Source organism: Solanum lycopersicum, chromosome 5 (assembly GCF_036512215.1).
Source record: "Solanum lycopersicum chromosome 5, SLM_r2.1".
Lineage (NCBI taxonomy): Eukaryota > Viridiplantae > Streptophyta > Magnoliopsida > Solanales > Solanaceae > Solanum > Solanum lycopersicum.
This window is the reverse complement of record NC_090804.1, coordinates 4,694,491-4,765,301: the sequence shown is the minus strand read 5'-3', so window position 1 is coordinate 4,765,301 and position 70,811 is coordinate 4,694,491. Positions and strand designations below refer to the sequence as shown.

General features: G+C 32.2%; 11 protein-coding genes across 22 annotated transcripts in view; 2 read left to right on the top strand and 9 right to left on the bottom strand.

The window, feature by feature from the left end:
* LOC101249548 (inorganic pyrophosphatase TTM2) overlaps positions 1–5,675 on the bottom strand; it is a 9,141-nt gene extending 3,466 nt beyond the window's left edge. The window contains exons 1-6 of one of the 2 annotated variants that reach the window (XM_004238947.5): positions 5,434–5,675; positions 2,876–3,237; positions 2,128–2,242; positions 943–1,138; positions 750–863; positions 436–609 (exon numbers count right to left, since the gene is read on the bottom strand). In XM_004238947.5, the coding sequence (XP_004238995.1) occupies positions 436–609; positions 750–863; positions 943–1,138; positions 2,128–2,242; positions 2,876–3,209 (933 nt within the window). In that variant the 5' untranslated portion in view covers positions 3,210–3,237; positions 5,434–5,675. Of the gene's footprint in view, positions 1–435; positions 610–749; positions 864–942; positions 1,139–2,127; positions 2,243–2,875; positions 3,238–5,409 lie in introns of both variants that reach the window. The other variant, XM_069297818.1, reaches the window with a different exon arrangement.
* Positions 5,676–11,812: 6,137 nt separating this feature from the next.
* Positions 11,813–17,544, bottom strand: LOC101248973 (peroxidase 11). The gene is made up of 4 exons (XM_004238945.5): positions 14,667–17,544; positions 13,964–14,155; positions 13,418–13,583; positions 11,813–12,403 (listed from the first exon to the last, which is right to left on the bottom strand). The coding sequence occupies exons 1-4, from the start codon at positions 14,910–14,912 to the stop codon at positions 11,964–11,966; spliced, it is 1,044 nt and encodes a 347-aa protein (XP_004238993.1). The 5' UTR covers positions 14,913–17,544; the 3' UTR covers positions 11,813–11,963.
* Positions 17,545–23,506: 5,962 nt separating this feature from the next.
* CHI1 (chalcone--flavonone isomerase 1) lies at positions 23,507–26,230 on the bottom strand. The gene is made up of 4 exons (NM_001320711.1): positions 26,120–26,230; positions 24,591–24,749; positions 24,232–24,455; positions 23,507–24,062 (listed from the first exon to the last, which is right to left on the bottom strand). The coding sequence occupies exons 1-4, from the start codon at positions 26,217–26,219 to the stop codon at positions 23,865–23,867; spliced, it is 681 nt and encodes a 226-aa protein (NP_001307640.1). The 5' UTR covers positions 26,220–26,230; the 3' UTR covers positions 23,507–23,864.
* Positions 26,231–28,868: 2,638 nt separating this feature from the next.
* CHI2 (chalcone--flavonone isomerase) lies at positions 28,869–30,611 on the bottom strand. Its single transcript, XM_004239382.5, has 4 exons — positions 30,457–30,611; positions 29,820–29,978; positions 29,443–29,666; positions 28,869–29,291 (listed from the first exon to the last, which is right to left on the bottom strand). The coding sequence occupies exons 1-4, from the start codon at positions 30,554–30,556 to the stop codon at positions 29,106–29,108; spliced, it is 669 nt and encodes a 222-aa protein (XP_004239430.1). The 5' UTR covers positions 30,557–30,611; the 3' UTR covers positions 28,869–29,105.
* Positions 30,612–30,989: 378 nt separating this feature from the next.
* On the bottom strand, positions 30,990–36,597 carry LOC101248675 (DNA-directed RNA polymerases II, IV and V subunit 3). Its single transcript, XM_004238944.5, has 3 exons — positions 35,990–36,597; positions 34,184–34,421; positions 30,990–31,494 (listed from the first exon to the last, which is right to left on the bottom strand). The coding sequence occupies exons 1-3, from the start codon at positions 36,436–36,438 to the stop codon at positions 31,222–31,224; spliced, it is 960 nt and encodes a 319-aa protein (XP_004238992.1). The 5' UTR covers positions 36,439–36,597; the 3' UTR covers positions 30,990–31,221.
* A 492-nt stretch (positions 36,598–37,089) lies between these two features.
* Positions 37,090–41,913, bottom strand: LOC101248389 (uncharacterized). The gene is made up of 2 exons (XM_004238943.5): positions 41,672–41,913; positions 37,090–38,195 (listed from the first exon to the last, which is right to left on the bottom strand). Exon 2 carries the CDS (start codon positions 38,171–38,173, stop codon positions 37,361–37,363), a length of 813 nt encoding a protein of 270 aa, XP_004238991.1. The 5' UTR covers positions 38,174–38,195; positions 41,672–41,913; the 3' UTR covers positions 37,090–37,360.
* A 533-nt stretch (positions 41,914–42,446) lies between these two features.
* ASCL (ASC1-like protein) lies at positions 42,447–49,249 on the bottom strand. The gene is made up of 7 exons (NM_001247039.2): positions 48,904–49,249; positions 46,491–46,720; positions 46,030–46,185; positions 45,322–45,507; positions 44,601–44,785; positions 43,154–43,220; positions 42,447–42,779 (listed from the first exon to the last, which is right to left on the bottom strand). The coding sequence occupies exons 1-6, from the start codon at positions 49,036–49,038 to the stop codon at positions 43,195–43,197; spliced, it is 918 nt and encodes a 305-aa protein (NP_001233968.2). The 5' UTR covers positions 49,039–49,249; the 3' UTR covers positions 42,447–42,779; positions 43,154–43,194.
* Positions 49,250–54,844: 5,595 nt separating this feature from the next.
* LOC104647303 (protein SOB FIVE-LIKE 1) lies at positions 54,845–60,075 on the top strand. 2 transcript variants are annotated; one of them, XM_069297817.1, is made up of 3 exons: positions 54,845–55,896; positions 59,278–59,328; positions 59,410–60,075. In XM_069297817.1, the coding sequence occupies exons 2-3, from the start codon at positions 59,310–59,312 to the stop codon at positions 59,805–59,807; spliced, it is 417 nt and encodes a 138-aa protein (XP_069153918.1). In that variant the 5' UTR covers positions 54,845–55,896; positions 59,278–59,309; the 3' UTR covers positions 59,808–60,075. The 2 variants fall into 2 exon arrangements, with proteins under 2 accessions (XP_069153918.1, XP_069153917.1); XM_069297816.1 differs by lacking the exon at positions 54,845–55,896 and adding an exon at positions 58,382–58,849.
* A 1,538-nt stretch (positions 60,076–61,613) lies between these two features.
* On the bottom strand, positions 61,614–65,536 carry LOC101247915 (6-phosphogluconate dehydrogenase, decarboxylating 2). 4 transcript variants are annotated; one of them, XM_069297814.1, is made up of 2 exons: positions 65,350–65,536; positions 61,614–63,275 (listed from the first exon to the last, which is right to left on the bottom strand). In XM_069297814.1, the coding sequence occupies exon 2, from the start codon at positions 63,264–63,266 to the stop codon at positions 61,809–61,811; it is 1,458 nt and encodes a 485-aa protein (XP_069153915.1). In that variant the 5' UTR covers positions 63,267–63,275; positions 65,350–65,536; the 3' UTR covers positions 61,614–61,808. The 4 variants fall into 4 exon arrangements, with proteins under 4 accessions (XP_069153915.1, XP_004238989.1, XP_069153914.1 ...); XM_004238941.5 differs by having other exon boundaries at positions 65,234–65,395; XM_069297813.1 differs by lacking the exon at positions 65,350–65,536 and adding an exon at positions 65,076–65,226.
* Positions 65,537–69,513: 3,977 nt separating this feature from the next.
* Positions 69,514–70,349, top strand: LOC101247616 (GCN5-related N-acetyltransferase 1, chloroplastic). Its single transcript, XM_004238940.5, has one exon. The coding sequence runs from the start codon at positions 69,626–69,628 to the stop codon at positions 70,199–70,201; it is 576 nt and encodes a 191-aa protein (XP_004238988.1). The 5' UTR covers positions 69,514–69,625; the 3' UTR covers positions 70,202–70,349.
* The window catches only part of LOC101250405 (chaperonin 60 subunit beta 4, chloroplastic), a 4,154-nt gene continuing 3,639 nt past the window's right edge, over positions 70,297–70,811 (bottom strand). For 4 of the 7 annotated variants that reach the window (XR_011221103.1, XR_011221102.1, XM_069297812.1 and 1 more), the window contains exon 14: positions 70,297–70,784. Coding sequence is in view for 4 of the 7 variants with exons in the window: in XM_069297812.1 (XP_069153913.1) it covers positions 70,780–70,784 (5 nt within the window). In the remaining 3 variants the exon portion in view is untranslated. The remainder of the gene's footprint in view (positions 70,785–70,811) is intronic. The other 3 variants (XR_011221104.1, XM_026031051.2, XM_010322496.4) reach the window with 1 other exon arrangement.

Here is a 70,811-nt window from a genome sequence, read left to right as displayed (position 1 = left end):
GTTGAGTAAAAGCACCAAGCTATCTTACTTCCCTACATGCAATATAGACGTTCTTCCATTGTCTCCTAGATTGAGCCAACCAAGAGGATTTTTATCAACCATTCAGGTATACATTGAGAGCTTTTTCTCAGGTTGACTTTATTAACTCTAGAATTAGGCTTTAACTTGGAAATTAGCCCCTGCTGGTATTTCAAGATAAAAAATGCAGGTAACATTATAGGAGAATAGTGTTCCCCAAAAACTTTAACATTCCAAGTGTTGCAAGAAAATGAATAGTAATATGCACACAACTATTAAAAGTTTAATTGGGAGAATAACAGACTGTCATCAGTAGGCTACATAGTAAAGCCAAAATGGCCTAGCAAACAGAGGTACTTTTTAACAGTTGGTCATTATTTTCTCAAAAAGTATTGTATCAATATAAAAGAGACAAACCTCAAACATGAGACTGTACTTTCCATCTTTATTTCTCATCCTCAGATATGATTGGCATGTCTCTGGATCTTCACCAGGTGGCAGAAGGTATATGTCGTAAGTTTGCTCCGTACTTTCAGTGTGTTCTTCAGATAATGCAGACTTGATTTGATCGACTTGCACATCCCTAAAAGACTAAAGGAACAAGCGATTAGATAAACCCTTTTTCTTTGTTTTAATAGTTATTGATGACTTTAATTAAGTAATTTGTCTTTTATCATTGTAATTTTCCATGACTGCAAACCAGTAGTAGTATGAACTTCTAATATCCTTACCTTTAAAATGTATGTAGGACTCTGAAATCCAGTAAATGGATTAAATTTGTTGATAATTTTTATATGTGCAGTCTTGAGATCAGGTTCAATAAAAGCCTTGTACATTGGATAAACCTGCACTAGACATCATCGTTGGATAGTCAGTAAAGAGAGTTTCAAGTTTATTTTAGCCAAAATTATAGAGGAAACAAACCGTTTCAGATATTTGATGGATTATCTCCGAGGGTTCCTGCCCGGCACGCTGTATATCCCGTAAAACCCTTTTGACAAGATCAAAGTGAACCCCACCTGTCACAGATACGCGAAGATCCAGAAAAGGCCGCAACTTTTCACTCAAAGCATAGATACCCTCAATAATCAAAATGCGGGAGCTAGGTACTTCAAGAATCCTGCAGTAAACTTAATGTTGTAAGTTCAGATCATATACTAATATGCAACACATCTTAGATAATTAAAAGAAAATAAAAAAGGCATCTCCAACTTTGAGCCTGAAGGGCAGAAAAACCGACATCAGCAAAGAACTTGTCAGAGGGATAGATCATCCAAGATAAGGGGACCACAGACTACTTCTAAACTGAAGCATTGGACAAGAAAAGAAGAGCAATGCAGCCCTCATTAAAAAGAAGAGAACGACCAGATAACTGTGTAATGACAGAACTCCAAATAGATGAAGAATCTGCCATCCTGATGCCAATTAAATAGATTAGTAGTCTAAAGAACAAGATCCTTCTGAGTAGACCACCGAGAAAAAAACCCAAGCAAAATGAAACTTGTGTACACCTCAACTATTCTACCGGGTACCTCTCACCAACACATGTATTGGGTAACTCTATCCACCAAGCTTAGGCATAGGCAGATGGGAAGAACTTATCTGGTGCTTTTGTCTTTGTGGGAATTTGAACCCTGATCTTCAAGATTGGCACAAACTTCATTGATCACTAGACATACCTTTAGGTCTAGAATACCATAAAGTAAATGTTTCAAAGATGAACAAGTCATGAGATCCACAGGTAGTGACATGGTCTTAATTGTGTCACATTTAGATATGCCAATTCAACAGTTAAGTTTCTGTTTTGAATCAAAGCAATGAAGAGCCTAGTTAGTATTTCTCCAAAGATGTCATTGATTTATTTTTTCTTTTCTTCATGTAATAGAACACAAAATTATAAACAACCCAAGGTCTGAAGGTATTAGTCATTTAAGCATTCAAACATAAAATTTCTGGAGCAAACAGGCAATAAACTTGCAGTGGTTTCGAGTAGCAGCTTGTATGAAAAATGACAACATGCACATATAAGTATAGAATATTACATGAATAAATGACAACATGCACATATAAGTATAGAACATTACATGAATAAGAAGCAAGGAGCTGAACCTGTATCCTATGCGAGAGCTAGATTTGAAATCATATATGGGAACCTCAGCCGGCTTCCCGGCCTTTAGATCATTGATGTTTTTCAGCAATGTATCGTAGTCTGTAAGTCGTGGATCTGTTTCAAAAGAAAAAACAGACCTGGTAAAGTACAAATCATCTAGTCTTAAGTTATTCCACAACTACAAATGACACCAGTGTCAGGGTAAACCAATAAAAAAAGAAATCAGCTAAGAGGAAATTAGAGATCTCATCCCAGATTCTTTCACGGAATGTTTTCTAATATTGAATATGTATGTTCCACGATTCAAAGAGGCACCCTCCTCAATCTAGTGCATTGTTGATATTCAACAAATGAAAGATTTACCAATATACTATGGTTCTAGCAACTCTTGATCATATGTTTGGTGTTACCAAAACTTAAAAAGATCAAACCAATAGCCAAAAGAGGACAGCTCTCTATTCAGTAGATTTTGTAACATATTTACAATGGCCTTTCCAAGGAAAAAAGAAAAAGGACACATAGAGGTCTGTAAGAACTCAAAGTGCCAACTTTGTCAAGAAAATGCAAAGTAGATTCCCTAAAATATTCAACAATTAGGAGCTTCAAAAACATATGAGCCTCCTTGTCCCTGAAACTGGTGGGGACTTGAAATTTTAAGCCAGAGAATAGAATGCAAGTGAAGTCCCCTTTTGTTAACATCTTTCTGTACACACTCAATAAAATAAGAAATGAGGTATTCATTCTTACCATCAAAGTTTCCATCAACTATTCGACTAGCATCATTGTAATTATCCATTGAGATAACTGCAACACTTGGCATGAAGCTGAGTATTTTCTCCGTAAACACAGTCTTTCCTGCTCCGGAGGGACCAGCAACACCAAGTATTATCAATCCTTCATTCTTTTGAACCAACAACTGGCACGCACGGATTACAACAAAGAAACCTTTCTCAAATGACAAATTATCAGGTATCGAGATGATTTCATATCGATCACAGTTCTTTCTCTTGACTAGTTGAACTTGGTCCTTTAAGAGACCAGCTCTCCGAGTAGCTTCTCCATTACTAGTATCTTTAGGCATTTGGAATAAACACGTAGTAAATTATCCTCTGAAATTACAAAAATAAGCCGTTAAAGATCAGAATGAGAATATAAAAGATCCAGAATAAAAAGATATGCCAAAATGATCAATTCACAATCATGGACCTGGCAGAGTTTCTTATCTAATATTGACATACTGAAGATAAATTACTGCAAGCATTACAACACAGCACATAATTGTTATTAACCTCCAGAATCTCTCGCAAGAAGAAGCAACCCTGATTTTTCTATTCTTGTGATTTCTTAAATTTTCATTTAAGCAAGTTCTCTCACAAATTACACATCAAAATCACAGTGTCTTGTAAAAACTGTCTGTTAGGTGAATTAACTTGAACTCTCCAATGACTTAGTTGCATCAATGAGACTGGATAAGCAAAGAAGAGAAGCTATAATATAATGCTATAGCAGATATTAAGTTCTCTTTTGCAGCACAGAAACACTTGGAGAAAGGATTAAAGCACCATCAACACGAACGACCACTCAAGTACAAAGATTGTTGTCATCCATGATTAAAAATATAGCATATAACCCAAATGACCCAAGAAATCATCCTCCAGGATTGTCTTCGTCATCGCAACTAAAATGGGAACGCTTCACAGCTCAGTCACTTATTTCCCAAGACAAAAGAGGTCAATGATGAATTTTGTAGTTTCTTAGCTTTAATGCAGACAGACTCGGCCTTTTTATGAATAGGACGGAGTTTGCCATATAAGGTTAAACTTACTTCTGCATACTATGAAGTAGGCTAGTATTGTTATTAATAAGTTACTCGTCAGTTCAGACTCAAATAGTAATGCTGTCCTACAGAATTCCTATTTAAGAACCACACATCTGTTGATCTTAATGCAATTATCAAGGAGCAAAACGCAGACATTTTCCTGCAAGCTCCCGTACCAAAAAAGATTAGAACTTTTTAAATAAAGACAAATCTTTAAGACCGACAACACCGAAAAACAGGATCAGTTTGATTTTCCAATAGATTCACTAAACATTAAATTGAAAATTCAAGTTCCTGGCAGTTATCTCATATCTGAATCCCCTATAATCTCCACAAAGACAAATCTTTAAGACCGACAACACCGAAAAACAGGATCAGTTTGATTTTCCAGTAGATTCACAAAACATTAAATTGAAAATTCAAGTTCCTGGCAGTTATCTCATATTTGAATCCCCTATAATCTCCATCAAGACAAATCTTTAAGACCGACAACACCGAAAAACAGGATCAGTTTGATTTTCCAATAGATTCACAAAACATTAAATTGAAAATTCAAGTTCCTGGCAGTTATATATTTGAATCCCCTATAATCTCCATCAAGACAAATCTTTAAGACCGACAACACCGAAAAACAGGATCAGTTTGATTTTCCAATAGATTCACTAAACATTAAATTGAAAATTCAAGTTCCTGGCAATTATCTCATATTTGAATCCCCTATAATCTCCATTAAGACAAATCTGTAAGACCGACAACACCGAAAAACAGGATCAGTTTTATTTTCCAATAGATTCACTAAACATTAAATTGAAAATTCAAGTTCCTGGCAGTTATCTCATATCTGAATCCCCTATGATCTCCATTAAGACAAATCTTTAAGACCGACAACACCGAAAAACAGGATCAGTTTGATTTTCCAATAGATTCACTAAACATTAAATTGAAAATTCAAGTTCCTGGCAGTTATCTCATATCTGAATCCCCTATAATCTCCATCCATAACCTAATAAACACAGCCATTAAAGTTAGTTAAAATTGAATAAAAGAGCCATCTTCAATCAAACCAGAATTCACATACAACTGATATTAAAAGTGCAGGAGCAAAGCAAACTAGAACCCTCCCCCAATTAATCTTTCCAATTAACACATTGCAACTAAGAAACTCAATCCATTAAACACTACTAACAAAAAAGATTACACCTTTAACAAAACCAATTAATACCCAGATAAGAAACACTCAAATCCTCAGCAAAAAAACATTCTTTTTACATACCCTTTTAGATTCAATAGCTAAAAATGGCAAGTACTACAAAACAAGATAACCAACTTCAGCATTCAAGCAAACAAGCACAACTAATCAAGAAAATACAATGGGGGCCTCAAAAACAAAAAGCGGACAAATCCCACAAGATATATGAGTTATAAAAAAAACAAAAAATTCAGACTAACTCCATTGTAGAACCTGAAAGAGCAAGAAAACACTGACCAATTATATGCTACAGTAAGGTTAACTGCAAGTAAAGCTTACAAGCTTTTTTGGCCCTTTCTTCTACAAATGCAGAGAGGCTCAAATTTATATATATGTAATATTTATTTATTTTCCTTTTTTGCCCTTTTTATATTTTCTATTCTCTAGATTTTTGGAGATATTTTTGCTGTTATTATTATATGAAGAAAAGTGAATTTCCAGAAGTTTTTGGGAAATGGGAATTCTAGAGATTTTGCCACGGAATTGCATAGGGTAGAAGTCCACACGATTTATTATTATTCTTTTGATTTTTCGGTGTTCGGAGCCCGTATTGAAGTTCCGCCTAAATTCAGATCGCTCTTACAAGGCCCGTTCGAAGATGTTGCTCGTAACAAGATTTTTTTCATACGCAAATTCGAATTCAAGACCTCGGATTAAGCGTGAAACACTCACGCCAGTACACACCACAACTCATGTAAATATCTATGGAATTTATTATTACTCGTAAATTCAAATGCGTAAATAATATTAAAATATTATTATCAAAAGATTTTTTTCACGTTTCGTGAGGTAAATATTAGGATAGTGTATCATATATTCTCTTTGAACCTTTGTTTATAATATTACATTATAGATATTATTGTTGTCGTTGTGAAATAAATTTATTTTAAAATATGTACTTTTGATTCTTTTTTTTTTAATAATGTATATGCATAAAAAAGTTGGATTATTAAATGTTTTTTTATAATGTAATTTAATTTTACTACTTTATTATGTGATAATAATATAATAAGACTTTTGGGGATTTCAAAGTTATTGCTCTATTAACATTAATGTGCAATTATAATAAAAATAATAATGAATTTTTTTACCATAAAAGGTGTTTATATTGTGGAGGAAAAAATAAAATTATACCGAATTATTAATTAGCGGAGACTTTCCGTAACGTACACGTACTATAATTATGACGTAATGAGTGGCATGAATTTCATCATCCAATAAAAACATAAATAAATAATAATTTTAGAAAAATAAATAAAACTATAAAGAGAATATTAATTTGGTTAAAGTAGAAATTATTATCAGTGATATTTATATCAAATTAATCGATATATTTATATGAATTTAATTTTATTATGATTGAATAATAATAATGAATTTCTTCCAGTGTTTTACTATTAAAGTTAAAATCTATTATTAATGTTGAAGTATAAGAAGCTAAGAGTTCATAATTTATATTTAAATTTGGACATAGTAATACACAAACAGATACTTAATAGTAATTGGAAAAGGTGTTCAATTTAATTTTTGCAAGCAATTATTCAACTATAATTTAAGTATATTTTTTATAATAAAAAATCTGTAGATTCTTAATATTTTAAACCGTTACTAAAGAATAGAGGAAGAAGGTATGATTTTTTAATGTTAATTTTAACAAATTAGAATCCAATTTTACTTTGTTAATGTAGTTTTCCTCCCTATTTTATTTAATTAAAAAAAAACAAAATTACATATATTTTCATACTTTCCCTAAGTAGGTGTAATTTTAATTTGTATTTATTACTCTTTTTCTAATATTTGCAAAGATTCGAAGAAATGCATTTATATTAAAACGAAAGTTGCGGGAAAAAAAGATGAATTGTCTTCTAATCTTTATATATTTAACTCAAGAAAACAAATACTTATATGAGGCGTGAGCTGCGGGAACGGGACGTGAATCTAAGTTTGGCGAATGAAAAACACATAAAAATATAATTCAGAAAAGAGCGAAATACATTGAAATTTTTGTGCGTTAAGCCTAACTCGTTCTTTACCCCTCTCCCTCCTTGTCAACCCCATTGTCATTCCTAAATTTAATCTCAACCAGCAAGTAAGTGTTCCAAGTTTGAGAGTGTAGACTATCTCCATTGTATTGTGTTCACACTCGACGTTAACGTGATATATAAATTTTAAAAGTATTTAAATTTAATCATTTTGTAAGTTGATATTGATACGAAGATGAATTAAGACGTTTAGATATGTGTATAAAAGTTAAAATGATTACTAATCAATTAAAGCAAAATTTAAATATTTATTTATGTGTTATGTCTTAAATTTATTTTAAACTAATATAAGGTTAAAAGATTATATAGAAATCACTTAAAATTCTCCATGCTGGTTACTAATATAATGTTAGTTATATAACTTATAAGATATATATGATTTATTAGAGAAAAGTCAAATTACATTGAATGTGTAAAAAATGATCAGATGTAGCTGTTAGAACAAGTCAAGTCAAATCAATTAATTTTTCTTGTCTTAGATTATTTTATAAAATTTTAATGGAAAAAAGTGTGTAATTCAAGTCAAATGCACGTGAAGAGTGGAAATATAAATGGAAATTGGTCAATGTCAATTTTCAAATTATGAGTCTTGCACTTTTATAATAATGGGTTAATAAAGTTCTACTTGAGAAAAAATAATAATTATCATCTTCTTAATCAATAACTCAGACGTTAGGATTACTACAAGTCTATAATAAATAAAAAGAACGAATCAACGAAATAACAGATAATTTCATGTGAACTCAATAATTATATATGTATATTATTAAAAGATTTTTTTTCAAATAGTCATATAATTATGCACCTGTAAATTGTATAGATAAAAAAATTATAAATTTCAAATTTTAAATTCACTTTTAAAATTAAAATTGATTAAAAATACCATGTGGCAGAGAAATATATCCACAATAAAAAAAAAATAGTGAGACTCCTTTATTTTTGATATTCTCAATTTTTATTTAATTTAAAAGGCAATTTATTTTATGATATTGGTGAATAGAAAACTATGGAGAAGAATTCACAAGAATTAGGGAAGCACATAATTGCGTAAATTTTCAATCCTCCTTTTGAGATATGCCTTTTCTTAAAAGGAATTAAGGTACGTACAAGTATGTTGTACACTATATATGACTGAAATCTCAGAGACACTTTAATTAAATTAAAGTCTTATTATTCTTGTGTTAATTTTTTAATATAATTTTGTATACCTTTTGTTTTCCGTGACACACTCTGTGACATCACGTAATTGGAGCGCGTGATAGATATTTAGATGTCACGTAAGCCAAAAAAAAATGCACAAAATAACAAAACAAAATGAATTCAAAAGAATAACAGAACCTTAATTTAATTAAAATGTGTCATTGAAAATTCGATAATGGTCTAGAGGCACTAATACATTTTCCTTTTTTATTGACATCCTTTTGAGATATGTCAATTGTCAACCTATAACTAAAATATTAGCTTAGGCCATGGATATGATAACTCACATTGATGGAGTGGTCCAAAGGCATATATAAAGTCAAGTAGTTTACAAAATTGCATCTTCTTTCTTGTGCAAATACATTAAAAAATTTAACATTTAAAATGTGGGAGTGAGAGCCTATAAAATTGCAACCATCTCTTCTTTCATGTAAAAATATACAAAAAATGATTTAGTTGACATTAGGATAAAAATAATTTTTAATAACAATAATAAATTTACATACTAATAAAATATATGCTAAATCTTTTATCGATATCAGTTAATTGTTATTGAAATCAATGTAGCAACGTGCTTTAGGAATATTTTCAAATAGTGTTAATTATTATTATTCTAGTTATTTTCTTTGTTTCAGTTATCTTATTACTTGATGGTAATACTATTCGTTTCTCTATTATTTTCAAAATGATTTCCACGTTACTATATTTCATTTTAAGTATATTTTAATATGCTTTACTTGAATCGATAGTTTATCATAAACGGAAAAGAAATAAAATTTGTATACACATTGCCTTTCGAGAATCTCATTTATATGATTACAATATGTATCATATTGTGCACCATTGAATTATTAGTACATGATACACATATATCTCTTTATGTCAACTTCACAAATGTGAGGAACATGTCACCTCGTATTTCACATTTAATTTGTTTCTTTTCAATAATTAACAAACTCAAAAATACAAATTGAATTAATTATTAAAAATAATAATTGTCACAATCCATCTGGGGCCAATATTAACCATCAATCAATAGATTCACCTCATCAAAACAAACTAATAAGTACTATAAGTAATTATATTTTAATATTTAGAAAGAATATTAAAGTCATGATTTTTACATGAATTATGAATATATTACATTGTAATAATTATACCTATAGTTCTTTGGGTTTTATTTTCTGAATACTTTAATATGAAAATTAGTTACAAAAGGATATAAAAAAAATCAAAAATATCTTTAAATTATGTACTTAAAAATATCATTTTTGTCTAAAATTTTTTTGTTACTATTAATATTTTGATTAAAAGAAATATCCTACGTTACTTTTGGGTCAAATGGGAAAAGTTGCAATAAAAAAAATAACTTTCTTTTAATTCATGATATTTTAAATGATTTTGGTGCCACGTAAGCAATCCATTATTTAGTTGGTCAAGATTTTTAATGAAATTAGTAGAGTAGAGCCTTTTCATTGGTGGGTTGAAAAAAGATTTGAAAAAACATCAAATTAGGAAAAAGTGCAAAAAAAGTTTTAATATCTATCATTTACATACCAAAAGAGAAAAAAAAACAATCTTTTGGGCTAATGTGGAGGGCCCAATGCACTTATAGGGCATTACCTTAGTTATGTATAAGTAGATACGTAAATTTTATATTTAAATAAGTAAGAAATATATATTACGTGACAATGCATGCATGGTACGCGGCAATAGTGAATAAGATTGAATGTATCTCTCATGAATTGTCATGTAGAACGTGTTTTCTACCTGTTCATACAACAGTAAATAAACTCAAGAGTTAGGAGTTCGATATCTATGTTGAGGCGCACTCACTGAAGTGTGACAGTAGATCTGGTCTTTTTCAGAAAAGAAAACGATTCTATACAAATTTAACTGTCTACTTATGTAATTCAAAATTTGAGAATATAGTTATCAGTTGAAATCAAATTAAAAGGACACACTTATACATATGCCTAAATTATTATAAAGGTGAATAAATAAACATGTATATTGCATCCCACATCACAAATATCATGTGATATGTCGTGTAAGACACATGTATCTCACACAATTTCTCATGTAGAATGCATATATCTATTTATTTTACTTTATAACAGTTTAAATTTCTATTCATACAAATTCAAAAGTAGAGAGCAGAAATATGAATTGAATCTAAACAATAAAACACATTTATATATTATTTCATTTTAGAAATACAAAATTTTCTGTACTAGACAACATTTTCCTTTAAATAATTATATATAAAATAAATTTAGATAAATCGAATCGATAAAAAGTCAGGTGATTCAACCGACAAATTATATCCATTGTATATGCACCAAATTTTAGAAAGTTCTTTCAACTTCTTCTAGAAATGGAACCAGTCATCACATATCAAATAGGGACAGCCGACAAGTATTTTTTTTTTCCATTACTTCACGAAGGATTTTGCGGAAACAAATTTTCTATTTTTTGAAATAACAGATAGAGTTTATATATATTTTAGTTTTATCAAATTTTATTCATGTAAAATTAAATAAGATATGATATTATTATTATCAATTTTTTATCTCCTTGTTAATTTCTTTTATTTTTCACTAAATATTCAGTTATGTATTAAAACTTCGAGCTAAACCTAATTTATGTAAAATTCATTGTTGATGTGATATTTTTTATGCTAAAAATTCAAATCGATGATTCTAATTAAGAATAAATAGAGTATTATTTTATCCCACCGCCACAATTTTTGTTGGTCCCATTGTCAACTTATTGTCAAGGGAGAGACATTACATGACTTCATTTTTAGTAAAGTCTAAATTAATTAGCTTTAATTATGTCAATTTGTCAATAAAAATAGACTACTCGAGTATTAGGAAAATAAAAAATATTTTAATTGAAATAGGGGGTCAACACATGAAATAATTAATGGTATCATTATCATTTGATGGGAAAAAGAAGAGAGAAATGGCATAAATAATTATCTACTTTAACGTATTAAAAATAACTCAAAAATATCTTTCTTTTAATCTATTATAAAATCATATATACATCCTTTGATATAAAATATATAATTTATAAAAATCAAATTTATAACCAATCATTTTAATTGGTCCACTCCACTAAGTACATAATAGACTCAAATCAATTCACAATCCAACTTATTAACCTAGAGAAAAAAAATTTAGCTATTGAACTCATCATTTCTCTTTAATTATTGATTAGTAGTGAAGAAAAAGAAAATAATTTCAAAGAGTTTGTATAAAATCCAAACCAATATAAGTTCATACATTAAAATATTTCACTATTTTCGTCGATATTCTGTATCATCATTCAACTATAGACTTATCTAAATTCACACGTGGCACATTACATTATAACAAAAGCTTCAATAATTCTTATTAATAACATCATAATTTTTCTTTTTGAGAAATTACAAACAAAATCAAATACAAAACCCAAACAATTTTTTTTTGTGTGTATAATAATATTACATAATTAACTCAATATATTTTTTTTCTTCTTCTATGTGTTCACAAACCTACAACTCTTTCTCACTTCTCCATTCACATAAGTCTCTGGATTTGTAATATTTCCCATTTTGACCATTGATTCAGCAAATTGTTCAAAAAATGCAATTGTATTTGTTGCATATTTTTCAACAATTTTTTTAGTTTGAATCCCAAGAAAACTTGAATAAAGTTGTTGATCTGAATTTATGAGTCCTTCACCTTTAAGTAAGACATGATAATATGAATTATCAAATAAATTTGGAGTAATATTGTCCATTGATGTTTCATTGTTGTCTGATGATCCATTAATTTCAATTGGAGGACATAATGATTTTAATTTAGTAAGATATGAGGATGAAATTGGATTTATATATGAAGTACTTGTCATTTTGAAATCTCCATATATTCTATTTCTGAAATTCACACATCTTGCTTTTCCTATGGTATGTGCACCTGCCAAATTTTGAACACAATTAAGTAAAAATAAGATAAATTTTGTGTAATCCTTTAATTTAAAAAGTCATGTAATTAATCTTTTGTACAATACATAAACAAACACTCAAATTTGATCCAAGCTGACAATTAAACACTCCAACTCATACTCGTTAATTAGAAATACTTTAACTTTGAAAGTGTATATCTAGGACACGTTGTTGGAAGTCTCAACTAACAACTAAATACTTCAACTCTTCCTCGTTAATTAGTGGTACTCCAACTTTGATAGTGTATATATACCTAGGCATAATACATATATTGGACCTTAAACTTAACTTTAAATTTTAACTTTGACCTCCAACTGTCATAATAAACAAACAGACACTTTAACTATCCAACTTTTAAATAAATAAACACATGAGTCCTACATGGCAAAATACACATAGGACACCACGTAGGACAAAAAATGACATGTAGGATGACATAATTTGTTCAATTTTATACATGTTTAAGTGTCTACTTGTGCACACCCAAAGTTGAAGGGCATAACTGTGATTTGAAGCCAAGTTGAAGGGTATATTTATGTATTATGCCTATATATCTAAAACATGTTGGCTTAGTCTCAACTAACAACTAAACAATCCAACTCGTCCTTGTAAATTAGCAATATTCCAACTTTTAAAGTGTATATCTAGGACACCTTAACTTGGTCAGAACTGACAACTAAACTCCTCAAGCTCATCCTTGTTGTGTCTCGTAGACACCTGACGTTGATCTGACACATAAAATTTTAGATGCGTAGAGATATGATTATTTTGTAAGTTTGGAGTGTTCTGTTCATTTTAATTGTGAATATATTTAGACATATATTCGCTAAGATTTTTGAAAAGTAATTTACATATATAGAAACTAGGTAATAAGTATACATATAATTAATTACAATCAAAGATTTTTTTTCTTATTTTACTATCCAAAATACAAATTGTGTCACGTAAATTGAAACGAAGATTATATATATCAAATAATGCTTACCAGAAAGAGCAACCATATCAGTAACAGAAAGTCCTTGTGATATAAACTTAGAAATAATAGAAATTAATCCTTCATCAGCTGTTGGAAGATTTGTATCTGTCAATTCATATCCTGCTTTTTTTGAGTCTTTTCTACCTAATGGAACATCCCAATAAGGTCCACCAACCTAGTACACAAATTAATTAATAAACATCATTAATTAATTAATTAATACAACTTTAATTATTCCTATAATCATAATTTTAAAAAAGTAAACATTAATATTCTAATAATATCATAAACAACATTCCAAAGAATATAATGTATCAAAAAAATCGCATCTTAGTTGTACATACAATCAGACTGTTATGTTATATTATATATTCTAACAATATTTCTAGACAAATAACCTAGTTATAAAAAGATTTAACTGTATATAAACTCAAATGACCCTTATTCATATGATGATATTTTTATTTAAATGATAACCAAAGTAACCTAAACACTAATAATTTAATAATATTATATATTATCATAAATAAATTTAATTTCTAAGAATATAATTACCAGAAGAACAGCATCTCTAGCAGCAATAGTTAGAATATCAGCACAAGAAACAGTTCCTGGACACTCAGATTCAATTCTATTTTTAATCCTATCAATAATTTTGAATCCTTTTAGTGCATTTTTGTTGTTTGGAGCATTCTTTTCTCCTTTTAATGTCACTGTATCATCCAACAATACCGAACCATCGCAACCCTGTTACAGTACAATTCAACATGATATCAGTGCAGATAAAATGTTCGCAAGTTTAAATCTTATCACCATCTATAAAGTGAACGAAATATTTCCATGTGTTTGACAACGAATTTTATGCTTTAAACCAATTGACAACTCTTTTGGTTTGTATTTAAAAATTGACCACTTTTTCAAAATTAGATTTATTTCAGACTACTTGTCTAATTTTAAAGAAGTGACTCACTAAGTGGTTATTTGTGTAAATATATGTTGAACTTATGCAAAAGAATCAGGTCACAGGAAAGGAGAGATCATTCAAATATAATATAATTAAGTAATAAAAATCATATATTTTCAAATCTTTACATGTTGAAAATTTACATCCGGTGACCACTTTGTGGTGTATTTAAAAGTTGACCACATTTACGTATACCTCTCTCTACTATTTGTTTCCTTTTAAATGAAATGCTCGTACAGTCTAACAATTACAATAAATTGAATTGAGAACATCTTCATATTTTCGTTTACGTACCTGAACAAAACAATCGTGAAAATGTAATCTCAAAATCAGAGCAGCATTACGAGGATCAGAAAGACAAGCACATTCCATTTCTTTCCTCACAATTCCTTCTACAGAAGGACATGTTTTTTTATAATAATCAAGACTTAAATGTGAATCACTAATTCCATTCAATTTACTAAAATAAATGCCAATAAATACCAAAACCAAAAACTCAAAAATCACAATTCTTGATTGACAAAAATTAATAAAAGCCATTGATATGAACTTTTTATTTTTGGGCTAGTGAGTAGTGAAGATGAAGAATATACAAAATATGATTAATATTATCACTTAATATATAGTAATATAGTATATAAGAAAAGTAAGTTAACTTAGGATTTTGGTTAAAGTAATTATTATTATTTTTTTGTCCTATGTTTAAAAAAGTTTTATTATTAGTCAATAGAAGATGTAACTAATATAGTTGGCTAAGTTAGGTGATTGATCTCACACCAAATATTACCAAATAATATGAGACATAAATCGTAGGTTTTATGTGTGTTTTTAAGGAGAGTTTTGTACGCAAATGTTAAGGCAAGTGACCAAACAAATATTTTTTTGTGTTTTTTTTTCAATAACTTTATTTACCATGTTTGAATAATTTAATTATTTTGTTGACATTTAGAAAGGTCAAAATTATATTTAATTGAACATAATAATTTTGTGAACAAGTACAAGGAATATATGTTGCTTCTAGGTCTTGAGTTTCATTGATTATGTAAAATAATTTTTACACTCTCAGATATAAGTTCAAATAGATACAAGTAATTATTTATAGTATATATCCATTTATTACTTCTTTTTTTTCTCGATTTTAACCGATGTTTTTTAAGATGGGGAAAAGTCTACGTACTTACATTTTATCTGTTTTAGATTTTACTAAAGATCACACTGGATATTGTTGCGGTTGTATTTTCCAAACAACAATGATTCAAGTGTTATATAATAAATCACTCTACCTTCTCTAGATCCCACTAACATGTTGTTATTGTATATGGCTAAGCAACAATGATCCAAGTGTTATATAATAAAGGGAAACTGATCTAATATACCCCTGAACTTTGTCATTTAGAGCCGATATACTCATCGTTATAAAAGTGGCTCATATATAGCCTTACTATTATGAAAGTGACTCATATATATATATACCTTTACTCTTATGAAAGTGGCTCATATAAGCTGTTTTTTTTTCTTTCAAATTTTCACTCGATGTATTAAGCCCCCGCATTGGAGCTCCGACTAAATTTTAGTCGCGCACTACAACACCATTTTGGTGTGAAGCTTCCAATAAAATTTTCTCCATACATAGAACTTGAAATCAAGACCTCTAATTAAAGATGAAGCAGTTCCACCAACTACTTCGCCATAAGGAGATGGAACAGAAAACTAGTCATATATAGTACTATTTGATTGATTATAAAATCTAATTAATATGATTTTTAAATTTGTTAATTCTTAGGTTCTAGATTTGAACTGTCATTAAGTGTTATTAGTCCTGATTTGGTAATTAAAGGCTTCACAGTCTATTTTTAGTAAAATGGAAACTTGTTCAAAACAAAGAATTAATTAACACGATACTATTTTTCTAAAGTTTAATTCATGTACAAGAATGGTTGATTTCTTCATATTTTGCTGTTTTTTCTTCTCTACAAAAGCTAACTTTGATTAATCTGATTACAATCTTGTAGCTCAAGATAAAACTAAAGTAGTAGAAAATTTCAACAAAAAATCATGATGAAAATGTAAAAAATGAATGTTGATATCAACGGAGTAAAAAAATTTGATATTTACACCAATCCAAAAAAATGTATAACATGTCTTTCTATACACTCTTTATCACTATAACTATAGTGCTGATACACTTTTCTGCGTTACCAACTGCGTGAAGTTTAGTAATTCAACAATGAAAATAAAACCATCTTCGTTGGTGTGTAAGTATATATGCCTCAGGTTCAACCAAAATAAACTGCAAAAGATGAAAATGAAATATCAACACTGAATCCTCAAAAGAAACGATTACAGTAACCTAATGTGAACGGACATCATAAGAACGAACGCAGAAAAATACGTCATTGGAGATGGGGGAGTGGTTCCCCCTCGTATCATTGTTATCCTGTGCTTCCCTTATCATCTGGCTAGGCCTGCTAGGTTATAACTTAAAGTTAAGATCTCACTCATTTTCCAGGTAAAGGTAAACTGACCTCTGCACAATTGCAGAACGAATTAATTCTGTATTTTTTACGTTCTTGTTGGGAAGAAAATTAATGTTATAATGATTATGGCTTGTAGCTCGGAATGGAATTTGGTGCGCGACAACACAGTTCGTCCAAGAACTTTGGAAAGCCAATGTCATGCATTTCCTAGTTTCCTGTTTCGTGTACATACAAAGAACAGCTGACTCTGAGAATGATAAAAGTTCTCAATATAAGCTCGGGTTAACTAGGACAGAAGGAGTCCTCTGTTCGTGTTCCGCATCAAATAAAACATAATATGTTGTTCATAAAAAAGTAATAGGAACCTCTGATAGTGTTCACCCGAGGAAAAAGTCTAGACATAGCAGTTGTCACCACCCAAATTTTGCAAGTCGTGATGGCACCTATGTTCCGTAAGCCAACCCAACATATTAACCCAACTAAACCAACAAATGAGTAAAAAAGACCAACGCTTAGCAAGAATCTCCAACATTGAGTTCCTTATAAGTACGAAATGCGGAAGATAAAATATATCACCCCAAGAATTGGTGTCTAAAGTACAAGAGCTTCTAAAATTCGATGCAAGTCTGAAATTAAATGACAAATCTAACATAAGGGATATCCTGTTTGAATACTAATAACAGAATAAATAAAAGATAGAGGGAGGTGTGGGCCACGGAACAGCCAAGCAGCTCACCACAACTCCAAGCTCGGACTCAAATTGCTCCACAAGATGTGCTCCTACTCGGAATCGAATCTGCACCACAAAGAGTGCAACAAGCGTAGTATGAGTACGAAACCACGTGTACCCAGTATGTCTCATTGACCGACAACGAAGAAGTAGTGACGGGAGTTATATAAGAAAATAAATTCTTAGATTGTACAAGTATATATATATATATATATTACACTTACTATTTAAGTTTCATCAATAAAGGAAATCAACATTTAATATTTTCCAAACACCAAACGAAACATATAGTCATCAAGAATGAATGATGGGATGAAATGCAATGCAATATGATGCCATGTAATGATATGTCTCAGAATGCCCAGTACTCACTCAACCGTATATACATGATACTCCTCAGAAATACATCGAGAGTTCATGACCCATGGAGGACTCGCGAGGTCTATATACCGACACGGACGATCTCCACGTGTCTGTGCGGACGATCTCAACGTACTATCATAATATCAAACAATTTTCGCATGGACGGTCTCCACGTGCCCAAATTACAATCTTAACATCTCATCATCCCCAGCACGGACGATCTCCACGTGCCCAACTTATACTCAGTCTCATCTCTATGCATGTGCACAATATTGTTTCAATAGAGGGAATGCTGATGCATCTCAATCAATCAATATGAATATAATACATAACCACCTCAATTATCTCAACTATACGGGTGAAATAAATAAAACACAATCACACAAGGAATTCAAGTCAATAATATATCAGCTAATGCCCATATGCTTTGTCATTCTCAAATTTCAACCCACATTCTATAATAGAAATTTTCCGTTTTATAACACCGGTACTCGTACCAATGCCCGTCACACCATTGATACGAGACCACCATATTTTCCCCTTACCCCTTTGTCTATTTTTATTTTTAATCTTTAATTAGGAAAACGTCCTTCAACAAGTCTAACAAGTCTTAACATATCTTAGATGCCGAGCTTTTGCCACGAATCTTTTAAGATTTTTCCTTTCCTTTTCGCAAGGTTTCGGAACGTTCCCAATCTACCAATTTTGCAATATTCGTAAGTAAGCAATTTTTGTAGACATTCAAATTATTATATGTCTATCATAGACGCTAACACTCACTCATTTTTTCAACAAACTCCAAATCTTGATATATATTTGTATGCCAAATTTTTCATACTTGCTAAATTTCAAGCCAAGAACTTAACTCTAACCTCTTCAAATGGACTAAAATTCAATGTTAGATCATATAAAATAACACCAAATAATTAATTATCAATCCCAATATATATTAAAAACTAGCATTTTAATATACGAATAAAACACGAACCAACTTCCCACCCTTTGGCAGAAGTGGAACGCCCCTCCCCCCTTTTCACGTTTTTTTTTCTTTCTTCGTTGGCACTGCCCATTTCAAACATCTCCCATGCCAATCATTGGCATATGGTTGCCAAATGATTGGTATCCATTTTTATCACCCCCACTATATAATCCAAACATAAAAACATAAAAAAAAAAAACTTCCACCATTAATTTCCAATTAAAAAATCTATTACCATTGTATACATTATTTTTTTTTTGCAGAAACCCATTTGTAAACAACTGCCAATTTTCTAGAATATTTATCAAATTCCAATCATTGGCAATCATTGACAATGATTGGCTCAATCTTATTCCTACCATTCTGAAATTAACAATATATATAATAAATTCTTTTGACAAAATCACAGAAAACATTAACCTGCAGCCATTCAACTATTCGACTTCGATCGATTTATATATATATATATATATTTATTTTTTTTGAATACTAACCCAATTGCTAACAATGTAATATAATTTAGTAATCATCACCAACTTACCCATTATTTCTTATCACCCATTATCAATATAGCATAAAATAATAACACAATCCCAAGCACTCCAACAATATATTACTATATATAGAATTGAAAAGAACGAATATCTCATATCTTTACCTGAACAATGGCTATGATTTTTCTCCCTCTTGCTGGTCGCCTGTGGTAAGGTTTCGCCTCCCCACTTTTCGTTTTTCTTTTCTTCTAAATAAGAAATTATTTACCGTGAAACTCCACTAACCTATTTTCTAATTATTTATTTAATAAAAGTTTCATCAATTGGGTACTCATAGTTATCTAATAGTTTAAAAATACCCCTTTAAATTTTCAAAAGGAGTCAAACTAGTCCTAGTTCTCAAAACGACCTAGCGGGTCGTTACATCACTTACCACTTAAACAAATGTTCATCCTCGAACGGAAAAAGAAAAGAGCTAACCTGGACGCTAAAAAAGATGAGGATATTTACTCCTCATGTCTGCCTCTGTCTCCCATGTAGCCTCCTCCACTGGACGATGCTTCCACTGAACCTTTACTGAAGCAATCTCTTTGGACCTTAGCTTCCGAATTTGCCTATCCAAAATGGTGATCGGCTCTTCCTCAAAAGTCAAATTCTGATCAAGTAACACTGAATCCCATTGAATCACGTGATCACCACCCTGATGATACTTCTTAAGCATTGAAATATGAAATACAGGATGGACACCTGACAACCCAGGTGGCAAAGCCAACTGATATGCCACCTCACCAATACGCTCCACAACCTCGAAAGGACCAATGTACCTTGGACTCAACTTGCCCTTCTTTCCAAATCTCATCACACCCTTCATGGGTGAAACCTTAAGTAGAACCCTCTCTCCAACCATAAACTCTAAATCACGAATCTTTCGATCTGCATAACTCTTTTGCCTACTCTGAGCCATGAGAAGTCTATCTTGGATCAACTTGACCTTGTCCAAGGACTCCCTCAACAAATCTGTACCCCATGGTCTAACCTCAAATGCATCAAACCAGCCAATTGGAGATCGACATCTCCTGCCATACAGAGCCTCAAATGGTGCCATCTCAATGCTCGAGTGAAAACTATTATTGTAAGCAAACTCCGCTAGAGGCAAGAACTGGTCCCACTGACCACCAAAGTCAATCACACACGCCCGCAACATCTCCTCGAGAACCTGAATAGTACGCTCAGATTGACCATCAGTCTGAGGGTGAAAGGCTGTACTAAGATCCACCCGAGTGCCCAACTCTTTCTGCATAGACCGCCAGAAATGAGAGGTAAATTGGGTGCCACGATCAGAAATAATAGATATAGGAACCCCATGCAAACGAATTATCTCTTGAATATAGATCTTGGCTAACTTCTCTGAGTTATAGGTAGTCTGAACTGGTACAAAGTGTGCAGACTTAGTCAGTCGATCCACGATGACCCATATAGCATCAATCTTACCCAAGGTACGGGGCAACCCTACCACAAAGTCCATAGCAATGCGCTCCCACTTCCACTCAGGTATGGGCATCCTCTGAGTCACACCTCCAGGCTTTTGGTGTTCATACTTCACTTGCTGACAATTCAAACATCGAGATACAAAATCTACCATGTCCCTCTTCATTCGACACCACCAATAGTGTTGCTTCAAGTCACGATACATCTTAGTAGCCCCCGGATGAATAGAGTACCTCGAACTATGAGCCTCCTCCATGATCAATCTAGTCAAATCACCTGTACGAGGGTTTTATTTACCCTAAATTTTTTACCATAAATAGGCTTTCCTTGTAGGAAAAGGTTTTAGATTGACTAATCCTTTTCTTGTAGGAAAAGGTTTATGACTCTATAAATAGAGGCATGTTCCTTCTAACTCAATCAGCATTCACAATGTAGTCTTAAGAGCTTTGAGAGTTTTGGTTAGAGGGAGAATTTATGGGTCACAAGCTTGATACGTTATCACTTGTGTGAACCTCTCATGTATTCTGAGTGAATTGGTTGAGGTTGTTTCTCTCTGTATTTTGTACTCTCATATTTATAGTGGATTGCTCACCTCTTTTGTAGACGTAGGTCGATTGACCGAACCGCGTTAAATCTTTGTGTCCTTTTGGTATATTTCTCGTTGTCTTATTACTCGTGATCTTTCAAGGTTTGTTTTGCTAGCTTCCGCATTGACACCTGCTTATTTTCAGTCCTAACAAGTGGTATCAGAGCCAAATTCAATGACGGAGTCAGTTTAGTGGTTTGATAATCGATGATTGAACCAGGTTAGAAAGATGTGTTCATCTTGGCGGTGTAGTTCTAGCAGTAACCTTTTTGACAGTAATGAAGATTTTGTTGGAGAAATTGTTTCAAAGTGATTCTTTGTGTTGAGACATAAATTTTGCAAAGGAGATTATGGAGAGGTGAAGCAATTTGTTGAAGATTAAGTCAAGAATGTGGACAAATTTATTTTGTCAGAAATTCAAGCCAAGGGGGAGATTTGTTGGGTTTTATTTGCCCTAAATTTCTTACCATAAATAGGTTTTCCTTGTAGGAAAAGGTTTTGGATTGACTAATCCTTTTCTTGTAAGAAAAAGTTTAGGACTCTATAAATAGAGGCATGTTCCTTCTAACTGAATCAGCATTCACAATGTAGTTTTATGGGCTTTGAGAGTTTTGGTTAGAGGGAGAATTTGTGGGTCACAAGCTTGATACGTTATCACTTGTGTGAACCTCCCTTGTATTCTGAGTGAATTGGTTGAGGTTGTTTCCCTCTGTATTTTAACCTCTCATATTTATAGTGGATTGCTCATCTCCTTTGTGGACGTAGGTCGATTGACCGAACCACGTTAAATCTTTGTGTCCTTTTGGTATATTTCTCGTTGTCTTATTACTCGTGATCTTTCAAGGTTTGTTTTGCTAGCTTCCGCATTTACACCTGCTTATTTCCGGTCCTAACACCTGTTTCTTCTCAGGGTCAATGCCAGAGACTTTCGCGGTAGAACTACTCTTTGGTGATTATCTTTGGAGAGTCAAGGTTCCCATCATGCCCTCGTTGATGTAGATCTCTGGTTCATGCATGCCACAGTAATTGCACGAGACCATTTCACATAACGTTTGCCAATTCCTTTCCGTGCTCTTAAGCTAAACTCTTGCCCACGTCATAGCCTCACAATATGATTCCCCTGAATCAAATAAGCAAGATGGTAAACCAAGAATATGCAACACAAATCTCCGAAACAAGCATATTAGAAGGAACATTTTTTTCTCATACTGTGACGAAAAAGATTTGTATATACTAGGATCCTTCTTTAAACAGTACTCTTTAACACCTTAAAAAATACTCTCCTATTGAGAGAAGAACCCTATTTACAAAGTTCGTTTAGAAGCTTGATTGATATCTAAGCTCTCTTATTACTTGAAAAAATACAGACAATAATTCAACAGAACTATAGGATATTCTCTTGCACATCTCAGAATGACATATCGAAGGTACCTTAATGAGCACTCAGCAGAAAACAGATCCACCAATAGCAAACCAGGTTCACGTTCATGCCAAACTGATCTGCTACAAAATTCTTGATAACACCAAGATTGTTTTGCAATCTATATCGACAAGATGTCATGAAAAGAACTATTCCACAGCAAATGATGCAATTCATAGTTCACAGCTATAGAGAAGAAGTACCAGCTATTCAAAGAAATCAACAAATCACACATTCCAAAAACAAAATGACAACTTAACTACTCGTCTATCCCAACCTAACTTCTATAATTCTTCACCCTCGAATTGTTCAAAATGTACATCATCATATGCAACTAAAGCTTAATTATTTGAATCATCTCGACCATACTTTAACAAGTGACTTGTACAACTAGTCCAGGTTCCTAAAGTAGAATAGAGAATATTTTTACTGATTACATTGATGCCTACAGGCACAAAGATAATTGAGAAGAAGACGACAATACAACAAATGTTAAAATGCTTCCATCGTATATTGACAGAAGTTATTTCTATACTCAAAATATTTATCGAAACACTCTTAGTTTGCTAATAATATCATTATTTTTCAAAAAAAAATAAAAATATATATATATATATATATATTCAACATCCAACATATTCTCATTACTGCAGTCACATATCACTCACAATTCAAATGGTAAGAAAATACTCTTCAAAGAACATTGATATAAATTCAACAAAGGCATTTTGAATCTCTCACATTTACATAATTAACAGACTTAAAGTGGGACCTTATTGCACACTATTGCATAGTAGAAAAGCTAGGCTAAAATCATTTGTCTAATATCCTCAAGATACCTTGACACATTAGACCGAGTTGACAAGGGCGTTTCAGCACCAGAAAGCTCTTTTATTGTCCTAAGTAGACTCCACTTTCTGACATGGTCTATTTCTCTTCGATTTCTGTAGTCCAGTTACTGGACTGACGATAGCTCACTTCCTGGTTTTTCACAAACCAACAGTTCTGATACTCTTTTTGCAATACTACACTTTGCTGCAGGGGAAACTCCGTGCTCGCCAATTATGGAATCCAGCACTGCTTCTGACAATTGTTTGTTCTCTATAACAGCATTCCCAACACAAGGAACTGAATCATCTTCAGAGAAGCTAATCTGGACTCGGACAAAAAAATACAAAAGAAACATCAATGAGCTTATAGATAAATGCAATCCATTTTTTTTGGTGCACAAATATTGTCCAAAGGGTCCTAATCGATGATGAAACTTGCAAAAGTCTTTTTTTTTTTTTTGGTTATCGTTCAATATAGTTGATCATACATACTGTCAATGATCCAAGCGGTGATTGAGTAAAAAGGATGGAGGCACCAGGTGGGAAGGTTTCACTCTGGAAAACATCGAGGAACTTCTCAATGGCCTGCATCTCTGCATCACTGTAGGTTCCTATTGCTTTCCAATATGCAACACAATTTTCTGCTACCTTCTCAGAGTATTGCTTACCCGTCAAGGGCAAGATCATAGTCACTCGAGTGAATTTCTCAAATGGACCTACCAGAGAGGAAAGATGAAAATATTATCAAACGTTAATTTTCGATGGAAACAAATCTCTTGATTGTATTAAGACCCTAATACTTAGCATCTTACATAATAAACCCCAGCTTAATTCTTCTATTCAGCAAATACCTGTAACGATATCCCTGAAGAATTCGACTGAATGTTCCAACTCCTCAGAGCTTTTCCCTTTCCATTTATCAGCTAGAAATGGAATAGCACTCTCTTCCAAGTACACACCGATCGCAGTAAACTTCACAAATTTTCCTTCAATCTCCAAACCTCTATTCCCTAAACACATATCGAAATTAAATTCATTATACATAAACAAATTGGATTCTGTACTACGAGAATCATCATGAATTAACAAGTTTTACACTAGCTACCAGACACATAAATTTTTTTAATTCAACCATACATTATTTTTTTTAAAAAAAACTAAACACATTGAATTCTTTACTACGAGAATTCATCATGAATTAACAAGTTTTAAGCCAGCTAAACACATAAAAAAAATTATTCTACCATATATTATAGAAAAATAAAAAACCTAAACAACCATGAGAATTCATCATGAATTAACAAAACACACAAGTAATTATTCAACCATACATTATAAAAAAAATAACAAAACTAACCAAATTGAATTCTCTGTTACTCGAATTCATCATGAATTAACAAGTTTCACCGCAGCTACCAAACACACATAAGAAATCATTCGACCATACTTTATAAAGAAAAAAGAAAAAAAAGGCCAAATATACCTCAAACTCTCATACATGGTATGCAGATACCATTCGTTATACTTTTGGGACATTGGCGCCCCTATAATTCAAAAATAGATCATATATACCCTTAATACTAACGGACATACACGAAGAGACGGAGTCTGAATTTTCAATAAGGGGGTTCAAAATCTATAAAATTAGACACATGAATAAACGAAGGGAATTCGGATGAACCCCTTTGTTCAAGGTACATACACGTGTCATAATCTTGTCCACTACATACATGTGTCATAGTATTATCCACTATATACATGTGTCATAATATTATCCACTACATACACGTGTCCAGAGGCGGACTCACATGGTGTCCGCCGGGTGATCGAGCACCCATTAACTTCGTTACAGAATATATATATCTATGTAGAAATCGGTAGGTATTTGTATAAAATTAACATAAAACACCCAATGAATAAATGATTTAGTTGGCCCAATAGCTCCTAGATGGGTACTTTAAGACTTTTTAAGTGTTGTTGTACCAAGGTTCGAATCTCACTCTTAACACATGATTCAACATTTATTAAATATAAAATCGACAGATGTGTTCCGATTTAGTCTTTCTTTACATTGAAGAACATATATACTCTATGCTCTAGTTTTTGAAGGGCATAAACACCAACCGCACATATATACTGTACGCTCTAGTTTTTAAAGGGCATAATCACCAACATTGGTTGGTGTCTGCATACCATTTAAAATATTTCAAATATATTTATCCTTTTCTCCAAATAAAACAACAAAACCTAACCACATTGAACTCTCTACCACTCGAATTCATCATGAATTAACAAGTTTTACGCCAGCTACAAAACCCACACATAAGAAATTATTCAACCATACATTATTAAAAAAAAAATTAAAAAAAATTAACAAAACCTGCGCCGGCGAGAAAAAACATATTGTTGGAGCCCAGAGGATTCACCATTGTTGGTGGGAACACGTGATTCTCTACCTGCAATTTTGTAACAACCGCCATTTAAGATCTATTAGTATTCCACTTTTACACGGAAAATTTTATATAGAAGAAGACACAGTGGTATAATGGTAATAATAGAGTTTATTCAAGGGTAAAATTGACCGACAATGATTTAGTTGTTAGGTACGGTTAATGGCTCACAGTTCTTACGCACCAAATTGCCGCCAGTCAAACTACTTATAGCCTTACCCAACTTTCTTTAACTAATAAATGCCTCAATTATTTCGTATTTCGAGAGTTAAATTAATACTTTTTATCTAATAAATATTTTTTAGTCTAATAATATTTATCGATTATTTACTTTGCACACTTCGATTAAAAATATAGAAAAATTTACTGTGGCTTCAGATTTTTTAATCGTAGTGTACAACTTAATTAGATAAAAATGATTGAAAATTCAATAAATAAAGTAAAGACAAAATAATATAAAGCCTTCGGTAAGTTATTGTCATAGCTATTGTAGTTTTTCCTCCTTCTATGTTTCTAAAACACTACATGAAAAGATCCAAAAAGTTATAATAAAGTTTTTGTCTAAATTAGAAGAAATTTTGAAAAATTAATATCCTAGTCATAAAATTTTTCATTTTAGGAAAAAAAATTACGTAATAAACATGTTCTTTGAAATGGGTCGGGATGGATTGAAAAAAATCCAATAGGAAGACTAATAATATATATATATATATATATATATATATATATATATATATATATATATATATATATATTTTAAATATTCAAAATTGTATTTGAGGATATTGAAATCTAATTTAATATTTTGAACATTAATTAAAGCTTAAGAAAAATAACATGATAACTAATAATTTGAAATGACGAAGCAACAAAATTATTGTGTTTCTTTTTCATAATTTTAAGGTAAAATTATTATTTGTCCCTTAAAAGTTAATAATTACAAAAATCTCTCAAACTGATACAATAATATAAACGCTAATACATTAATTTGATGAGCGAAATATATTACATTTATACATGATACATTAATCTGATGTACATTTTATACATAATACACCAATATGATGCGCGAGATATATTAATCTGATATGTGAGATACATTAATTTGATGCGCTGATACATTAATCTGATGCGTGAAAGTGAGAAATTTTGAAAATTTGTTAAACTAATATGGGATAATGGTAATAAGAGAATGTAAAGGTGGAATTTCTTTCATTTCGTAATTTTAATTTGTTTTTGTAGAGGCCCAAGGGTATCAAAATAAAGATAAAGACAATGGTGTCAATTTGATATATTGATATTATTGGAGAAAATGCACAGGTACCCTTCAATTTATTCTCGAAATTGCAGAGATACTTATACTATATTAAGGTCCTATTACCTTCCTAAACTTATTTTATAAATTTTTTTGTAGCCTTTTTCGCCCTACATGGTACTATCTTGTGGGTCCAGCGTGTGTTGCCATTTTTTTTCCAAGTTAGTGTCACGTAGACTGAAAAGGGGTAGAAAATTATTTATAAAATTAGTTCAGAGGTAATAAGACCTTAGTATAGTATAAATATGTCTATGAAATTTCAGGCATAGATTGATGAGGTAATTATACATTTTCCCCTATTATTGCCATTTGCCACAAAGAAAAGTTTTCAAATTTTTCTGAAAAGATGTGATTAATTTAATATATTTGAGTATTTTTGCATGATTTGTATTGAGAATTTATTGGATATGTATTATCGTACGTGATAAAATGTCTCATGTATAATTTTTGAAGAGAAAATTACGCCTATCTCAATAAAGTATATATTGAATATTGATATAAAGAAGAATATATTGACTAGTTATATCATCCGTAAATATTTGAATGATACAAGTCAGAGTTAAAAGTGAATTTGATAATGACCCTCACGAGTACAACTAAAATATAACCGATTAGTCTAATTCAAAAATAGAGATTAAAGATTTTCTTAAAAAGGAACCTCAAGTAATTAATGCCATGAAATAAGATTTAATCCTATTTATGGAGATTTTATAACGATTCCAAAAATAAAAAGTTTAACACAATTGATTATTATAATTTTATTTTTAATTTTTTTTTTTGAAAGTAGCTACTGATTCACATTCAAAGTCAGACCTTATACCCTGCCTAAATTAGCTAGATGGGAAAGTCAAATTAATTCTTATTTATATCATATCACTAAACTATAGTTAATTTAGAACTTAGCTATGGTTAGTTAGGATTCAAGACATTTTTTATAAAAATAGGCAAATCCCTTCGTAACAATTCCCATATTGTTACTTAGAGATCGTTTGGTAGAGTTAATAAGAAGAATACTCTACATCCAACTTCTCGTGCCTCATTAGCAGGGCATCCACACATTTCCTCTTCACATGTCGAAATCATCTCAGTCTCACTCTCCACGAGCCGCATCTTATCCTCCATGGAGACCACTCCCACCTTGACCTGAATAACTTCAATCCTACTCTTATCCGTCCTGACTCTTGTTATGCCTTTACATCCATCTCAGCAACGTTACTACTCGTCTATCCCAACCCAAACAACTATAATTTTCCCCCTTTTAGAATTGTTCATAATGTATTACATCACATATGCAACCAAAGCTTAATTATTTGAAATCATCTCAACCATACTTTAAAACAAGTACCTTGTTGATATCAAATGAGTATCAATAAAGGTGAAACACCTCAATAGAGAGTATTTTTATTGAGTACTTGATGCATACAACCACAAACATATTTTGGAAAGAAGATGAAAACACAACAAACAGTGAAATGTTTCCATCACTTATTGTCATTAGTTATTTCCATACTCAAAAATATTTATCGAAACACACTCTCAGAAGCTAGGCTAAATTATTCGTCTAGTATACTCAGCCAACCTTAACGACATCACATCGAATCCTAAGTAGACTCCTCAGCATTGCTCTTTTCCAACATCTCTGATACTCTTTTAGCAAGACTACGCTTTGCTGCAGGGGAAACTCCGTTCTTGCCAATCATCGATTCCAGCACAGCCTCTGACAATGGCTTGTTCTCTATAACAACATTCCCCGTGCCAGGAACTGAATCATCGTCAGAGAAGCTAATCTGAACACCGAAAAAAAAGGGATATAGAAGTTTACACCAATGAAACTTTACTTATAGATGAATAGTACAATCGATTTTTTGATGCATACATATAGTCCACACTCCACAGGATCCTAATAACTCGATGATGCAACGTGCAAGTGATACATACCGTCAATGATCCAACCACTGATTGAGTAAAAAGGATGGAAGCACCAGGTGAGAAAGTTTCACTCTGGAAAACATTGAGGAACTTTTCGATAGCCTGTCTCTCTGCATCACTGTAGTTTCCCATCGCTTTCATAATAGCAACGCAATTTCCTGCCACCTTCTCGGAGAATTGCTTGCCAGTCAAGGGCAACAGCAACGTCACACGCATGAATTTCTCAAACGGACCTAAGATAGGTGAAACATTAACTCCGATGTAGAGGATTTCCCAAGTTATACTCAACTCAAGACGGATAATGCAGAGTGTATAAACTCACTAAATCAAATGAGTTATAGTAGAATCCCGAGCTATTACATTGACATTTCAATCTTAGCAAATACCTGTAACGATATCTCTGAAGAACTCGAGTGAATATGTCAACTCCTCAGAGCTTCTCCCTTTCCATTTAACCGCGAGAAATGGAACAACATTCTCTTCCAAGTACACTCCTATCACACTAAACTTCACAAATTTCCCTTCAACTTCTAAACCTCTATGTCCTGCATTAGATCCATAGTTTATACAACAACAACTACGTCTCAGTTATAAACAAGTTTTTGATTCATCGCGAATTAACAAGTTTTATGCTTACTTCCACCCTACCACATGCAAGCTCTAACATGCTGAGTTAAAAATTGAACCTGAATTGACAAGTTTTACGAGCTATCACACCCTACGACAACCCTCCTCCCTTACACAGAACTCATGACAAAGTAAGCAAGATCACACTTTTATTATTTAATTGGGGACGAGGAAGGGGATTACAATATTTGTAGTCAAATAACTGAGTTACTAACATTCGTATAGGGCAAAGCTATTACATTATAGACTAGTAGTCAAGTAACTGAGTTATTATCATGAAAATAGTCATAGTAAAGACGTACACCATTATACATGCAAGATATAGTTAATTTATCGATAGATTTTTTTTTTTAAAAAAAAAAGTTCATTTTTTGTGCAAAAATTAATTAAGAAAACCTGCTCCACCAAGGAAAAAGGTATTGTTGGAACTAGGAGGCTTCACCACTTTTGATGGGAACACATTATTCTCAACTTGCAATTTAGTAACACAAGCCATTGATTTCTACTTTACTTTATTTTCATATAATAACACTTGGAAGGAAAAATGTTTAAATAGAGGAGTAGACAGTGGTTTAATGGTAATAATAGAGTGAATTCAAGGGTAGAATTGACCACTGTGTTAAAATTTTCATATAATAACACAAGCCATTGTTACATGTTGTTTTCCTCCTTTTCTGGATAAGCAACTGATCAGCGAAGCAGTATTTCTAAATAACTTTATTTTTACTTGAAGTAATAATGTTTTATCCTTTCACGTACTATCGTTTGGACATGCATATTATTTACATAAATAATATACAAAACGTATAGATAAGGGAAAGGTGATGCGTATATAGCCTTATTCGTACCTTGTGAGGTGATTGTGTACACAACCTTAACCTTCTCGTGAGTCGTAAAGATAGAGAGACTATTTTAATAGACTCAGCTCGAAACAAAATCCATAGACGGGGGATTGATGATCAATTGCGAGATGAAATCCAACGGAGGAAGTGCAGTATCAGTACAAAACAATGGACAAAAACATGTACTTAAGCGAAACAGAAAGAGTGTCCTACGTTTCCATCATCAGTCGAGGTAAGTTGCTAAAGGGAAAATGGGTAAGTTAGTTTAAGGATGTCTTGTTACAGGAGATATATTAAACATGAACAGTTTTCGCGGTTTTTAACCTCCACGCATATGAGCGCCCAGCTCTCCAAACTGATCGTCTGCTTCAACGGTGTCATCTGAAAGGCGTACTGCATCCAACTTCTGCTTAAGCACTTCTATTGCATTGAGCACCAATTGTGAAGCTTTGACTGCGCCAGTTGTTTCAACTGTGAAAATAAAACTATCTTCCTTGGCATGTATCTCTACAACTCCAGGTTTTCCCATGGCTTCAGCCTTCTTGAGCACCTCATCATCGTAAGTATATGCCTCAGGATCAACGACAATAACCTGTAAAGATGAAGATGAAATTGGAGATGTTACGAGTAGAGCTTCCCAGAGAAGAATATACATGACAAACCTATAAAAGGAATTAAATGGAGATGTCTCAAGTTGCTTCTCTCATTAACCTATTAATACTTGTTTCCCTTGTCATCAGACTAAGGTTAAAAGATGAGATCTCCCTCATTTTCCAGGCTTCAGTAGATTGACCAACGAGCAAGCCCAGAACAAACTAATTCTGTTTTTTTTTTACAATATGCTGAATGGAAAGGAAAACATGCGACCCCTCATACAAATGATTATGACTTGTAGGTCTGATTGGAATTTGGTGGCTTCTATTAGAATTAAAATCCCTATATAAACCTCTGTAAAGAAGGCTTCAAAATCTTGTTTTGGTCCGATCTTCTAAATCTTGCTTTTATTAGCCAAAATACCTTGAGTTGCAATCCTATTCTTCAGATCTTTTATATCTAATGAAGTTATAGTTGACCAATAAACAGAAATACCACTAGAAGTCCTAATGCTGAAATTCTCCTTTACAATCAAATGATAAAATTCAGTTGTTTATTTTTCTTTCATTTCAAAAAGCAAGCAATTAGCATTTTCCTAAATAAGCTCATAGAAAGTTAATGTAATGAAAAAAATCAATACACTATTACACCCCCCACATTCAGATTTAGCAAAAAAATGATGCTTCACGTGAAAATGTTTGCTTACTCACATCTAACAAATATCCAGAAATTTTAGTGTTTTTTTTGACGACAAGGGAAACCCGCAGCCGCTAGCTAACCTTTTGAGTGCGCACAGGGTAAAACCCCTCTCCTATGCAATAGCTCGTAAACCAGAAATTTTAGTTTTAATTTTCCAGCATGCTTTAACTGTTTTCTGTCATTGCTTCTCAATTGGAACACAGCAGAGTCCACCATATTCACAAGAGAAAACATTAGAGATAAAGGCCTATCCTGGACCAAACCACTAAGGACGACCCGAGTCAACTTTTCAGGAAAGCGGGACGGGAGATGACTACTTAGGTTTGACATTCCCCCCTTAGTTTCTCTTAATTTTTCTTGCTATATTCTCTCTACCATAACAAGCTCAAAGCATCCCAGTGGAAGTTATCACACTTAGTTCAGGTGTGAGTACATGGTAAATTTCTCCACAGATGGGTACCAATACATTATTGAAAAAAAATTGTTGTTTGTGACACATTAATAAACCTACAATTCATGAACAGTTTTCAGAAAACAAAAAAAAAGGAACTAAAAGGGTCACTCTATACATTAGTTATGACCACTTTTACCAATCAGACAAAATTGTAAACAAAATGGTAGTATGCAATAACCAATTCATGATCCACAGTTACTTATTACCACATATGAGGAGCTTGCTCATAATTTTTACACACAAGCAATCCAGGATAGCTGTATCAACCAATTAAGCCCAAGTACTCCCTCTATGCCAAATTAACTCTTCTACACATACTTTCTTTTCATCTGAAAATGTGTCAAATTTTGTGAAAAGTGTAATTTTTTCCTGCACTTGCCAAGACCTATCCAGGATCTATTCCCAAGAGAAACATATAGCTCATTTTAGTTCTATTTAACTTTACATGAATCTTTTGATATACTACTTTATAGAAAACGAATCATTTAAACTCACTTCAAAAATGAATTTTCTGACATACTCACTTTATAAAAATGAATCATTTGATACATTCACTTCATAAAAAATGGATCTTTTGATATACTCACTTTATAAAAATGAAATCATTTCATACACTCAACTAATAAAAATGAACCTTTTGATACAGTCACTTTATAAAAAATGGATCTTTGACATACTCTCATGTACAAATAACTAAAAATGGAGTCTCACTTTGTTAACTGGACAACTTTGGAGGATTTTCCTTAATTTAAAAGGGATCATGTGGTGATGCCAAGAGATTCACTTGAGGTTTTTTTTTCAATTTTTTTTTGAAACTGGAATCTCAAGAGATACACTTGAAGTTTTGAAGTGCTGGAACAAATATAGCACTCAGTCAGAACAGAAAGAAAGATGGAAAATTATCCCTGCTTGCATTTGGTGGACAGTTTGGAAAGAGAGATATTAAAGATAGCTCTATCCAGAAACTGAAGATGAAGTGCCTAGCCCTTTTCTATTTTTGGTGTAAACATGAATATATGGAAGACATAGAATCTTTTATTGATGTTCTAGGATCTCTGTAAGTAGGTTATATCTTAGTACATCTTCCTATATTTCCTTGCAAGTATGGACAGCTGTAGTTTTTATGCAGCAAGTAGTTATACAAAAAAATGTTACCTTCTCAAAAAAAAGACATGGAATCTCACCAGAGGCATAGTCCCATATCATATTGGGCCATCTACTACCACATAGAGGAATTCCAGGAGGGGCACTAGGATTTCCAACTATCATGCATTTCCCAGTTACCTAGTCAAGTGAATCATTTATCGGTATACCATGAACTGGCAGACTCTGAGCATGATAAGAATCTTAGAGATAATGTCAGGATAAATGGGACAGAGGAAGCGTTTCATTCATCACCACATAAAGCATGACATGCTGTTCATTGAAAAAGTAATAGGAACCCCACAAAGTGCTGAACAGAAGAGGAATGTTCAGTTATAGCAGTATAGCATTTTATAGCAATAAAACATATAAAGTACGAAGTTCAACCAACCTGTTTGTTCTCGGGGTCAATGCCAAAGACTTTTGTGGGACTACTCTCAACTAATTCTGTTTTCTCCTCGAGAGTCAAGGATTCCATCATGTCCTCATTGATATAGATCTCTGGTTCATACATGAAAGTCACAGTTGCTGCAGGTGACCATTTCGCGTGATCTTTGCCAATTCCTTTCCGTGCTATAGCTCTTAACCTTAACTCCTGTCCACGTCGTAGCTTCACAATTATGATTCCCCTGCATAAAATAGAGCAAGATCATAAATATCCTCAGGATAGTCAGCCCGTATAAACCAAGGCATTTCTGCACCACAAATCTCCAAATAAGCATATTAGAAATAATATTACTTTCATATATTAGCTGTGACAAAAAGGCCCGATTAAGATAAACTAAGATCCTTCTTCACATGGTATTCTTTAACTAACACCACTTTCAAATTTACTGTTGTGTCGATACAACAGAAGACCCTATTTACTAAGTTCACTAGGAGCTTGATTGATATCTAATCACTTTTTCTCGAAATGCACAGCACAATAATTCAACAGAAATATGGGATGTTCTTACTGCACTTCATGAAATGACATATCAAGGGCACCTTAATGTGCATCTGCAGGAAAAAAAAAGATTCACCAATTGGAAACATAATCATGTCAATCGTTTGTAATTTCATTCAAACACAAAAATTCTTAAAATCACCAAGCCCGGTCTACAATCTCTAGAAAAAAAGATGAGAACATAAGAACTGACCCACAGCAGAATGATGCAAGTCATCATTGGCAGTTATAGAGATAAAAATACACCAGATATACAAAAAAAATCAACAAATGACTCATTCCAAATCCTAAAAATGACAACTTTACTATAATTTGTCACCATCGAACTATAACTTAATCATTCTAAGCATCTTGACCCTAAATTAACTAGTACCTTGTATCATTTCCCAATCTTTTCAAATAGTAAAGGTTCATAATACCTCCCTATAATTGATTAAGGTTAAAAACAACTCAGGACAAACAGAGAGCGTATTTCAATTGAATGCTTAACACCTGCATGCACAAAGTTATTAGAGAATATGACAGCAACAGCAACAATAATAACAACCCCCTCCCCCCAGCAGCAGCCTTAATGCTGATTTTTTATATATGTACAAATTGTACCTTTTCAAAAAAATAACAACAATAGGGCCTCAACCCAGTTCAAGTCAGCCAGATGGCAAACAAAAAACTATTACTGGCGGAGTTACAATAACCCAACTAAGCTTAACATCATATACATACAACTAAGCTTAGCACTCATATACATATGACTAAGCTTAACATGCATATACATAAAACTGTCCATATGCATATTCAAGGCAATGACAACGACAATGTCCCAAGCCCAAACTACTTAGCTAGCGTTTGCCCATACATTTCAGGAGTAGTTTTCCGAGAATTCAACCTCAAATATCTGTGTGGCCACGGAAGTATTTCAAGTTCCCTAAGCTTGAATGCATGTCCAAAAGCTTCTTTTAGATTTTTGGTACATCCACTCACAAAGCTTCAACTTTTACCAAGTAAAAACTGCATGTCCAAACACAAATTAAAAAACTCAATTTTTCAAGTTTCACTTCATAATCTATGGCCAAACGGGAGCTTAGACTAGGCTTGGGCAAGCAATAAAGAACTATCTACATCACAGATTTATCATAGCCCTAGAAGCTCAAGCATACAAGTAAAAATAAGTTTATACACATAAAAGACCTCTGAGACAACCAAAAAAAAAAAATTCAATCCAGCCAAACAAAACAAAAAGAAAAAACTCACTTATTAGGAGTATTATCAAAACTCGAGGAAGCATCGGAGTAATCAACAGGAACAACCGTATGGTCAGAACTCAACAAATCCTTGCTAGTAACATCAAGCGTCTGGTCACTAAGACATTTCACCCGTAGATAAAACTCAACCGAACAGTACTCACATTGTCCATCACCATCACAAGCATCACAGTCACGTGAGAAACGCATACTCATCGCTCGTTCACTTGTTAGCGGCACAAGCCCTAAACGATGAGAAATGAACTCATCGTTGAGAACAGAGGAATTGACCTCGATTTCAACTAGGTCTATAGCTATAGTAGGTACTTCAGCTATCATTATACGCCGGAGAGCGTTAGCTATACTGGCGTCGGTGTCCCGGAGCTCGAATTTCATGAAATCGTCTTTAACTTCACGTACTTTTATCTTTGGGAATCTCTGGTACGAAACGCCCTCCATTGTTGCTTGCTTTGAGTATTGAGGGTTTTGCTCTCTGCTCTGCTAAAAGTGAAATTTGTAACAAGTACTCAACTTATGTATTGATCCTTCTGATTTACGATATTTACATATTGGACACCTTTTTTTTTTTTCGATATCTCAAATGATAAAAGTGTTTATATTAAACATTTTTCGTTCAAATTTTGATTATTTTTTATGTGTAATTGGAACATGTCTTGAATTTTTATGGCTTATTGATAAATTTTTGCGTGAATCGTTCATTTCGTTCTCAAATTATTTGATAGTTTTACCAACACTATTTTACTTTTCTAATTAATTTTAAATATACTTCCGATCTACCTCATGACATAGCAAGTGTTTCAAATTTTTATAAAAGCGTGAAATTCTTAATAAAAAGTCGAGACAAGTATTAAACGTACTTTCTTAAACTTGGCAAGAATTTAGCGATGCATTTCTTTCATGTGACAAAATCAGGGCATATTTAATGCATTTCAAGCTATGTGGCACTTATTGTAGTAAGTTTATGTAATTATGGCACTTTTATTATAATAAGTTTATGTAATTTGATATAAATATCCGATGCGAATAAGTATTATCATTCTCTATATATGATTTTACCTATGAGTGATGGTCACAATGCACAACAAAGGCTTATTTGGCCAAAATAAAATGTTATAAAATAAAAAGATTGTCTCAAAGTACCTAAATTTATAGTGTTTCATACACTGACCATGCAAGTCCATAAACATCTATAAAAATCACTCTAAGTAGCTATAAAACATAAAATTGATATGGCATGGTAAACCATGTCAAGCTGGTAAAATCCAGGAGATGATGAAAATATTGCTCTGTTCGAACTACATTGGACGATCTACGCGTTACTGGGATCAGAAGAAAGGCCATTTGATTCAAACCAGGGATATCATGTATAGAGTTCAGATTCAAGAAGGAAATCCTTACTCCGGCCTAATTTTAGAAATTCCTCCTCAAGCTTCTTCATGTCAATATGCTTCACGCGGGAGAGGACATCTTTGAGCAGTAGAGACTTAACGAGTGATGTAACTGAAACACCGACTTCAGGCCATGAAACACACAGAGTTCCCCTTATCTTCTTTAACTGACATCGGCTCAATAAAGCTGCTGCCAGGCCATCTACAACACTTCCTGATGGAAGATAGTCTGCGCATTTTACCAGTGGTGAATCTTGATGGCCATCAGCTTTTGCTTTTCTCTCTGCAGATGATTCCAGCTTAAATGCAAATGCTTCATCGGGTGAAAGTCTTCCTCTATAATTAGAACTTCGGATGGAATCCAAAATTAAGACCTTTTCCGGGATAACCTGTTCTCCAATCAGTAGCTTTGCGACTGCATGAGATCTCTCTGCAGTAACTTGATATTGAACACACACAATCATAATCAAGTTATCATCTTCATTCAGGGCATATATATTGCATGATTTGTCTTTAAGAGAGGGTTCAACCGAATTGCCAGAGAATGGGATCTCAGGAAGGATAACAGTTCCAACAAGGGTTTTGGAAGAAACATGATGAAAAACTTGAAGTGACGAAGAAGACATGGCAATGATGAGGAGAGAAGGACGAGAAAACTTCTCCTGGTTAGGAGTTGAAAACAACAGGAATGGAGAGGGAAGAGGAGGAGATGGAGGGCAAAAGTTGTTCAGATCTTCCAAAAAGAACCTTGAAGGTGGAGGGATTTCTGTAAGTATGTCTTCCATATCTGTTTGGTCAACCTATCACCTGCAAAATATTCAACAAAATTCTATCACTCTACTCGTTGCAACATATGGACACATTTCCTATGTGTTATAAATCAATTCAATTGCCAAAGCACATCGCCACGTCAAAGAGCTTAAGAACATAGCCTTTTAGACAAAATTTGGAGATCAACAAATAAAGCAAGTTCAACTATCCAGCCAAGGTTCTTCCAGCAGGAATAGAGAAAGCTAGAGAGTAATTGCCACAAAGTTAAACGACTTTAGTCAATGTAAAAGCATGCAACACCAAAGCACGAAAAATAGAGACCATAACATTATAAGTCAATAACAATTGGAGATCCCCATATTGGCAAGACAATCAAAATCAATGCAAATCATGAAGCTATAGAGACCATAACATTATAAGTTAATAACAATTGGAGATCCCCAAATTGGAAAGACAATCAAATCAATGCAAATCATGTAGCTTCTAACTCAGGTTGATCTCAAAATTTTGAGGTGATCAATGACACTGCTCCAAATGAGCTGCCTAGAGTATCTAGTTAGCATCTTGTTTGCCGACATCATTGAAAATATGAACTTGAGAAAAGATAAATGAAGGAAAAGAAATCAAGACCAGGTTACTGAACAGGGTGAAGAGATTCACTTCAAAAACAACGGCTTGAAGATGCCCCTATCCAAATTACTACTACGCGCAATCATTGTATCTACAGAAAGGATGGTAGCTGGTCCACATGGTCTAATCCAGTGATTTCAAAAGCAATCAAATCCATGGGGCTTGAAGCGAAAAGAGAGAAGTGAAGGGCACACTTCTTTAAAGCAAAGCATACAATTTAAGAGAAATTAGAAATGATCAAACAAACATGAGTTTAGTACAATTAAAACTAAGTTGCAATTCACACAACTAAAGCATCAAAGATATAATCATGTCCATGTTAATCCAACTACTCAAAGTTGAGATTCGAAAAAGAGACCTCGTTGGAATCAGTTTGTGCACCAGTTTTTGAAGCACAAACTTCTCTAAGGGCACGGGGCATCACCCACATCACTTTAAGCGATGAAGTGATGGCTGTTAAAAGACACTGGTTTAGTCTAGGGAGTAGCTTAACAAATACAATAACTACTGGATCATGTAACTCAAGAAGGAAAAACTCTACGAATATTTTTCCATCTTATATAAAAAAAAAGGAACAGTGGCAATCAACTTCCTAATATCAAGAGGGGTCCAAACAGATCAATTGGCAACATGAAGTCCTGACAATTTTGAAGAATGTGTTTGGAAAAGCAAGTACTCGTTGCTAGAATATGATTCTAAAGTGCTCCTAAAAGAAAAAAGAAACACCTTTCTCAAAAAAAAAATCATTAAGTGAAAACATAAAACAAAAGATACATAAAATGATACTCCATCCGTTCCATTTTATATGACATCCTTTCCTTTTGAGTCCATCCCAAAAAGAATGTCACCTTTCTATAACTAGAAACAAATTAACTTTAAAATTCCCCTTTTAAATGACTTACAACCACACATATATCTAAGGATTGTTTAGAACACAAGTTTCAAAGGTTCTTTTTTTTCTTAAAAACTATGCCAAGTCAAAGTGTGTCAAATAAAATGGGACGGAGGGAGTAGTAATTAAAAAAGTAAAATAGAAAAAGAAGAAGAAATAAACAGTTATCTGACCAAAAGATGAAATCAGCATGATATTATTTTTAAAAAGAGAGAGAGAAGCAGCTTCATGGCAAGTGTAAACTTGAAGAGATATGCATGAAGAATGCAATCAATACAAGCAAAGAAATGATAGATGTTTTGGCAGCTTCCCCTATTTAGCGAGAAACAATTGAGTTTAAGTTCATTTTCAAGCTCAACTTAACCCAAGAATATGATTTCACTTGAGTTGATTCCAGATTCCTCAAGCACTAACCTCAACTTTGATGAGCTTGAATCAGAATTTTATTTTCATTCTTCAACATTCAGAAGATACAGAAAAAATGGAAAAAGGAAAGCAAGAGGCCTTCCAGATTTGGTGCAAATTGGTCACAGGTTAGAATAAGAAAGTTATTGAATATGTAAAAGATGTGGGATTAAATATCAAATTCAAGAAGTACAGCAAAAAGTACTGAACCTACTGGAAAAGCCACTCCAGTTCTCAACAAAAGACACCATTGAAATGGTCACTGACTGGAATAGTTAACTGAATACAATTAAAAAGCATCAATGCTAGCTCCAGACTCAGATTCCTTTGAAGCCCTATGAATGTGATGCTATCTACAGTATCTTTTAATTACCAAAAGTTATCATTAGCTAGTACAACCAAAACAAACTCTCCAAGTTTTTTTCTTTTTTGAAAAGAATGTGTTTTTAATCAGCCAACAGAGAGGAATCCCATAAATAAACAGGGTCAGATCGATAAAGTGTGAAACATCTTGTTATTTAGTAGCATAGAAAAGGGAAGGGTGAAAATTCAACTTGAAACTTCTGCTATTCTTTTCAGAAAATGAAAATGTAGAACCGCTTCTTACTTCTTTGAGAAACAAAACTGCTTCCGTTATTTGTGCAGTACTCCTTTACTTTGTATTATTCATAAGGGTTCTCTTATAACTAGTGTTCTTGGAATACAAAAAGATTCTTAATTGTTACAGATATCAACTACTATTAAATTCACATAGTGACATTAAGGCCAATGTCAAGGGAGTGATTAGAGTTTGGGTACAAGCACACTTAACTGATTTTCTTTCTTTCTTTTTACCCCTCCCTAGTAGCTCCCACCTTTTAGCCCAATGACTCGAACCCACAACCTTAGCATTGGAGGAGGAGGGTACTTACCATCCAAGCAACCCCCTCTCGTCTAATAGCTAACTGACTCAAACACCAGAAGTTGAAATTACTGGTTTGCACAAACACAATACATGCACTTTCTTCACAAGGAAACAAAGATAATTCATTCGTTCACAACAACAACTAGAACCAATAGAATGGGTAAACCAAGTATCCATTTGAGAAATAGACTCAAAGCAATTATGTTCAAATAAACATTCTAAGCAGCTACATTAAGCTTATTCACAAGTACCATTCACATAAAGCTTTCTCAAAATATCTCCTTTCTCATTCAATAAATGAAGTTCTTTTTTTACTTTCTCCCCAAGTCAAGAGGTGGAACTAGCGCTTTCAGCTTGAACTTCGTATACACATGCAATAAAAAAAAGGTATATCTATAATAGATCATTCCGAAACCCACTAACCTCTAAATCTAGGATCTCACTGCGCCAGAAAAAAGAATCCCATAATGTAAAGAGAGATTCTATCTCTGTTACCCCTTTTTCTAGAAAATCACATGGATATCAAGCAAATACTTATAAAACCTTGTAGAAAAAGAAAAAATTATCGATACAAATTTGAAAAATTGAAGCTTTTTTTAACACAATGAGAGTTGCAAATTAGAGAGCCAATTCAATTTGAAAAAGCGATTAGGGCAGAAAATAGGGAAATAAGGAACTTACAAATTGATTCCGCCGGAAAAAATGGAGATGAGTTTACAGCTCCGACGAGAAGGGACACACTGATTATCAACTCGACTGAAGAAAATGTTGCTTGCAGAACCTTCAATACTGTGTGGGATATAATTTAATTTTTATTTTTACTTTATATATACTTTTTTGTATTTTTTAATAGGAATATGTAATTTTCACTTTTTTTTCTTTTTCTTTTTTCATGCTTTTTTAAAAGTTGAAAATAATTGCACAAGGAGAACACAAATTAATTGGACAAGTATTATAACATGGTTTATTAAATGTCACTCGTCAAGATCACATCAAATCGGTCGTTAGTAAATCGAAACTTATTATGAATTAGGTAGGTTAGGGTGATTTATTGTTGTAAAAAAGACTTTTCTTTATGCGTTAAAGTATCTCCCGTTATTAATCGATAAGTTGAATGTTCGAGTCAGCCGAAGGGAGGGTAAGTAAGCTTCCAAGTTTTGAAGTTGGCTCAAATGTGAGGATAGGCCACACTTTGTTCATGATCTTTCACTTGAACTGTGGATGGAATCTGACAACAATAACAAATCCAATATAATCCCACGAACGAGGTCTTACTACCCCTAACGTGTAAAAATAGAGAGACTGTTTCCGATAAACCCTCGACTCAAATAAGGAAAAGGGAAAGCATTTCCAAACTCCAAAGCAAATTCTGGAAAAGGAGTATCCAGTCACTGTTGAAACCATGCAAGACTGGAATGTGATTTTTCAAGTGCAACTGGAAACTACTGCAGAAGTATAATGAATAAGTTTACATCAACTCCCTTAGGGCGCGAAACGGTTTCGAGTCTAATATTTTACAAATCAAAAGTCATTATGCACATTGTTGGTGCCAAAAAATTACAGAATAGAAAGAGGAAATAAGATGTTAATGTTCCTATGGCAGTGTCAATGACCAGAAAATGGGGAGTAAAATTAACTACAAATGATCAAGTGGCCTCTTTCTCCATTAATGAAGTTCCTTCAACCTACCTCAACTAATCACAAGTTTTGATGAGCCAAAGCATCAACTTAATAGCATAGAAGCTTCAGTTCATCGACAAGTTCTTAAGAGCGTTTGGTTGCTTCCTTTCTGCAAAAGAAAAGCACAACAAACATAAGTAACAAGTCGAGATATTTTCCCTCGTCACCTGAGCTCAAGAATGGCCAAGAAAATAACAATGTGAGTTATTTCACAAAGAACTTCGCAGACATGTAGAACTTCACAGCAATGGATGGTCAAAGTTTTGCAATTAAAACGAAGAATGGCAATTGTGAGTTTAGATAAAGCAGGAATGCCCTCAAGATCCCCATAGCGTTAACATAAATATTCACATGTGCCTCTTTGACAGATTAGAATTGCGTATTTACAAGTACCATATAATTCACAAAAACTGATTATTGTGATCCTTTTGTGTATCTTTTTTCCCCATTTAACATCCAAATCAATTAAGATTGATCAACTACCTTCACATGAACATAGCAGCAGTAGAAGTTTTCAGACACGGTCAATCTTCATGTTCATCTTCAGAATCTGCATGAGGCAGAACACAATCAAGGATCAGAATTGAAATATGGTAAAAAACAGTTTGCTTCCATAGAGAGTCAATAATAGCAGCAAAATAAGTCTGTGACGGTTGGTAATAGCCTAGACTAAACATCTCTCAGAAAAATGAATACTTCTTTTCCTCATATTGAATGGTCTTAATGACGGTACAAGTTTTTGAAGTTTCACTTTCTATAATTTGCAGATATGGAAGTAGCCAAACATGTATTGTACAATCCCACATCCAGTCAGCTTGTGGAAGCAGTATTACAAAGCCCAATTCATCTAACTCCACGTTTTTAATCCTAATAGTTTTTTACAGTCCCGTAAACATTATTTAAAACAAAGTACTTTATATAGATGCACTATAGACGTATAGACTAGAAACTATGCACAAAAAACAAGTACTCCTATTTGAATCATGTTCTAAAAAGTAAAAAATAATTTATCCTCCCAAGATGAAGCAAGCCAACATAGTAGAGATCCCTTTGTAACATTGCGTAAAATTTAATTAACTTCATGAAGAACGTACTGGAAACAAATTCAGGGACATAAGAAAAGGAAATATCACCATTGTCATAGTTTTTAAGAGTGTGGGTAGCACAATTGCCTGGTGTTTATGAGAGTCTATGGGTCAGCAGGAAGGGGTCTATTTGGAGTTCCGGAAATTATCTGGACTCATGTCAGAAAGGAGATAAGGTAGGTTATAGAGGAGGATTTTAATACAAATAGATTTCTACAGGAACGAATGAGATGTCAGACATCGTCTAGAGTAATGGATTGCCCTTCCTCTTAGTTACAGGTGCTAAACTCGCTTCATCAAGAGTTAAGGAGCCATGGTCCAAGCCAAAACTTCAAAGATTCCTCATCCCTCAGTCACAGTCACAAACAGTGCAAAAAAGAAGGATCAAAGGACAGCATTTTCACGGTCAAATCTGCCTATAACGAGTTCTAAGATGAGAAAACATAAAGCTTCCTCACACATCTAATGGTTGCCTAGGGCATTGGGACAAGTATTATTTTTTATTGCGATGAACAACATTGGAAGCGGTTTATGCAGGAAACACGACGAAAAGAATGAGAGTTCAGATCATATGGTGTATTATGTGCAAAAGAGTAGGAGAGGAAATCAAATGTCTGCAGACTATTGTCAGATGCATACAAACTACGGTGTGTGTGGAAATTGTTCGGTGTTCATAGATGATGACAGGAACTGTCATAGATGTGCTACCAGGTCGGACGTTCAGGAGGAAGGAGCATGAGAAATAGTTTTTCTTTTTGGGTGCTTATGTGGACACTTTAGCAACGATTTGCAGTGAAAAAATTACATCAAGATGTTCAATATAAGCATGTGTCTCTTTAACTTACCAGAACGAACGTCGTCGCTCAATTGGCCCCTCGCTTGGATTTGTTTAACAAGCATCCGGTATATCAACACCCACCAATATATATGAAGAACCAGCAAGCAAAATAGAAGAGAATTGAAGATATAGTAATAGATTGGTCCATCCACTTTGTGCTTCTCCTTATCCAGGGTTTGGAGAACTTCATAACTGCATTTACAGAAACAAAAGAATTTTCACATAGATCACATACACGACTATTTCTCACAAAAAGGGTAACATTAACTAGTAAGTTCATATTTCTGCAAAAACACATGAAGTTTTCAAAAGAGAACTGAATGTTAACACCAATCAATCAACAACTCCTCAATACTGAGATAGTTGACTATACTGAATCCCCTGAATTAAGAACTGAGCACTAATACACAGCATAATTAGCTCCCGGAACCAGTGTGTCTAGGATATGGCACAAACCAATACAGGGAGAGCTGATCTTTTATCAGTTTTTCTTTTGGGGGGATCAAGGCAATGCAGAGAAAGCTGATTTAAAGCCTAAAGGATTATGTTAGTTTGAACTTCTTCATCAACAAACCATAACAAATGGTAACTTAAAGCAAAGAAAACCACATAAGGTGGTGCTTCTATATTTATTTAAGAAGGTTGAATCAAGAAAGAAGAGGGTTCCTACTAAAAAACAGAAACTAGCTTCTTTGTAAATAGGAAAAGTTAAAGCACCTACGACTCACCTTGTACTCCAAAGAACCCAGAACGGGTAGTATATGAGGCGAAGTATAATCCAGGATAAAACAAAAAGAATAAACGAAAAGCTAGCAAGAGCTTCAGCACCACTGTATTTGGACATCTTTCCGATTTCGAGGAATATATCACTGGCATCATGAATGGCTAAAACTACTGAACCGACACGTGCAAACCTGCAAAAGAATGAAAATAGAAAGCCAATAATGTTACATGCCCATATCTTACCTATATGATAGCACGACTCATAGCTTTACATATTGATAACATCATTAAACTCAATTTTTCACAGAGTAACACATCCATCAGGATCCTAGAAAATCTCATGAATCTTTTCTACCATAAAAGTCTTCTGAGAAGGAAGTTTTGAACAAGAACAAGGCAATCTATATTCAATTTTGCATGATTGAGAGAGTTTCCCAAAAGAGTATCGACCTTGTCAGTAGAAGAACACCTTCACTACACAAAATGAAGGATAATTTTTAGTAGCTGAATTGTTTTTTACATGCATCCGCTTTCAATAGGAATTATAAAACTAATAACTCAGACAAGCCCCTGCTCCAATCATGTCTGGCTTTGAGAAGTTGAATACCCTCAAGTTGTCCCTTTGCTAAATATGGACTTATATACCAGCAAAATCTCAGGCAAATAAAATGACCTTTATTAAAGCTATAAGCTCACCTCAACAAAAAACACACCTGATATTATAGGATAAGACGATAAGAATTGCAGTGGCAACATGATGACTCATTGAAACTCCAAAGTCAGAGCGCCTTGTCTCCCAAAATATTAGCGCAAATATTGAATATGTATAGAACCCGCCGGTATACATATAAAGTGCCTTCAGTTTGGACCTAAATTTACATAAGACAGTCACTCAAATATGCAGAGACTATGAATCAAAAATATGTAAGCTTAATTAAAAATCATCAGATCTAGATTTTTAAAATGTTGTGATTTATGGAAAAAGAGGTCATAAGCCAGTATCTTCTGCCTGCAAGAATCACAAAAAAACAGTTATTCTTGCTTGCGAACTTTACCAATTATGTCTCAATACATTACCAGTCACCGTCCATCCTCATCCCCTACCCTCTGTAAGGCAACAGAGAAGAGCTACACACAAAGGACACCAAGTAGGAACTAAAAAAACAGGTCTTACTTGTACATCTGGTCAGGCCAGACCTGATCACCAGGCCCTACCCAAAAGTATCTGGTATTTGTAAACCAAGGCTCATTGTATGTCACCACAAGTGCAAAAACTTCTGCAGAGAGAAAATATATACATTTCCATGCTGATTCTTTGAATTTCCGTATCCTTCTCCTCCGGTCATCAGTCTCATTTTCTACCACTTCTTGTCCTTTTCCAAATATTAACCTTCTGGCCACTTTCTGCAATATGTACATAGATTCCATGTTGAAAGAGAGATCATTAAGAAGAACAATTCGTGTAGAAACTAGAAAGAATTTTAAAAATTCTACATGTTCTAAGAGCAGCATTACATTGGATTTTTAAGAAAAGAAGTTCCATCGAAGACTAGAAACTTGAAAGGAGGGAAACTAGAAAAGGACAAAGCGAGATCCAGATCCTTACATAATTATGTTCGCCTTAAACTTGATGAGACTTCCCTTACATAATTAAGTTTGCCTCAACTTGATAAGACTCTAACAACACTACTATTCACGTCGCTTTAGAGAAAACTTGCCTCATTTTTATCAACTGCTTCGTATCTCAACTTTCTGTCTTTCATGTCAGCCTGCCTCTTCTTTTAAGCGTAGTTCTTTCAATTGGTGAGTCAGAAAAGCTTTTTATTAAGTGCAAACCACTTCAATCATTTTCTGATTCCTACAGGAATTGTATCTTTTCTATTTCGATTTTATTCTTTATTTTAATTATGTATAATATTGGTTTGAGATGAGCTTAAAAGGAGCAAAATGGTCTGTGAAAATTCATATAGAAGACCCCAACTTGCTTGCAATTGAGGTTTAGTTGTAATTGTTGTTGTTAGTGTACATGAATTGTATATTCAATATCTATAATTTGCTTTAACACTTCCTTTTTAACCGCATTAATATTGTAACATCCCTTTAGCTAAAATTTGTCCCAGTATGGCTCTGTTTATGTGATAAATGTATGTGCCAATTGCTTTATTGCTAAATCAGAAAATTAAAAAATTATAAAGCAACAGGGAAACGGAATCATTTCGATCACAGTAAAGTTTTCCCTCTACTGCACATAGTTTACCAAGAAATTGAGCATGTAAAGCTCTACAGAGTATGTACTCTTCATGAATCTGATAATATCACAACAAGCATCTCAACAACTTTGCATCCCCAGAAACCAAAGTATACTCCCCTTCTCTACACATAAACAAACATTAACGCAGCAATATGAGTTCTTCTCCTACTTCAAGGTTGATTAACCGATATAATGCGCTTTCAGAACCTTCAACCAATCCAAATACTTATGCTCGTGAAATATCATCAGCTATTTCTTACATATAAATGTCCTGGGTAGGACTTTAGAGCTAGCAATTCAAAGGAATAGCTAAAAAAAAGTTACCTCACTCAAAAGGTCAATGAACATAGATATCGTAGACTGTCACTCAGATTCATCCACACCAGAATCAGAAAAAACTAACAAAACCCCATCAAAATACAACGAAAAAAAGCACAAAAATCCCAAATTTCCAGAAGTTTCAAGATTGAATCACTCCTAACCAATTCAACAACATATGCCAAAAAGTGAGCAGAATTCAAAGCTGAAAATATCTCAAAAACAAATATTTCAAGCAAAAATCTGACGGTGGGAAACAAGAGGGCGACAATGGAAGAACGGCAAAATCTTTGAATGGTGTGTATGATTCATTTCTCTATCAAAAATTCCATGAAGCCACCCATTTTCTCAATCTACTCAAAAAAACAGAAACTTAAGTATATCACACACTCTACAGATAGGCAAACATTAACCTATGAATGTGAGTTCTTCTCCTATTTAAAGATTGATTGTGTTGAAGAAGTCCCACATCGTTCAATTATGGGATGGGTAGTCTCTATATGATTTGGGCATTCCTCACGTCTTGAGCTAACTTTTAGCGTTAAATAAGGACCAAGTTTCATAACATGGTATAAGAGCTGCACACATCCCAATTCTCATTCACAATGTTGAGCTCTCATCTTAAAATTGTCCACGCTCCAGATGTTCAACCAAGTCCCACAAGGTCAATCATGGCATGGATGGTTTCTACTCTCTCCTCACCTCTTGAGCTAGTTCTAGGGTTGAGTTAGACCTAACTACCATAACAGATTGACCTATACCTTCAACCAATCAAAATATTTATCCTTCATGAATATCATCAGTTTTGCTTCTAAAACTAACAGTTCAAACGAATAGCTACAACAATCACCACACTCAAATACCAGTTAATTAACATATAGATCATAAAACTAAAAACATTCAATCACTTAGAACCAAAAAAAATCCACAAAAATCCAAAAAAATCAGAAATTTCAAGACTGAATCACTTAGAACCAATTAAACATAACCAAAAATATAAAAATTAATAGAAAATTACCTCAAAAACAAATCTATCGAGCAAAAATCTGACAGATGGAAAGAAGAGAGCAAACAATGGAAGAACAGCGAAATCTTCATATGATGGATAAGATTCATATTCCCAATCAAGAAAAGTCCCTTCAAGCAAACCCATTTTCTCAGAATCCCAAAAAGATTCAATCTTTACCAATAAATTACGTTAAATCTATGAATCCTTTTGAACTCTTTGAGAAAAAAAATCGATTCTTTAGAACAGCGACTTTGGGAAACTTCGTTTAACTCGAAATAAAAACTTTGGATCAAGTGGTGAATTAGGTGGGTCCATGACAGATTTTATTTTCTTAAGAAAATGAATTTCCTAAACTATATATTATATTTTTTATATATTTATTTATAGCAAAGACTTTTTATAGCTTTAATTAGATCCACATGAAGGTACGATAAATTCCATCGATCCAACAAAAAGCACTTCTTTCAAAGTCATTGAGAGCCTGTTTGGCTCAGCTTAAAAGCTGATTAAACTGACTTAAAAGCTGATTTTTGACTTATTTAGGGTCCGTTTGGATGGGCTTAATAAAAGCAGCTTTAAAAAAGTACTTTTAAAAGTGCTGAAACTTATTTTTAAAATAAGCAGTTATGCGTTTGGATAAAAGTGTTGAAGTTGTTACGTCAAACGTGAAAAGGGAAAAATGGAAGAAAGAAATGTTAGGGTTATATGAATAATTTGGAGATTGTATAAAAGTATTAAGGGCAAAAAGATAAAAATGTGGTCAACTTAAAATAGCTTATAAGCTAAAAAAAAAAGCACCCCTACCCCAGCTTTTAACTTTTGGCTTAAAATAAGTTTTTTTTAACTTAAAATAAGCTATTTTGAGTATTGTCAAACAGCTAAATAAGTCAAAAACCAGCTTTTAAGTCAGTTTGACCAGCTTTTAAGCTGAGCCAAACAGGCTCTTAGTTGTTTAGCAATATTCAAAATAACTTATTTTAAGTAAAAAAAAACTTATTTTAAGCCAAAAGTTAAAAGTTGGGGTAGGGGTGCTTTTTTTTTCCAGCTTATAAACTGTTTTAAGTTGATCACATTTTTATCTTTTTGCCCTTAATATTTTTATACAATCTCCAAATTACCCACATAACCCTAACATCTCTTTCTTCTATTTTTCCCTTTTCACGTGTGGATGATAGAGAATTACTATTACTAATGAATGAAAATAAAATAAATCTTAAATCTTTCAAGTGATCTATTCAAATTATATATTATTAAAATGTAAAATAAGTTGCACATATAACTTAAATAAAAATTTATATTCCTCTTATAAATAATTTGTGATAATAAAGAAATATGTGAATGATAGACAATTATTATTACCTATGGATGAAACTAAAATAAAATGTAAAATCGTTCTTTAATTTATTCAAATTATATATTTTTAAAATCTATAATAAGTTTATATTCCTCTTATAAATAATTTGTGTGAGAAAAAATATGTGAATGATAGCAAAATATAATTATTTATGGCTGTAAAATATAAATTAATTAACTTTTATTATGTTAACAGCTTTTAAGGGTATTTCAGACATTTTGATTTAAAAAACTGATTATCGCACTTATTTGCCAAACACATCAACAACCTTTTTTTTTAACTTCAGCACTTTTATCCAAACGCATAACTGCTTAATTTAAAAATAAGTTTCAGTACTTTCAAAAGTACTTTTTAAAAGCTGCTTTTATAAGCCCACCCAAACGGGCTCTGAGTCTATTGCGATAGGCTTATATAAATGTAATAGAAGAAAATGGTATGGAATAAAAGTATCTCGCACTCACTAAATTTAATAAGAACATAACAAAATTAATCTCTTATGTTTAGAGATAGATTTAAAGTAATCCTTAAATATATGTTTGAGTTTGTCACACTCCAACACTAGGTAAAGCGGACAAGTATCATATGAACACATGTTTTACAAGTGACCTATGATGAGAAAGTAAATTACTATGCAGATAGATTTACTAATGAGAAGCTTCATATACAACACATGTCGACTAGATGAATCGATACATGTCATAAGTGAAACTATGATTACAAATAATAGCTTTACAATGTTTACAAAGTCTCCACCGAAATCCATGACTGTATGACTATGAACATACACATAGTCTAGACTTGCCAAAGCCCTGAATCAACATGGAGCTCACCAACAAACGTTGAATATCATGCTCTTTTATATGGTATATGCCAATAACGTCGAATAAGCACTAATAACATTTATATTCTTTTCATGGTTATAAAACTTAGGAATAAGTGTGTCAATTATCGAAAATGATATATATATTATAATTCCTATTATGATCTATGTTTTTGCTACAGAGGATTAGGATGTGACATGGTTATTTTATCAAAATGAGTCGTTATAATCGATGTTCGTCAAATATTTAACAATATTGTATCAAATTGGATGAGAATTATGAAAATATATGAAATAATGGTACTTCTTCTAAGTTTTTGATTTGTTTTTTTTCTTCTTTTTTTTTTCTTAATTAAGTGTTAGTTATTTCTTCTAATAATAAAAAATGATGATTTTGTAATCCATATTATATATAAGGCTATCAAGGATTATTAAGCAATCATGATATATTTAAGTGAATTTTATAAATATGATCTTATAGTCATAGTGTCTTCCCACGACTATGCATCTAACCAAAAAATTACCAACATATATATAATTATAATTTTTTAAATGTAAGCCATGAGTACATGTGCCTTATTGTTGACAAAAGATACTATGTTTATTTTATTTTTTAATCCAACCATATTTGTCCCACATTTTATTTTAAAAATGTTTTTTACAAAAAAAAATATTCTTGAAAAATAAGTGAATTTTTATTTATTTTTTAGTTGATATATTAAAAATATTTTTTGTCGTTAAATATGTATCTTTAGAGGCAATAAAAATATTTTGTTAATGTTTCTAAAATTTATATTGGTTTTAATGACAATGATGGTAAATACTTTAATAATCTTAGTTAATGTGTATATTTATTGCCCCTAAAAACTAATTTTGTTATAGTGAATGTTATCTGTTATATAAGTAAAAATATATATATAATCTCGTTATTTTCTTTTAAAAAGTCATTTTTCTCAAATACCGTATCTTTGGTGTGCTATATGTGCAATTTTTTTTAATAAAAAGTGGCTATAAATTAAATGATTGTGCCAAAACCCAGAATAGTACATGCTTTAAATAAAGGGAAAATTAAGTGGTTATACAAACTTATACTACTTAATTACTCATCATAGCTATAGTTTGTTATAATTATCACTCAAGATTAACCCGTATCTCTCTCCCACTTTTTGCTCGCTCTTTCACCTCTCTCCTCTCTCTCCCTGTCTTGCTCGCCTATCTCCTTCCTATAACATTTAGCTACAAATTGTCCAAACTATAGCTATGGAGAGTAATTAAGCTATTATTAAGTGACTATATGTGAAAGTTCCCCTTAAATAGGGAAAATTGTATATAATAGCAAACTAATAACCTAAAATTAAATGGAATAGCTAGGGTTTGATTTAATTGTGCTCCATAGCAAACATTAGCTAAAATTTGCCAGCGTCTCTCTCCCAAAAATCTCGTTCGCCACTCTCCATTCTCGCTCGCCTCTCTCGCTTTATACACAGAAGTGTATAATTCTGTTTCTGTTTTGTATAAAGCGAGAGAAAATTGTATATACACATGCAAAAGTGTATATCCTCGTGTTATAAATTATACAATTTACAAACATTTTACTTCAAATATTGCAGAGAAAAAGGCCAACGAATTATACAATTGCAGTGAAATACAATTTTCTCTAGCTTTATACAACATAAGTGTATATATTGTGTTTCTGTTTTTGTATAAAGCGAGAAAATCATATATCTTCTTTCTATACACTTATAATTATGCAATATACATACATTTTAATTTGATTCAACTGTATGCAAAACAAATTATACATTGCAGCGAAATAGGCCAGCGAATTATACAATTTAGGCCAGCGAATTATACAATTGTATATGTATAGCAAATTATACAGTTTTATGTTTGCTATGGAGCGCAATTATGCAAAGTTTGCTATAGCATACAAATATAAATTTTTTGTTTGCTATATGTGAAAGTTGCCCTAAAAAATAATTGTGCTAGTGATTTGGGCCCAAAACTGTTGTTTAGCGATCTTCTTTACCATTTGGGCCTTCAAATCTTGGCCCATGCTTATATTTGGACTTTCCCAAGTTTAAATGGTGGAGTTCCCAATGTTTAACCAAAACGAAAGGGTCTTGTGGAAATAATTCCAAATTAAAATTTATAAAAACTCATTCGTATCGAATGTTTTACCAAATCATATTAACTTACTATGGTTAAATGAGAAAATATATCCATAGATGATAGTTTTTTTCTGGAGGGTGTGTGGGGGGTGAGGATGAGGTTATTTGGTGTCCAATTTCTTGATTAGAGTATAACTAATCTAGTTCACGTAATTAGATTTTTAGACTTTTAAATAGTGATAACACAAATAATTTCAAGAATTTGTTATGAATATTTGATGCTTGGATACTATAGGTAAAAAAAAATGTGTTTGTTATTCAAGTGATAATTGCATGATTATAAAAATATGTAAAAAAAAATTAATTTTAGATTTTAGATTTTAGATAGGATATGTCACATCGTTGATTAAAATGAATATTTGACGCTTGAAGAACATAAGGTAGATACATGATATCACCCTATATAGGAGCGATATTTGCATGACTAATTAGTTATATAATTAGGTATTAGGCTTGCAAATTAAATAGCAACACTATATGCATGTTGAGATAACTAATCATCATTTTAAAAAATAATTACAAAATATTTAATGCATGGATATACTATAACTAGATATTTGTTATTTATCATAGAATCAACAATTGCATGATTATATAAAGACGTGTGGAACAAAAACAATTATAAATTAATTCCATTTGTACAATTAGGTTTTAAATCTTATAAATTAAATATATAGCAACACTACATGTTGAGATTAACATTGACAACTATGATTAATAGTATATTAATAATAAATTTGGATATATAATTGATTTATATATTTAGGAGTAGAATTAATGTTTCACTATAAAAGAAATCAAACTTATGGACTTTATTTTATTTTATTTTTCTAAAAAATATCCAATTGACAGCCTTTGATGGAACAAGGAAATTAGACTAGTCCAATGTTAGTAAATAGATTTAATAATTGGAGCTATTAGGTCCTGGAATAACATGTCATGTTTAAGTTTATACCCCATATATACTTCAATCAAATCAAAATAATTAGTTTATTATAAGCTTAAATTAGTTTAGAGAAAAGTGTTGGGTTTTATTTGCACTGATTTCTTATCATAAATAAGTTTTCCTTTTAGGAAAAGGTTTTGAATTGACTAATCTTTTTTTTGACTCTATAAATAGAGGCATGTTCCTTCTAACTTAATTAGCATTCACAAGGTAGTCTTAAAGGCCTTTGAGAGTTTTGGTTAGGGGGAGAATTTGTGGGTCACAAGCTTGATACGTTATCACTTGTGTGAACCTCCCATGTATTCCGAGTGAATTGTTTGAGGTTGTTTCTCTCTGTATTTTGTACTCTCATATTTATAGTGGATTGCTCATCTCCTTTGTGGACGTAGGTCGATTGACCGAACCACGTTAAATCTTCGAGTCTTTTGGTATATTTCTCGTTGTCTTCTTACTCGTGGTCTTTTGAGGTTTGCTTTGCTAGCTTCCGCGTTTACACCTGCTTATTTCCGATCCTAACAAGAATTTTGTTGGGTTTTATTTGCCCTGATTTCTTACCATAAATAGGTTTTCCTTTTAGGAAAAGGTTTTGAATTGACTATTCTTTTTTTGGTAGGAAAAGGTTTAGGACTCTATAAATAGAGGTATGTTCCTTCTAACTTAATTAGCATTCACAATGTAGTCTTAAGGGTTTTGAGAGTTTTGGTCAGGGGGAGAAATTGTGAGTCACAAGCTTGATACGTTATCACTTGTGTGAACCTCCCATGTATTCCGAGTGAATTGGTTGAGGTTGTTTCCCTCTGTATTTTATACTCTCATATTTATAGTGGATTGCTCATCTCCTTTGTGGACGTAGGTCGATTGACCGAACCACGTTAAATCTTTGTGTCTTTTGGTATATTTCTCGTTGTCTTCTTACTCGTGGTCTTTTGAGGTTTGCATTGCTAGCTTCCGCATTTACACCTGCTTATTTTCGGTCCTAACAAGTGGTATCAGAGCCAGATTCAATGACGGAGTCAGGTTCAGTGGTAGAAAAGTACCATCATAAAAGTATAATGATATTGTTGGGGTTTAGCAAGTGTGAATGAGAAAAGAAAAGAGAGAATATGAAAAGTGAGAGAACTATTTTGAAGGGAAAATGAAAAGTCATTTCTCCAATATCGGCAAAAGAAAGGGAAATTGTTGTCCTTATATAAGGTAACACTTCCATTACTTCTTAAAGAGCTAAGAAGAAGATGCCCCCTTGCGCCGTCGTCGTTGTCGCTCGGCCTCGGATTTGAATTTGAATTTGGATTTGGCAAATGATGTGATTGATTGATAATTTTTTTGGATAAAATTTATTTAATCAGTTTTTGTTAAATCTTATAAATTTGCGGGTAACGGTGATATTCCAAAAAGTTGTTATTCTTTCCGAAAAGTCGTTACTTTCCAAAAAAAAGTCGTTATTTTCTTAACAGACACATTTTTCCGAAAAGTTGTTATTTTTCCAAAAGACACAACTTTCTGGATAAAACGGGTCTGAACAGATTTCTCTGAACAGACACGTTCCTTGCTGAAAATGGCTATAAAAGGAAGTCAATTTTTTATTTTTCAAACACTGAAAATTTTCCTTCTCTGCATTTATTTTTCTCTCAAATAAAATCAAAGTGTCGATCGACTGAGTCTGTGTGACTTGTTGTTGTTCTTAAGTTCGTTGAAGTTAAAGAAATTTGAGGTACCACTATTTCTTTAACAGGTTTAATCCGTTTTATCTTGGGAGAAATTAATCCATAACCTTGAGTACAGTGAGGGGATTAAATTTCTTAAGAACACACAATAGCTTCTGTGGACTCGAATTATTTGTTGTATTTTATGTATTTTCTGCTTCATCTTATTTCTGTTTCTGTTCATTCGTTAACCTTATAAATACAGGTTACTATAAAAATAACAATAACTTGTTAAATTAAATTATATATATAATTAATTTAGTATTGCTTTACGCTTTGTTTGATTATTTATTCTGAAATAAGTTATATCAAAATTAATAATTGATATTGAAATAAATTATTTCTATCAGATTGCGAAATAATAGTACTAAGATTAATTATTCAGAAATAAAATGATAAATATAACAAAAATATGTCTTAAGGTTTCTCAAATCCTTTTCCACCAAATAAAATGAAAAGATAATTTTTATAAACAAAACAAACACTTTCTTCTTAGTTATTAATTATGCAATGATATTATTTTTAACACAAGAAACTAAAAAATCAATAAAATATAATATCAAAATAATAAATTTCAATATAATTTATCTTCAAATCAATGTAGGTCCTTTTAATAGGAGTTGAAATGAAAGAAAATTCTAAGGATCTTTTATTTTAGCTTCAAAGCATAGCAAAATACATTATATTTGTGCACATAATACTAATAATGAAATGCATAAATGCATTATAGCAATATGTATACAATATCGGTGTAACGAAATATATAAGCACATAAATGTATCAACATGTTTACAATATCGATGTAACAAAATATATTGTATCTGTGCTTATAAAATAGCGAAATACATTGTATTTACATATTTAGTAAGTATATCCACACGTATTCAATATATCTACCTAACTATATTCACACACATAATAAATGTATCGACACATATAAAACTATCGTTAGATTGTGTACATTTTTTTTAAAACCAACACTATTTCAAGTAAATATAGTAACTTGTTTCGGTTTGTTACATAGTTTTTAAATAAATATAATTTATTAAAACCCTTAATTATTTCCATCTTAATCTCAATTTTAAGAATGAAAAAAGATTATATGATTGCACTAGCCCCAAAATGGACCTTACATGCTGAATAAATAAGGTATGATCACACTTACTCTAAAATGAACTTAACATATCATCGATCTGAATTAGTTCAAATATCGAATACTGGAAAAAAAATCGACTATACATTCCCGTCAACCACCTAAGAATCAAAAAGAAGGGAACTTTATTTTTTTTTATATTATAATTAAAGAGATAACTTGCCCCATGTTCTAATTTCATCTTACCATGTTCAATTCCAACACTAATAATATTATCAAAAAATAGAAATAAAAAATATACTTAAAGAAACAGACTGGCTATGGCTCTTTGCTCTTTCTATAAGCCATTCTATTGGTTGGTCACTTCTGATTGGGAATATTTCTATTTAGTACAATAAAATCTAGAATAATTCATCTTATCAATGAATGATTAAACCTAATATATAATGCCAGATTAAAATGCATGAACCTCATCTGTCACATTGAGGAATAGAATTTTTAAATAGAATCAACAATCTTTTTTTTTATTACTTGTCTGGATTAGCTTACGCACACCTCAATTAATTTTACCTATATATAGGTATTGAATAACTCTATGAAGGAAGTCATTTAATATTTTTGCTTTTGCTAAAATTTGTTTCATTGACCACTAGATCGATGAAAATATTTTATTCTAATATTTATTGTGCTAATGAATCAACTTACACGCACCTCAGCTAGTTCCATAAAATATATGATCCCTTATCCTAGCAATACGAGTATATATCGTAATGAAAAGAAGTCAAATAATATTTTTATCTTTGCTAGAATTTAAACACGAAACCTCACGATTCTGACTATTAAGATGCACTAACTAAAGATTAGAACATTTGATTCTAATACTAATTATAAACTCTTCCTTGGGCAATGAAACTAAAAGCCAACCAAATTTAGTTAGAACACTATACAGCCAGATAATATTAAAAATACCTCTAAATTTGACGTAAATTATTAGTTTCATTGCCAAATTATTGATGCAACCTCGAAAACAAACTTCTACTTGACTAAATAAACTTAGATACACCTCGGATTTGCTACATGATATAATAAGTTGTCTCAAACTCTTATAAGAACATGCGGCTCTTAATAAAAAGTGTTAAAAACACCTTTAAACTTTACGAGAAGTATAAATCGCTCATATTACAAGATGAATGATGTATTTGAATTTAGATAGTCAAGTAAAAGTCTGTTTTTTAAAATTGTCAATAATTTAGAAATGAAACTAACAATTCAGGCCAAAATTACGAAAGAGAACTTTGGTGATGTGTAAAAATGAGTTCCACAGAAAAAATGATGACACACATGCATGCATATGATTGCAATCCAAAAAAAATATTAAAAGCATCAATGTTCTTGCACATGAGGCCTTAATTTCCATAATTTTAAGTGATGAAAACAAAAAATAACACATGATGGAAGAAAACAAGCTGTTGAATCAAATCCCCAGCTAAGAAAATGTTGTCCCATTATTTTAAATAACTTCCAAGAATTAGTACACTCCCCTCACACCATATGGAGCCCAAAAAATGAGGAAAAATATTTCAAGATTCCATCAAAAAAAGATAGCCACACTATATATAGACCTGGAAAACATGCAAAGTGACATTTGATGTCTAATCTCAATAGATAATAAGCCAAAAACAAGAATATAAAGTGGGGGAATGCTCATTAAGATAAGAAAGAAATAAACAATAAGAGAAAAAGCTCAACCTTTTTTCCTGAATGGTAATAGCAAATCATGAAATAAACTGAACTATCACCGACTATCTATCACAAAGTATTTTGAAATTGGTGTTTGCATTCAAACAGTTGGTTTAGTCAACATCGAGGTATGTTTTGATATATAGTTTAGGCAAGGAAAAGACAAACACCTAATAGTTCAGATATGAAACTCGTGAAAAAGTGATACGACGGGTGTGTTTTTGACCATGTTACCTCCACAAAAAGACAAATGCTTGCTTTATGAGGTGAAAGATAAGAGCAGAGGAAAAAAGTTGGGAGTTTTACATTATACTAAAAAAAATTTAACCTCATATAAGAAGCCAAAAGACAGTTGGATTCAGTGCATATATCTCACATGAATTTAAAAGTTCTTATATGTAAAGAGTACTGTGAGAGGGCCTCTTTTATCTAATCAAGAACATTGGGACTGACTTAGCTATTTCTGGTGTGGGGCATTCTTCTTTGTACTGTCATTTCAGAACTTGCTTCTCTATTTATGAGATAGACACTGTGAGTAAATAGGATGATATTTCAGGTGTGACAGATAAGTATAACAAGTGAACATGCATGGAGGATATGAGTAAAGGTTAGTCTTTTTTGTTCTTTTTTTCTTTGAGTTTTCGATTAGTGAGTGTAATGGAGTATCCTAAACATCCTGGAGGAATAGAAGAATGCAACAGCAATGAGTCAGGTTGGACGATGTATATTGGTTCACCTTACCGTGAGTATAATGATGAAGACGATGATGAAGGAACTCCGATGAAGGGTGATGATCATGTTGAAGATGGTGGCAGCGATGATTCCATGACTTCGGATGCTTCATCTGGTCCAAGTCATCAAGGAGTAGTACTATGCACAAACATAGAGCAAATTTATGGAAAGCATGTGGAAAAAGATAACAGGAAGTTCTCAAGTAAGGAACAATTACAGCAACAGAAACAGGCAAAGAAGAAATTGTCTGATAAGAATACAAAAGCAGCAAAAGAAGATTCAGGACATAAAGCAAAGAGTGGCAAAGGTTATGGTTATTGCAGATCAACAACAAGAGGAAAACATGTGAGTTAAGAGACAAAAACCGAGACGCCACAAATCACTGTAAATTAAATCCTTCTGCTTTGATTCCCATTTCTGATATCAGATTTAGATTAAAATCTTGAAGTATTTCACCTTCGTTATTAGAGATCCTGTATAAGATTAGGCAAACCCATTCAGCTCATGAACAACAAATGTAATACATAACATATCTTATAATGTCATGATTTAAGAGTCTGTCATTCCTGATGTAAATTTTCACATATATTCAAATGTCAAGTTTTCATCTCTTTCGTCTCAACCGATAAATCTCATGAACCAGTCACTCTATGAAGCAGGAAATTGAGGAACTTGTTATAATCTTTCACTTCTATTTCTGTTCAGTTTTTTTGAGTTTCTTACTTTAGATATTCTAAACTTGTTGTTCAGTTGCTTCAACTGTACTGATAGGAGAACTCACCTCGTAAGAAGAACCTCTACGTAAATGTAGCAAGAGAAGTAAATTATGTCTAAAGGAATCAAGGGATGAGGTGAAGTCCTAATTTGAAACCCTAATCTCCAAAGTTCTCCCATACTTTACTGAACGCTAGACCACACCCCTGGGTGCACGTTCAAACCTCATTTTCAGAATTCACACAACAGAGTGAAAATGACACTTCATTTTGTTACTTTCTAATGAGAAGGGCTATAAGCAAGAAGTAGCAAAACTTTTGATGAACCAACCAGCCATGTGACGAAAAGATATGCAGAATTGACAATTCATTCATCTGTCACTTAGCTTGTTAACATCTTGAGTTCAGGCTACGTGCACTATCTACAAACAGACAACCTAAGACGATGCTAAGATAGCTACGTTTCATGTTGCAATAATTTGAAAGGTGCAAAAATGAGTTGTCTATATCATTAGCTAGCAAATTAACTCAGAGAGAATCAAATTCCAGTGACTCAATCAGATATAAGAAACTAACAAAACAGATGAATGTCTAAACGTAAGATCAGTGTAGAAAGTAATGGAAATTAAAACAAGAAACCTATAAACTCCATGGATACACAATGACAGCAATGAAGATGCACAGGCATTGACAAACAAGTCTCAGTACGGCCAGCTGCTTACTGAAAATTTGGTCATGAGAAGTTAAGAGGCAAAAGAGAGTTGTAATACCATTACGTAGCCATCATTTTTTTCTATAAAATCAATGGAAAAGAGGAACTGATGGACAAGAACATACATATGGAGAGGAAATTAATTTTTTGAAGGTCTAAGCTTGCGAGTGTTTGACTATTGATGATCTAGTTCCTAGAAAGATTTAAACCTCTGAAAACACACTGATAGGGGAACTCTAATGTACTTGATTAGAAAATGCAGCAACTTTAGGCTTTGACGTGACGATAGAAATAGGCAAGAAGTGATTATATTGCTTACTGACTTGCCAACAAAGGTTTAAGGGAATTCAAGTCATTTGCTTGATTCAAACTGCAGAAAAGACACTGATAACAGTGTCTCACCCTAACCTGCTCACTTAGCAAGCAACTCAACTTAACTTTTTGTTTGATAAAGAAAGAGATCAAAATGATCAGTCCAAAAATCCAGAACTCTTCTTGCATCCAGTACTCAGTATTTGGCACCATGTCGAGAGGTCAATACCAGATCTTCCATACCAGGGGTTGATCCTAGCAAAGGTATTACTTATCCAGTATATACCAGGACTGATCATTCAAATGAATCAGATAATATGTAGTGACCGAAGAAGATAGATGTATTAAATGATCAAGGATAATGAGAATGCAAATCACCATAGTGCAAAAGTAATGGCTGATGAAGATCTATCTATAAGAGGCTTATCTAAAAGAAGAAATAATACTCTCTTTGATTGTACGACAGGTTCCAATAACTTGGAAGACATAATATGAGAGAAAAGCCGCCAAGGCCTACAGGTACAAAATAGGCTCCAGAACAAACATATAAAAACTTTGAGCAGTTACAACATGCACTTTATTCAATTAGGTCAATGACAAGAATGTAACCAGCAGAGCTCAGATCTTCGACTGTTTGGCAATCTTGAACCACTCAGTATGAAATGACCCAGGCATATCGGTCCTCTCATAAGTATGAGCACCAAAGTAATCCCTTTGAGCTTGGACTAAATTTGCAGGAAGCCTTTCCCTCCTGTATGAGTCAAAGTAAGCAAGACTTGAAGACATGCCAGGTGTGCTAATACCCGAGGTTATAGCTAGGCAGACCACTCTTCGCCAGGCAGACTGGCGTTCAACTACCTCCTTTGCAAACTCTTCATCCACAAGTAGGTTAGCGAGATCTGCGTTTCTGTCATAAGCTTGCTTAATACGATCCAAAAATATTGCACGGATAATGCAACCACCTTTCCAGATCCTGGCAAGCTCCCCTAGTTTCAAGTCCCATCCCTTCTCAGCACTCTTTGCCCTTATCAAATTCATTCCCTGAGCATAGCTACATATTTTCGAAGCATAGAGTGCTTTTCTGACATCGTCAATCAATTGCTTCTTATCCACAGACTGTTCAACAAGGATGTCGCTGACCCCACAAGATTTGAAAACTTTGGCTGCTTGCACCCTTTCATCCTTCAATCCACTAAGGAATCTGGAATCTAGGGATGAGGCTATTGTAGGAGCAGCAATTGACAGTTCAGCAGCTTGCTGAACGGTCCATTTACCAGTACCTTTCATTCCAGTTTTGTCTAAAACCTTGTCTACCAAATGTCCATCCGCTTTGTCATCCTTGATTCCAAATATATCAGCTGTAATTTCAATCAAGAAGCTCTGGAGCTCCCCGTTGTTCCATTCTGAGAAGGCTTGATGCAATTCATCATTAGAGAGCTTCCCAACAGATTTCAGAACGTCATAAGCCTCTGCAATCAACTGCATATCACCATATTCAATTCCATTGTGAACCATCTTAACAAAATTTCCAGAACCACCTTTACCAATGTATGTAACACAAGGTCCACTATCAGGAACTTGAGCAGCGACCTTTAGTAAGATATCTTCTATGTACTTGTAGGCTTCAAAAGAGCCTCCAGGCATCAGTGATGGTCCATTTCGAGCACCCTCTTCACCACCTGAAACTCCCATCCCTAGATAACGAAGACCTAACTCAGCCATTTCTTTCTCTCTCCTCTCTGTGTTCTCATACCATTCGTTGCCACCGTCAATGATACAGTCTCCTTTCTCCATGTAAGAAGATAGGGTTTTGATGGTCTGATCAACTGGTGCTCCAGCCTTGACAAGAATTATTATGACGCGAGGCTTTTGGATAGAGAGGACAAAGGACTCTGGGTCATGAAAGCCATAGAGAGGAAGATTTCCTTCATTTTTAGCTCGTTCAACAGTCTCATCAACTTTTGAAGTGGTTCGGTTGTAAACAGATATAGGGAATCCTTTCTCAGCAATATTGAGAGCAAGATTTTGGCCCATAACAGCAAGACCAGCAAGACCAATTCTTGTCGGGGTAGCCATGTTGTATACCTATGACCAGAAGATGGGAAATTAATGAAACTGAAATCATGAAAGGTACAAGAGCAATAGCAGATAGCAACAACGAGAACAGATAATTAGATCACATTTTGGAATGATATTTCTGCTAGCATCCACTCTCATTATCACTTCCCGTATGGGATATTAGTTCTAGGATTAAGCTAAAGAAAGAACCAAAAGTCACGATTCCTACTGTAGTCCCCTCAGTCACGACACGAATTTAAACAACAAGTTGACCTCAATTTGGCAAAAGTTGCTCAATGAAAGGGAACAATTTGATTATTTGGAGTCTTGTAAAGATGCACCACGAGTGAGAAAGATCAATGGTTAGAAATAGATTCAACTTTTTTTTCTGTCAAACCATTAACAGAGAAATGACTATTCAGATACCTTAAACTGAAAGGGTACAGAAACAATCATAAAAACCAATCCACAGAAGCAAAAGTAAAAAATTGTTTCCAAACCAAACTGCAGGAAGGAATAACAGAATCTGATGACAGAGCAATATGAGAAAGTACCAAGAAAAAGACAACTATTGTATACTAAAGAAACAAAAACATTTTAGATCAGATCTGGATGAAACATAAAAAGAAAAAGTTCCAAACTTTTTGGAAAAAAAAAAAGAAAAGAAAGCTACACCAAAAAGAGAAAAACCAAAGAACAAACTTTAAGAATCCTAACTAAGTGATCCAACAACACGACCTCAGGCACCATAAATCCTGAAGACTTTTTTTAAAGCTACTCAACCAAAGACACCCCAATGAAGCAATGAGAAAAACCCATATCTAATATCAAGAATTAAAGCCAACTTCTTCAATCACATACTAAATCACAACATAAAAATCAGAACTTTAACAGATTAAACAACACCAAGAAAGCTATTAATAATCTGGGGTTGTTAAGATCTTCAAATACATAGAGAATATGCAAAGACACAAGTTTAATGTGTTGATTCACCTACCCCAAGCCCCAAATGAAGCAATGAGAAAAGCCCATATCAGATATCAAGAATTAAAGCTAACTTCTTAAATCAAATACTACACCACAAAATAAAAATCAAAACTTAAACAAATTAAACAAAACTAATAAAGTTACTAATGATCTGGGGTTGTTAAGATCTTCAAATACATAGAAAATGTGCAAAGGCACAAGTTAAATGTGTTGATTCAACTATCCAAAGACACCCCAAGTGAAGCAATGAGAAAAACACATATCAGATATCAAGAATTAAAGCTAACTTCTTCAATCAAATACTACATCACAAAAATAAAAATCAAAACTTCAACAAACTAAACAAAACTAATAAAGCTACTAATGATCTGGGGCTGTTAAGATCTTCAAATACATAGAATGCATAAAGACACAAGCTTAATGTGTTGATTCACCTATCCCAAGACATCCCACATGAAGCAATGAGAAAAAACCCATATCAGAAATCAAGAATTAAAGCCAACTTCTTCGATCACATACTAAACCACAACATAAAAATCAGAACTTTAACAGATTAAACAACGCCAAGAAAGCTACTAATAATCTAGGGTTGTTAAGATCTTCAAATACATAGAGAATGTGCAACGATACAAGTTTAATCTGTTGATTCACCTACCCCAAGACACACCTCAAATGAAGCAATGAGAAAAACACATTTCTTCAATCAAATACTACATCACAAAATAAAAAATCAAAACTTAACAGATGAAACAAACTAATTAAGATACTAATGATCTGGGGTTGTTAAGATCTACAAATACAAACAGATTGCTTAAAGACAACTTTTTTATGTGAATTCACCTAACATATGACACCACCCCAAACGAAGCAACGAGAAAAACCCATATCATAAATCAAGAATTAAAGCAAACTCCTTCAATCAACTATTAAATCACTACATAAAAATCAGAACTTTAACACATTAAACAGAAAACAAAACCAAGAAAAGCTACAATTACCTCGTAGAAGTCGCAAAGAATACTTTTGAAGAAAAAAAATAAATGAAAACTTTAGGATGTGAGGGTTGTTTATAAGATATTCAAATAAATAAGAGGACTAAAGTGTGTGAACTCACCTACCCAAAAATGTGACAGAATATTTCGACAAAATAGATTCCGACTGTCAAGATTTATATTAAAATTTAAATTTATTAAATACTTTATCACCATTTATATTAGATCATGAATATTTAATATGATAATTTCATCTCTCACATTTTTTGTCATGAAATAATAATATCCTAAAATTTTGTATTTTTCTGTAGTAAAATAATGTCATGATTGGAATGATTCTTTAATTCTTATACTAATATGAAAGAAATTTACTCATAATATCAAATAGATCAAGGCTTCATGATTTTTTTCTTTTAACATTTCTTTTAGTAAAAATAAAATATTATTTATATATAGTTAAAATACTTAGTTGTTATGTTATCTCGATTAGTTATAGCGATTACAAATAAATTATTGTATCGAACTAATTTATGTAAATTTATGATATTAATTTATTAGATAGTAAGCTACAAGAGTTGCAGTTAAGTGGTGTATATTTTTTAATTTTTAATTAAGAGGTTTCGGGTTTAAGTTGAGGAGTTCAAATTCCTGGAGTTCCATTTGTTGGGAACAAAAAAAGCGCTTTACCCCCAATATAAGATTTTTTGACTCGAATTCAAATTTAATCGAACTCTAATGTGTATGTGTTAATTATTTCTTAAATAGGTTAAGGTTAAAAATAAAAAAAATATAATTTAGGATAAAATACAGTAATATTCCAATAATCCAATCAATTTTTCCTCATTTGGAATCCCAAATTTATACAGTAATTAACTCGAATATCAAGTTAAGCATATGTCATTTCATCTAGAATATTCTTTCATATTTTACTTTTTACAAAATATAAATGTTGTTAAATACAATGGGTTCCTGTATCTAGTTTTTATTCAGATATAATTTGGAAAAAGTCCTTGTCTGGGCAACAAACCTTCACGTTAGTGGTTGGGTAGGTTGATGATAAAATACTCAAACACCAATACACACACAAATTTCTCCGCTCTTAATTAGAAATTTTAAATTTAAATCTTAAAATATATATAAAAAAAAATTTGAATGTAAAAGTATAGTTCCAAAAAATTAGTTTCACAATGCACGAAATTAAATTAATCAGACTTCATATAAGTTCTGAATATCAAATAAAAAAAGTATCCAAACTACGATCATCTTGAAAATAGTATGTATTTTCTATAAAAAATGATTTCATTCTGGACACTCAAATTCAACATCTTCATTTTAAGACCATCTCTAACTCACCTCTATTTTACTCTCTATTCTCTATATTTATAGAGTAAAATAGAGAGTCAATTCCCTAAATGGTCACCAGGCTAAGGGAATTGCCTTGAAATGTCATTTATGTTTTATTTATGACCAAAATATCACCCAACTATCACCATTTTCCTCAAAATATACTTGACATTTTAAAAGCATCACTCTCTCCTAGTTGACATAACATGTCATTAAAGTCTTTTTTAATAATAGACTAATTTAATTCATTACATTCATTTAACTAAAATAGTGATCATATTATTTTTAATTTTTTTAATTAATTTATTAAGAATAAATTTTCATACTTAAATTTTTTTTATCATGATTAAACTTTTTTTTTTATGTTATGAAGAATACATATTAAAAATGTACTACAATCTCATCAATTTTGGATACTTATAGACATATACATTCAAAAAAATATTGATATACAAATCATTCATGAACGCTAGTTTACATCAATTAATCATAAGTTATATAATAAATCAATAATATTAAAGGTCATTAATTATTTCAAAAAATAATTATTTTGGTGCTTTAAAATCTATATATACTTACAATATCTTTTTTTAAAAAGAAAATAGCAAGTGAATAATATTTTATAAAAAATAAAATTTTAATCTTTATTTATCAGTATATTAATCTCATAAATATGTATTATTATTGAATTAAGTTAGAAAATTCAATTAATTATTTGTTTATTTGTTGATGTTTAGTTGTAAGAAAAGTTATAATATAATATAATATAATATAGGATAAAAAAACAAAAATAAAAATAAAATTAAAAAGTTAAATAACAATTTTCTCTTTCTTATCAATTTTTTTTTGTCAACCTTAAAAATTTATTTAAATACTTTTATAAAGCAAATTGCTTAACATTTTCCAGTAATTTAGTTAGGAACTTTAGAATTATGAGGTAATAAGTGCAAACAGAGATATTTTCATTGAATTTTGTTTGGTGATAATATATAAAGTTACTAGACTTTTTAAATTATTAATCTTATAATCTTCATAAATTCTCATGTAATTTATATATTTATTTTGTAGAGACATAAGTTTGATGAATTAAATAGGTCTATTATTTTTTTAAATGATGTTTTAATGACAGAGCATATCAACTAGAATTTAAGGGGACTTTTGAGGTATTTAGTATTTCTAATAGATAAAAAATATAATATTATTCAATTTCTTTTTTCTTCAAAAAAATAATAATATGGGAAGCATGAATTGCAAAATACACAATTAGTATTATTGTGATAGTTAATCGACCTTTAACATTATTGATTTATTATATAACTTATGATCAATTGATGTAAATTAGCGTTCATAAATGATTTGTATATCAATATTTTTTTTTCTAAATATTCAAAATTGATGAGATTATGGCACGTTTTAAAAACGTATTCTGCATAACATAAAAAAATAAAAAGTTTGATTATGATAAAAGATTTCAAGTATGAAAATTTATTCTTAATAAACTAATACAAAAATTATAAAATATAATATGACCATCATTTTAGTTAAATGAGTTTAATGAATTAAATTAGTCTATTATTAAAAAAAAGACTTTAATGACATGTCATGCCAACTAGGAGAGAATGATGATTTTGAAGTGTCAAGTATATTTGGAGGAAAATAGTGATAGTTGAATGATATTTTGATCCTAAATGAAACATAAATGATATTTCAAGGCAATTCTCTTAACTTGGATGACCATTTAGAGAATTGACTCTAAATTAGAGAATGAACTCTCCAACCCCTCTTCGTTTTACTCTCTATCCTCTATTTATAGAGAAGTGAATGATAGTTCTCCACACCTCTCTATTTCACTTTTTAGTTATTTTAATATTATTTATGTTGTATCATTAATTAAGTATAATTATTTGTAGTTAATTGCCTAAAATAATATAACATTAAAAAACATATTATTGACTAGTTACTATTTTATCCAAATTAATAATTTTTTATTTTTTTTTCTAAAAAATAGTCACTTAAAATATGTAATTTCAAATTATTTTAATATATTATTTATATTATATGAGAGTATTGATTAAGTTTTTAATAGTTGAATTATTATCTAAGTAATATAACATCTAAAAAACATACTATTGATAAGTATACTATTTTCTTCACGAATTAACAATTTTTTTTAAAAAATTGTCATTCGAAAATATTTAATTTAAAATTATGATTACTTTTCACTGTGAAGAATACACAAAATTTGCATAATAATTCAAACAATCTACTTTTATGTTATAGTGATAAATTATTAAACTACACTTTTTAATGAGCATGAAAATACTTTTTGCAATAGTTCAAAATGGAATAAGGAAAGTAAATTAGTACACGAAATAATTGAATATAAGATGAAATTGATAATTTAAACAATTTTTAGCCATACATAAAAAAGGACAAAAAGTTACTGATTTTGAACTCCGTAATGCATTAATAAAGCATTATGGGAGCAACATAATAGTCTTGAAGGTCAAATATTTATGTAAAATATAAAATTAAATTTTACAATAATGCATTATTTATTATGTAATTGTATTTATCAATGATTTCACTTTTGTTTGAATTGTTTGTTAGTCTATGTATTATACATAATATTTTTGTTGTAATTTATTTTATTTAGAAATTTAGAATAAAATATAATTTTATATTTACTGAAAAATTAAAAAAAATAAAATTTATATTACACAAAATTATAAGGTAATTATTTGCGAAAAGAAGAAATAATTTATATTATAAAATAAGAAAATAAAAAATAATAATATACTATTAAAGAAAAAAAATATTAATTAGAGATTAAAATAAATAATCGAGTTAGAATTAGTTATTAAAGATGCTCTTAAAACAAAAGATTATTTTATTTTCAAAGACTCAAAATCTACATTTTCATTTTAAGAATGAAAAAGTATGTAATGAAAGAGTATGCAACACTTGAGAACCACACAAAAATCCTATCTATGTAAACTCATCATTTTCATCTCTCTATACCCCTCTTTCTCCTCCTACCTTTCACCATGAACAATGCTGCTTCACTTTAACCCCATCTCCACCCCCTTCACCCTCAAACCCACCGTCCACCACCGTAACCTCACCGTTTTCTCTCAAATCCAACCCATTCCCATTCCGTTCACCACCACAAACCTCTCAATCTCCGATGAATCTCTCCGTTCAAAAGGATTCAATCTCCACAGTACAATCACCGATCTCAACCTCGACCACCTCAACTCCGTCTTTGTAGCCGTCGGATTTCCCCGACGCGACACGGAGAAAATCCAAATCGCATTAGAGAACACCGATTCACTTTTATGGATCCAATACGAGAAAACAAAACGGCCGGTAGCCTTCGCCAGAGCCACCGGCGATGGCGTATTCAATGCGATTATTTGGGATGTTGTGGTGGATCCGAATTTCCAAGGGATTGGATTGGGGAAAGCTGTGATGGAGAGATTAGTCACCAAACTGTTACGCAAAGGGATTACGAATATTGCTCTTTATTCGGAGCCCCGAGTTCTCGGGTTCTATAGGCCTTTGGGTTTTGTTGCTGACCCGGATGGGATCCGAGGTATGGTTTATTCTAGAAGAAAGAACAAAAAATAGGTGACATTTTTTTAATTTTATTTTTGTATTTTATTGACTTATGAGTAAGGTAATTATTTGTATATTTTGTGCATGTATGAATTATTCACGCAAAATCAAGTAACTGCAAATGATTCTATTTATAACAATAATATTAATCGATAGCAAATGACACAGCAATAACTTGCTATAACAAGTTAAATTACATTGCTGGCATAAGAAGATCATTTTGTATATATACATTTGTTCAAAATGCATTTTCTGAGCTTTAAGCAAAACATCTAACATGTACATACTGCTACTAGCTAGCAAGTAATCCTGTTGTTTGATGATCCGGTATTGTTCTCTTTGGAGATATGAGAAACTCGAATCTGTTACTTAATGGTGAAAATGATCAAACTTCTTCATGGTAGAGGTTTTCGTCATCAATCATGGAAGATATTGTTAGAAGTTGGCATCGTTACGATGAGCTAGTAGTAGCTAGTACCTTCTTTAGCTCCCAGCAAGATAATTAGCTTTTATCTCTCCTTTCATCTCTGAATTAAAGACCAGTTGCCTTTAGACCTGATAGACCAGACAGCCTTGAACCTACAAATCATTTACGCTATAGGAACATTGGATTTTGGGAGTT

Bases quoted from the DNA above. Each gene is read 5' to 3' on its own strand.
- CHI1 (NM_001320711.1), bottom strand. From the start codon at position 26,219: ATGGCGGTTGTTACAAAATTGCAGGTAGAGAATCACGTGTTCCCACCA. The intron at 24,456-24,590 runs GTATTTGCTGAA...CCTCTCTGGTAG, and splicing joins CTTCAGGGATATCGTTACAG to GTCCATTTGAGAAATTCACT. The intron at 24,063-24,231 runs GTATGTATGATC...GTCCGAGTCCAG, and splicing joins CACCGCTTGGATCATTGACA to ATTAGCTTCTCTGAAGATGA.
- LOC101248389 (XM_004238943.5), bottom strand. From the start codon at position 38,173: ATGGAAGACATACTTACAGAAATCCCTCCACCTTCAAGGTTCTTTTTG.
- LOC101247915 (XM_069297814.1), bottom strand. From the start codon at position 63,266: ATGGCTACCCCGACAAGAATTGGTCTTGCTGGTCTTGCTGTTATGGGC.
- LOC101248675 (XM_004238944.5), bottom strand. From the start codon at position 36,438: ATGGAGGGCGTTTCGTACCAGAGATTCCCAAAGATAAAAGTACGTGAA. The intron at 34,422-35,989 runs GTGAGTTTTTTC...TATTTTATGCAG, and splicing joins TTTGATAATACTCCTAATAA to GGGAATCATAATTGTGAAGC. The intron at 31,495-34,183 runs GTTGGTTGAACT...TCATCTTTACAG, and splicing joins TTGACCCCGAGAACAAACAG to GTTATTGTCGTTGATCCTGA.
- CHI2 (XM_004239382.5), bottom strand. From the start codon at position 30,556: ATGGCTTGTGTTACTAAATTGCAAGTTGAGAATAATGTGTTCCCATCA. The intron at 29,979-30,456 runs GTTTTCTTAATT...GATCTAATGCAG, and splicing joins CTTTTTCCTTGGTGGAGCAG to GACATAGAGGTTTAGAAGTT. The intron at 29,292-29,442 runs GTATGTATCACT...TTCGGTGTTCAG, and splicing joins CAGTGGTTGGATCATTGACG to ATTAGCTTCTCTGACGATGA.
- LOC101247616 (XM_004238940.5), top strand. From the start codon at position 69,626: ATGCTGCTTCACTTTAACCCCATCTCCACCCCCTTCACCCTCAAACCC.
- LOC101248973 (XM_004238945.5), bottom strand. From the start codon at position 14,912: ATGGCTTTTATTAATTTTTGTCAATCAAGAATTGTGATTTTTGAGTTT. The intron at 14,156-14,666 runs GTACGTAAACGA...GTACTGTAACAG, and splicing joins TTCACGATTGTTTTGTTCAG to GGTTGCGATGGTTCGGTATT. The intron at 12,404-13,417 runs GTAAGCATTATT...AAAATTTGGCAG, and splicing joins TGATATGGTTGCTCTTTCTG to GTGCACATACCATAGGAAAA.
- ASCL (NM_001247039.2), bottom strand. From the start codon at position 49,038: ATGGGTTTGCTTGAAGGGACTTTTCTTGATTGGGAATATGAATCTTAT. The intron at 46,721-48,903 runs GTAATTTTCTAT...TACATATTGCAG, and splicing joins TCGATAGATTTGTTTTTGAG to AAAGTGGCCAGAAGGTTAAT. The intron at 43,221-44,600 runs GTAAGTTAAAGA...TGCCTCATGCAG, and splicing joins GAGCGACGACGTTCGTTCTG to ATTCTGAAGATGAACATGAA.